The following is a 72,089-nucleotide window of genomic DNA, read 5'->3' as shown; positions in this document are numbered from 1 at the left end:
ATGACATGTTATTATGAATGTTACTACATGACATATATACTTACATCATGTATATATTACATGTTATTATGAATGTTACTACATGACATATATACTTACATCATGTATATATGACATGTTATTATGAATGTTACTACATGACATATATACTTACATCATGTATATACTACATGTTATTATGAATGTTACTACATGACATATATACTTACATCCTGTGTATATTACATGTTATTATGAATGTTACTACATGACATATATACTTACATCATGTATATTTTACATGTTATTATGAATGTTACTACATGACATATATACTTACATCATGTATATTTTACATGTTATTATGAATGTTACTACATGACATATATACTTACATCATGTATATACTACATGTTATTATGAATGTTACTACATGACATATATACTTACATCATGTATATTTTACATGTTATTATGAATGTTACTACATGACATATATACTTACATCATGTATATTTTACATGTTATTATGAATGTTACTACATGACATATATACTTACATCATGTATATTTTACATGTTATTATGAATGTTACTACATGACATATATACTTACATCATGTATATACTACATGTTATTATGAATGTTACTACATGACATATATACTTACATCATGTATATTTTACATGTTATTATGAATGCTACTACATGACATATATACTTACATCATGTATATTTTACATGTTATTATGAATGTTACTACATGACATATATACTTAGATGTTTAGAATGCATTTAAAGAATCCATCTGTCATGTTTCACAATGATTGTGAACAATAGGCAAAATTCCCCAAAAAGTGCAGTTCCCCTTAAACCACAAGGAGATGCAGTAATTATACAGTCATAATAATAATGATGTATTTATTAGGGCTGTCAAAGTTAACACAATAATAATTTGCTAACTATAGGTTCCTTTAACTGCGATTTTTTTTGTTACGCACAAATAACGTATTTGACCCTCGGCCTGTTCCGTAGTTTGGGTAAATGTGTAATGGCGTCCAGTTACTGCTGAACTCCAAGCACCAACATAGCTAGTAGAACTGATAAAGAAAGGGGGACCTGATGGAAATCTCAGATCCAAAGCCGTGGCTGGTGGCTCCAATCAGCATCAATATCAGATGACGTAAAGGGAAGCTAATCATGTAGACGTGAATATGCTCATTTACAATCCTGTTCTGGCCACTTTCTATTGAATTTGTTGGAACTTTTTGTAAAAAAAAGTCAAATCAGGAGTCTTGTGTAAGGGGCCAGGAATGTGTTGCAACACCCCTACACACATGAGTACTAACACCACATTAGAAGTGTCCGGACCAATCATAATCAGAGTCATTATGACAAACTACTGTGCAATCAAAATGATTGAAGGTCAATTCTGGATTGATTCTAATCTAAGATAAGTGGTAGATATTGACACTGGGAGAGCGGCTGCTTCAGGAGGTTTAGATGGTCATCTAGTGTAGTAACCAGAGGGTAGATGGTCATCTAGTGTAGTAACCAGATGGTAGATGGTCATCTAGTGTAGTAACCAGAGGGTAGATGGTCATCTAGTGTAGTAACCAGAGGGTAGATGGTCATCTAGTGTAGTAACCAGAGGGTAGATGGTCATCTAGTGTAGTAACCAGAGGGTAGATGGTCATATAGTGTAGTAACCAGAGGGTAGATGGTCATATAGTGTAGTAACCAGAGGGTAGATGGTCATCTAGTGTAGTAACCAGAGGGTAGATGGTCATCTAGTGTAGTAACCAGAGGGTAGATGGTCATCTGGTGTAGTAACCAGAGGGTAGATGGTCATCTAGTGTAGTAACCAGATGGTAGATGGTCATCTAGTGTAGTAACCAGAGGGTAGATGGTCATCTGGTGTAGTAACCAGAGGGTAGATGGTCATCTAGTGTAGTAACCAGATGGTAGATGGTCATCTAGTGTAGTAACCAGAGGGTAGATGGTCATCTAGTGTAGTAACCAGAGGGTAGATGGTCATCTAGTGTAGTAACCAGAGGGTAGATGGTCATCTAGTGTAGTAACCAGATGGTAGATGGTCATCTAGTGTAGTAACCAGAGGGTAGATGGTCATCTAGTGTAGTAACCAGAGGGTAGATGGTCATATAGTGTAGTAACCAGAGGGTAGATGGTCATCTAGTGTAGTAACCAGAGGGTAGATGGTCATCTAGTGTAGTAACCAGAGGGTAGATGGTCATCTAGTGTAGTAACCAGAGGGTAGATGGTCATCTAGTGTAGTAACCAGAGGGTAGATGGTCATATAGTGTAGTAACCAGAGGGTAGATGGTCATATAGTGTAGTAACCAGAGGGTAGATGGTCATCTAGTGTAGTAACCAGAGGGTAGATGGTCATCTAGTGTAGTAACCAGATGGTAGATGGTCATCTAGTGTAGTAACCAGAGGGTAGATGGTCATCTAGTGTAGTAACCAGATGGTAGATGGCCATCTAGTGTAGTAACCAGAGGGTAGATGGTCATCTAGTGTAGTAACCAGAGGGTAGATGGTCATCTAGTGTAGTAACCAGAGGGTAGATGGTCATATAGTGTAGTAACCAGAGGGTAGATGGTCATATAGTGTAGTAACCAGAGGGTAGATGGTCATCTAGTGTAGTAACCAGAGGGTAGATGGTCATCTAGTGTAGTAACCAGATGGTAGATGGTCATCTAGTGTAGTAACCAGAGGGTAGATGGTCATCTAGTGTAGTAACCAGAGGGTAGATGGTCATCTAGTGTAGTAACCAGATGGTAGATGGTCATCTAGTGTAGTAACCAGAGGGTAGATGGTCATCTAGTGTAGTAACCAGAGGGTAGATGGTCATCTAGTGTAGTGACCAGAGGGTAGATGGTCATATAGTGTAGTAACCAGAGGGTAGATGGTCATCTAGTGTAGTAACCAGAGGGTAGATGGTCATCTAGTGTAGTAACCAGAGGGTAGATGGTCATATAGTGTAGTAACCAGAGGGTAGATGGTCATCTAGTGTAGTAACCAGAGGGTAGATGGTCATCTAGTGTAGTAACCAGAGGGTAGATGGTCATCTGGTGTAGTAATCAGAGGGTAGATGGTCATCTAGTGTAGTAACCAGAGGGTAGATGGTCATCTGGTGTAGTAACCAGAGGGTAGATGGTCATCTAGTGTAGTAACCAGAGGGTAGATGGTCATCTGGTGTAGTAACCAGAGGGTAGATGGTCATCTAGTGTAGTAACCAGAGGGTAGATGGTCATCTGGTGTAGTAACCAGAGGGTAGATGGTCATCTGGTGTAGTAACCAGAGGGTAGATGGTCATCTAGTGTAGTAACCAGAGGGTAGATGGTCATCTAGTGTAGTAACCAGAGGGTAGATGGTCATATAGTGTAGTAACCAGAGGGTAGATGGTCATCTAGTGTAGTAACCAGAGGGTAGATGGTCATCTAGTGTAGTAACCAGAGGGTAGATGGTCATATAGTGTAGTAACCAGAGGGTAGATGGTCATCTGGTGTAGTAACCAGAGGGTAGATGGTCATCTAGTGTAGTAACCAGAGGGTAGATGGTCATCTAGTGTAGTAACCAGAGGGTAGATGGTCATCTAGTGTAGTAACCAGAGGGTAGATGGTCATCTAGTGTAGTAACCAGAGGGTAGATGGTCATCTAGTGTAGTAACCAGAGGGTAGATGGTCATCTAGTGTAGTAACCAGAGGGTAGATGGTCATCTAGTGTAGTAACCAGAGGGTAGATGGTCATCTGGTGTAGTAACCAGAGGGTAGATGGTCATCTAGTGTAGTAACCAGAGGGTAGATGGTCATCTAGTGTAGTAACCAGAGGGTAGATGGTCATCTAGTGTAGTAACCAGAGGGTAGATGGTCATCTGGTGTAGTAACCAGAGGGTAGATGGTCATCTAGTGTAGTAACCAGAGGGTTCCTCCAGCCGGGCTTGGGTCAGACATGTCACTACAGGTGGTTGATGCTTCGTTGGCCTACGACCACAATCTGGTCTTGGGGGTGGAATATATGAGCCATGCTTTGGGCCCCTGGGGACCAAATATTAAGAGGATGTTTGAATGCAGAGAGGAATGTTGGTGAGGTAAATAAAGATGAAGTTAAAGTACGTGAGGTAAATAAAGATGAAGTTAAAGTACGTGAGGTAAATAAAGATGAAGTTAAAGTACGTGAGGTAAATAAAGATGAAGTTAAAGCACTTCAGTCTTGTCATACAAGATTGATGTCACGTTTCCATCAAGTCCTTCTTATCACGCAGCTGTTATCTTTTTATGTGGCCTGATCCTGTCTTTGTACAGTCATATATTTACAGTTTTGTATTTTACAGTCTAGTTTCACTTAGGTTTGCTTTTTGAGAGCAAACATTTGCTGCAATGTCCCTCCATTTTGGTGTGGAACATGCTTCCAGAACACAGGAGTTAGTTAGCGTGTTATTAAGAAATAGCAAACGCAAATTCGACTGCAGAAACTTTACAGCAGAATGTGCGTGTGGATGCTGAAAAGCCAAACTGAAACGCTCAGCTTGCGTTAGAGGAGGAGGCTTATCATTTTGCAATGCAGTCTGCTGAAAATGATGGAAAGCGCCACTCTAAGTAGCTAAAGTGGACAGAGCACCCCTCACGATTGGTCACTTTTCATGTGTCAGGTAAGCTGCAACGAATGTGGCCATATGAATTCCCGTCCAACTGCACCTTGAAAAATAGCTAACATTTTTCTTTAAAAAGCTAAGGTGCTAATAGCAACAGCACGCATGCATCAAGTATCAACATGTATGACTGAGGCATAGACCTGCAAAAGTAGCTAAAAAGAACCTTGCATGCTAGTGTTAGCATGCTAACATGTTAACGACAGCAGCAACATCTCGGAATGAGAGGTGTGTATGTGCAAATATAGCTCAAATGAAATCAAATAGGATTGACTAACATTAGCAAGGAGCATTTGGACTTTGGAATGGTCCAGAATCGGTTGAGAAATGTGGGGAATTGTGGAAGTTAGAATCTTTTCATCTTGAAAGGGAAAAACATGTGTGGGAAATGAGCATGCAGATGAGCAATGAATGAGTTGATGAGCAATAAGACTCTCTAAGCTGGCAATGTTGCATGCAGACAACACCATAAATGATGGCACTCACTATTATTGTTGCAAGTTTCTAATACACTTGAATTGACTTTCCCTCCAACATGTCTACTGATTGGTAAAGCAAAGCATGAAGCTGAGCAGCTTTCGGGTGACGCAGATTGTCCTTTTGTAACACAACTCCCCCCCCCCCCCTTGCAGTTTTGTAACACAACCCCCCCCCCCCCCCACTCCCCCCTGCAGTTTTGTAACACAACTCCCCCCCACCTCAAACCTCCAGGGATGCGACGCCACGACATAAATGTCCTCTTCTTTTCAGTGGACGAGAGGTTTGAATGTAAAGAAAAGAAGGTTTTGTGCTCTGGGATGCAAGATTCCATCTTTTATTGATTTTGTTCTCATTAAGTTCATTGGAATTCCAGCAGTTTGCCAGGAAATATTCTCTTTTCTAGCATAGAATTGCTTTCATCAAAACAGTCAAATATGCAAAACAACGCAACAACCTTTCTCTCTTTGTCTTTGTCATTGAATTCAGGCAATGACACAGAAAAGGTAAACAACAAATAAAACACATCTAGTTTGTAAACATGACAACTGAAAGGGAAGAAGAACCTCCTTTAATCCCAGCCCACTTCCCCAATTAGTGATCAATACTTTACTGTTACTCTGTTCAAGGATTAGTGTACAGGTGTTATGTCACGCTGGCGGTAACACAGGTAACAAATCATTCATACCAAGGATTAATGTACAGGTGTTATGTCACGCTGGCGGTAACACAGGTAACAAATCATTCATACCAAGGATTAGTGTACAGGTGTTATGTCACGCTGGCGGTAACACAGGTAACAAATCATTCATACCAAGGATTAGTGTACAGGTGTTATGTCACTCTGGCGGTAACACAGGTAACAAATCATTCATACCAAGGATTAGTGTACAGGTGTTATGTCACTCTGGCGGTAACACAGGTAACAAATCATTCATACCAAGGATTAGTGTACAGGTGTTATGTCACTCTGGCGGTAACACAGGTAACAAATCATTCATACCAAGGATTAATGTACAGGTGTTATGTCACGCTGGCGGTAACACAGGAAACAAATCATTCATACCAAGGATTAGTGTACAGGTGTTATGTCACTCTGGCGGTAACACAGGTAACAAATCATTCATACCAAGGATTAGTGTACAGGTGTTATGTCACTCTGGCGGTAACACAGGTAACAAATCATTCATACCAAGGATTAGTGTACAGGTGTTATGTCACTCTGGCATTAACACAGGTAACAAATCATTCCTACCAAGGATTAGTGTACAGGTGTTATGTCACTCTGGCATTAACACAGGTAACAAATCATTCCTACCAACAAAGTAAGAAGAATAAACAAACTAACAAAAGTAATGTTCAGTTCAGTTCATTTCTTTCTTTCATTCATCAAATATGAAAGAAAAGAATACAATACAAATAAAACAACATTACAGTCAATTAAGAATGCAAATAGGCAGGAAGAAGTTAAAAAAGTATCTTACCTAATATCTGCTCAATATTGTCACTAATACAACAATTGACCTTCAATGTTGGCGACGACAAAGACATATTTTCATTTTACGATTAAACCAATTGTGAAGAAATCATTTTACTCAATACTTCTTTTCATCTTCATGATTGTATGTTGTTTTTCAATACAGAAATATGTTGACATTGTTCTTGAAGACAGAAATATGTTGACATTGTTTTGATCAAGTTTGTTCTATAAACTAACACCTCTGTTTTGTACTATAAACTAACACCTCTGATTGTCTTTGTAGTAGAATTTCTGACCTTTGACCTATAGTTCATGTCTGTCAAAAATGTATGCTCATTTAGATTTCTCTTCCTCTTCTGTGGGACAAAAGTGAATATTAAGTCGTGCCAACGTGTCTACAGAATGTGTTGACTGTCTAAAAGATTGCAGTTGTTATGGAACAGATAGGGAAAACAAAAGAAGACATTGACGCACTAACAAGAGAGATAAGAAAGAGATAAAGCCAAACGAAGAGAGTGTTTTGGTTACCATTTTTTCATGGTGACGGGCGCACCCGGGGGGGAAACTTTCTGTGTGCTAGACAACTCAACCCAACCATTGTAACATTTGATTATGAGTCAAATAAAACTCTTGTGTTAAATCTACTTTGGTTGTCATTGACAAGCTGGACTATCCACTACATCTTTCCATTGTCACTCTTGTACAACATGATTTATTAAAGATCTCACTTATAATGACTTTCTCTTTTTAATCATCTCTTTTCAATGTTGTTTGCTACAATTACTGCATGTGCTTTGTACACCATTGTTAGGGTATTATACTCTATGATATGTAGGGTATTATACTCTATGATATGTAGGGTATTATACTCTATGATATGTAGGGTATTATACTCTATGATATGTAGGGTATTATACTCTATGATATGTAGGGTATTATACTCTATGATATGTAGGGTATTATACTCTATGATATGTAGGGTATTATACTCTATGATATGTAGGGTATTATACTCTATGATATGTAGGGTATTATACTCTATGATATGTAGGGTATTATACTCTATGATATGTAGGGTATTATACTCTATGATATGTAGGATATTATACTCTATGATATGTAGGGTATTATACTCTATGATATGTAGGGTATTATACTCTATGATATGTAGGGTATTATACTCTATGATATGTAGGGTATTATACTCTATGATATGTAGGGTATTATACTCTATGATATGTAGGGTATTATACTCTATGATATGTAGGGTATTATACTCTATGATATGTAGGATATTATACTCTATGATATGTAGGGTATTATACTCTATGATATGTAGGGTATTATACTCTATGATATGTAGGGTATTATACTCTATGATATGTAGGGTATTATACTCTATGATATGTAGGGTATTATACTCTATGATATGTAGGATATTATACTCTATGATATGTAGGATATTATACTCTATGATATGTAGGATATTATACTCTATGATATGTAGGATATTATACTCTATGATATGTAGGATATTATACTCTATGATATGTAGGGTATTATACTCTATGATATGTAGGATATTATACTCTATGATATGTAGGGTATTATACTCTATGATATGTAGGATATTATACTCTATGATATGTAGGGTATTATACTCTATGATATGTAGGGTATTATACTCTATGATATGTAGGGTATTATACTCTATGATATGTAGGGTATTATACTCTATGATATGTAGGGTATTATACTCTATGATATGTAGGATATTATACTCTATGATATGTAGGATATTATACTCTATGATATGTAGGGTATTATACTCTATGATATGTAGGATATTATACTCTATGATATGTAGGGTATTATACTCTATGATATGTAGGATATTATACTCTATGATATGTAGGGTATTATACTCTATGATATGTAGGATATTATACTCTATGATATGTAGGGTATTATACTCTATGATATGACAGTTTGTCCAATAATAACTTATGATTGAGCGCATCAAATGCCTTTTGAAGATCTATGAAAAATGTACTAAATATTGTTTTCTATCTATTGGAGTTACATTTCTTCTAGCAAATCAATTGTTGTTGTTGTTGTTGTTGTTGTTGTTGTTGAGTTGTTGTTGTTGTTGTTGTTGTTGTTGTCGTTGTTGTTGTTGTTGTTGTTGTTGTTGTTGTTGTTGTTGTTGTTGTTGTTGAGTTGTTGGGACAAAAGCCACATTAGTCCAAATGTCATATCTATTAATAAATGTATGTTTATCTGACAGCAACATTTCTCTAGTATCTTTGAGAACTGTTCTGTACTCCTGTTTGTTTCCACCTTTGTAAAGTCTTATCTGTTCTGTACTCCTGTTTGTTTCCACCGTTGTAAAGTCTTATCTGTTCTGTACTCCTGTTTGTTTCCACCTTTGTAAAGTCTTATCTGTTCTGTACTCCTGTTTGTTTCCACCTTTGTAAAGTCTTATCTGTTCTGTACTCCTGTTTGTTTCCACCTTTGTAAAGTCTTATCTGTTCTGTACTCCTGTTTGTTTCCACCTTTGTAAAGTCTTATCTGTTCTGTACTCCTGTTTGTTTCCACCTTTGTAAAGTCTTATCTGTTCTGTACTCCTGTTTGTTTCCACCTTTGTAAAGTCTTATCTGTTCTGTACTCCTGTTTGTTTCCACCTTTGTAAAGTCTTATCTGTTCTGTACTCCTGTTTGTTTCCACCTTTGTAAATTCTTATCTGTTCTGTACTCCTGTTTGTTTCCACCTTTGTAAATTCTTATCTGTTCTGTACTCCTGTTTGTTTCCACCTTTTTAAAGTCTTATCTGTTCTGTACTCCTGTTTGTTTCCACCTTTGTAAAGTCTTATCTGTTCTGTACTCCTGTTTGTTTCCACCTTTGTAAAGTCCTATCACTTTAGCAAGTTTCATAAGACCTGCAAATATTCAATGAAGAATAATCAATGACTAATGTAGTTTGATCACTAAATCTATGATGCTCTTTATAAATGTCATCTTCATGATGTTTGACGTCTTATCAATCGATCAATCAATCAATGTTTATTTATATAGCCCTAAATCACAAGTGTCTCAAAGGGCTGCACAAGCCACTCACTTTGTAATATTTCAATCTTTATCAAGAAACGTATCATTTATTATTGCTTCTCAAAATCAACTTTAAATGTTGCTATTGGTTTAGCCTATATAGGCCTGATGGGACAAACATTTAAATACAAACAATGGTAATGGACAAAATACAAACAATGGTAATGGACAAAATACAAACAATGGTAATGGACAAAATACAAACAATGGTAATGAAGAAAATACAAACAATGGTAATGGACAAAATACAAACAATGGTAATGAAGAAAATACAAACAATGGTAATGGACAAAATACAAACAATGGTAATGGACAAAATACAAACAATGGTAATGAACAAAATACAAACAATGGTAATGGACAAAATACAAACAATGGTAATGAAAAAAATACAAACAATGGTAATGAACAAAATACAAACAATGGTAATGGACAAAATACAAACAATGGTAATGGACAAAATACAAACAATGGTAATGAACAAAATACAAACAATGGTAATGAACAAAATACAAACAATGTTAATGAACAAAATACAAACAATGGTAATGAGCAAAATACAAACAATGGTAATGAACAAAATACAAACAATGACAATGAACAAAATACAAACAATGGTAATGGACAAAATACAAACAATGGTAATTGACAAAATACCAACAATGGTAATGGACAAAATACAAACAATGGTAATGGACAAAATACAAACAATGGTAATTGACAAAATACCAACAATGGTAATGGAAAAAATACAAAAAATAGTAATGGACAAAAAAACAACAATGGTAATGAACAAAATACCAACAATGGTAATGGACAAAATAAGAACAATGGTAATGAACAAAATGCAAACAATGGTAATTGACAAAATACCAACAATGGTAATGGACAAAATACAAACAATGGTAATGGACAAAATACAAACAATGGTAATTGACAAAATACCAACAATGGTAATGGACAAAATACAACAAATAGCATTGGACAAAAAAACAACAATGGTAATGAACAAAATACCAAATATGGTAATGGACAAAATAAAAACAATGTTAATGAACAAAATACAAACAATGGTAATGAACAAAATACAAACAATGGTAATGGACAAAATACAAACAATGGTAATGGACAAAATACAAACAATGGTAATGGACAAAATACAAACAATGGTAATGGACAAAATACAAACAATGGTAATGGACAAAATACAAACAATGGTAATGAACAAAATACAAACAATGGTAATGAACAAAATACAAACAATGGTAATGAACAAAATACAAACAATGGTAAAGAACAAAATACAAACAATGGTAATGGACAAAATACAAACAATGGTAATGGACAAAATACAAACAATGGTAATGGACAAAATACAAACAATGGTAATGGACAAAATACAAACAATGGTAATGAACAAAATACAAACAATGGTAATGAACAAAATACAAACAATGGTAATGAACAAAATACAAACAATGGTAATGAACAAAATACAAACAATGGTAATGAACAATATACAAACAATGGTAATGAACAAAATACAAACAATGGTAATGGACAAAATACAAACAATGGTAATGTACAAAATACAAACAATGGTAATGGACAAAATACAAACAATGGTAATGGACAAAATACAAACAATGGTAATTGACAAAATACCAACAATGGTAATGAACAAAATACCAACAATGGTAATGGACAAAATACCAACAATGGTAATTGACAAAATACCAACAATGGTAATGGACAAAATACAAAAAATAGTATTGGACAAAAAAACAACAATGGTAATGAACAAAATACCAACAATGGTAATGGACAAAATACAAACAATGACAATGAACAAAATACAAACAATGGCAATGAACAAAATACAAACAATGGTAATGAACAAAATACAAACAATAGTAATGAACAATATACAAACAATGGTAATGAACAAAATACAAACAATGGTAATAGACAAAATACAAACAATGGTAATGGACAAAATACAAACAATGGTAATGGACAAAATACAAACAATGGTAATGGACAAAATACAAACAATGGTAATGAAGAAAATACAAACAATGGTAATGGACAAAATACAAACAATGGTAATGAAGAAAATACAAACATTGGTAATGGACAAAATACAAACAATGGTAATGGACAAAATACAAACAATGGTAATGAACAAAATACAAACAATGGTAATGGACAAAATACAAACAATGGTAATGAAAAAAATACAAACAATGGTAATGGACAAAATACAAACAATGGTAATGGACAAAATACAAACAATGGTAATGGACAAAATACAAACAATGGTAATGAACAAAATACAAACAATGGTAATGAACAAAATACAAACAATGTTAATGAACAAAATACAAACAATGGTAATGAGCAAAATACAAACAATGGTAATGAACAAAATACAAACAATGACAATGAACAAAATACAAACAATGGTAATGGACAAAATACAAACAATGGTAATTGACAAAATACCAACAATGGTAATGGACAAAATACAAACAATGGTAATGGACAAAATACAAACAATGGTAATTGACAAAATACCAACAATGGTAATGGAAAAAATACAAAAAATAGTAATGGACAAAAAAACAACAATGGTAATGAACAAAATACCAACAATGGTAATGGACAAAATAAGAACAATGGTAATGAACAAAATACAAACAATGGTAATTGACAAAATACCAACAATGGTAATGGACAAAATACAAACAATGGTAATGGACAAAATACAAACAATGGTAATTGACAAAATACCAACAATGGTAATGGACAAAATACAACAAATAGTATTGGACAAAAAAACAACAATGGTAATGAACAAAATACCAAATATGGTAATGGACAAAATAAAAACAATGTTAATGAACAAAATACAAACAATGGTAATGAACAAAATACAAACAATGGTAATGGACAAAATACAAACAATGGTAATGGACAAAATACAAACAATGGTAATGGACAAAATACAAACAATGGTAATGGACAAAATACAAACAATGGTAATGGACAAAATACAAACAATGGTAATGAACAAAATACAAACAATGGTAATGAACAAAATACAAACAATGGTAATGAACAAAATACAAACAATGGTAAAGAACAAAATACAAACAATGGTAATGGACAAAATACAAACAATGGTAATGGACAAAATACAAACAATGGTAATGGACAAAATACAAACAATGGTAATGGACAAAATACAAACAATGGTAATGAACAAAATACAAACAATGGTAATGAACAAAATACAAACAATGGTAATGAACAAAATACAAACAATGGTAATGAACAATATACAAACAATGGTAATGAACAAAATACAAACAATGGTAATGGACAAAATACAAACAATGGTAATGTACAAAATACAAACAATGGTAATGGACAAAATACAAACAATGGTAATGGACAAAATACAAACAATGGTAATTGACAAAATACCAACAATGGTAATGAACAAAATACCAACAATGGTAATGGACAAAATACCAACAATGGTAATTGACAAAATACCAACAATGGTAATGGACAAAATACAAAAAATAGTATTGGACAAAAAAACAACAATGGTAATGAACAAAATACCAACAATGGTAATGGACAAAATACAAACAATGACAATGAACAAAATACAAACAATGGCAATGAACAAAATACAAACAATGGTAATGAACAAAATACAAACAATAGTAATGAACAATATACAAACAATGGTAATGAACAAAATACAAACAATGGTAATAGACAAAATACAAACAATGGTAATGAACAAAATACAAACAATGGTAATGAACAAAATACAAACAATGGTAATGAACAAAATACAAACAATGGTAATGGACAAAATACAAACAATGGTAATGGACAAAATACAAACAATGGTAATGGACAAAATACAAACAATGGTAATGGACAAAATACAAACAATGGTAATGGACAAAATACAAACAATGGTAATTGACAAAATACCAACAATGGTAATGGACAAAATACAAACAATGGTAATGGACAAAATACAAACAATGGTAATGTACAAAATACAAACAATGGTAATGGACAAAATACAAACAATGGTAATGGACAAAATACAAACAATGGTAATGAACAAAATACAAACAATGGTAATGAACAAAATACAAACAATGGTAATGAACAAAATACAAACAATGGTAAAGAACAAAATACAAACAATGGTAATGGACAAAATACAAACAATGGTAATGGACAAAATACAAACAATGGTAATGGACAAAATACAAACAATGGTAATGGACAAAATACAAACAATGGTAATGAACAAAATACAAACAATGGTAATGAACAAAATACAAACAATGGTAATGAACAAAATACAAACAATGGTAATGAACAATATACAAACAATGGTAATGAACAAAATACAAACAATGGTAATGAACAAAATACAAACAATGGTAATGAACAAAATACAAACAATGGTAATGAACAATATACAAACAATGGTAATGAACAAAATACAAACAATGGTAATGGACAAAATACAAACAATGGTAATGTACAAAATACAAACAATGGTAATGGACAAAATACAAACAATGGTAATGGACAAAATACAAACAATGGTAATTGACAAAATACCAACAATGGTAATGAACAAAATACCAACAATGGTAATGGACAAAATACCAACAATGGTAATTGACAAAATACCAACAATGGTAATGGACAAAATACAAAAAATAGTATTGGACAAAAAAACAACAATGGTAATGAACAAAATACCAACAATGGTAATGGACAAAATACAAACAATGACAATGAACAAAATACAAACAATGGCAATGAACAAAATACAAACAATGGTAATGAACAAAATACAAACAATAGTAATGAACAATATACAAACAATGGTAATGAACAAAATACAAACAATGGTAATAGACAAAATACAAACAATGGTAATGAACAAAATACAAACAATGGTAATGAACAAAATACAAACAATGGTAATGAACAAAATACAAACAATGGTAATGGACAAAATACAAACAATGGTAATGGACAAAATACAAACAATGGTAATGGACAAAATACAAACAATGGTAATGGACAAAATACAAACAATGGTAATGGACAAAATACAAACAATGGTAATTGACAAAATACCAACAATGGTAATGGACAAAATACAAACAATGGTAATGGACAAAATACAAACAATGGTAATGTACAAAATACAAACAATGGTAATGGACAAAATACAAACAATGGTAATGGACAAAATACAAACAATGGTAATGAACAAAATACAAACAATGGTAATGAACAAAATACAAACAATGGTAATGAACAAAATACAAACAATGGTAAAGAACAAAATACAAACAATGGTAATGGACAAAATACAAACAATGGTAATGGACAAAATACAAACAATGGTAATGGACAAAATACAAACAATGGTAATGGACAAAATACAAACAATGGTAATGAACAAAATACAAACAATGGTAATGAACAAAATACAAACAATGGTAATGAACAAAATACAAACAATGGTAATGAACAATATACAAACAATGGTAATGAACAAAATACAAACAATGGTAATGTACAAAATACAAACAATGGTAATGTACAAAATACAAACAATGGTAATGGACAAAATACAAACAATGGTAATGGACAAAATACAAACAATGGTAATTGACAAAATACCAACAATGGTAATGAACAAAATACCAACAATGGTAATGGACAAAATACCAACAATGGTAATTGACAAAATACCAACAATGGTAATGGACAAAATACAAAAAATAGTATTGGACAAAAAAACAACAATGGTAATGAACAAAATACCAACAATGGTAATGGACAAAATACAAACAATGACAATGAACAAAATACAAACAATGGTAATGAACAAAATACAAACAATGGTAATGAACAAAATACAAACAATAGTAATGAACAATATACAAACAATGGTAATGAACAAAATACAAACAATGGTAATAGACAAAATACAAACAATGGTAATGAACAAAATACAAACAATGGTAATGAACAAAATACAAACAATGGTAATGAACAAAATACAAACAATGGTAATGGACAAAATACAAACAATGGTAATGGACAAAATACAAACAATGTTAATGGACAAAATACAAACAATGGTAATGGACAAAATACAAACAATGGTAATGGACAAAATACAAACAATGGTAATTGACAAAATACCAACAATGGTAATGGACAAAATACAAACAATGGTAATGGACAAAATACAAACAATGGTAATGTACAAAATACAAACAATGGTAATGAACAAAATACAAACAATGGTAATGGACAAAATACAAACAATGGTAATGAACAAAATACAAACGATGGTAATGAACAAAATACAAACAATGGTAATGGACAAAATACAAACAATGGTAATGAACAAAATACAAACAATGGTAATGAACACAATACAAACAATTGTAATGGACAAAATACAAACAATGGTAATGAACAAAATACAAACAATGGTAATGAACAAAATACAAACAACGGTAATGAACAAAATACAAACAATGGTAATGAACAAAATACAAACAACGGTAATGAACAAAATACAAACAATGGTAATGGAAAAAATACAAACAATGGTAATGAACAAAATACAAACAATGGTAATGAACAAAATACAAACAATGGTAATGAACAAAATACAAACAATGGTAATGAACAAAATACAAACAATGGTAATGAACAAAATACAAACAATGGTAATGAACAAAATACAAACAATGGTAATAAACAAAATACAAACAATGGTAATGAACAAAATACAAACAATGGTAATGGACAAAATACAAACAATGGTAATGGACAAAATACAAACAATGGTAATGAACAAAATACAAACAATGGTAATGGACAAAATACAAACAATGGTAATGAACAAAATACAAACGATGGTAATGAACAAAATACAAACAATGGTAATGGACAAAATACAAACAATGGTAATGAACAAAATACAAACAATGGTAATGAACACAATACAAACAATTGTAATGGACAAAATACAAACAATGGTAATGAACAAAATACAAACAATGGTAATGAACAAAATACAAACAACGGTAATGAACAAAATACAAACAATGGTAATGAACAAAATACAAACAACGGTAATGAACAAAATACAAACAATGGTAATGGAAAAAATACAAACAATGGTAATGAACAAAATACAAACAATGGTAATGAACAAAATACAAACAATGGTAATGAACAAAATACAAACAATGGTAATGAACAAAATACAAACAATGGTAATGAACAAAATACAAACAATGGTAATGAACAAAATACAAACAATGGTAATAAACAAAATACAAACAATGGTAATGAACAAAATACAAACAATGGTAATGGACAAAATACAAACAATGGTAATGGACAAAATACAAACAATGGTAATGGACAAAATACAAACAATGGTAATGGACAAAATACAAACAATGGTAATGGACAAAATACAAACAATGGTAATTGACAAAATACCAACAATGGTAATGGACAAAATACAAACAATGGTAATGGACAAAATACAAACAATGGTAATTGACAAAATACCAACAATGGTAATGGACAAAATACACACAATGGTAATGGACAAAATACAAACAATGGTATTTGACAAAATACCAACAATGGTAATGGACAAAATACAAAAAGTGGTAATGGACAAAAAAACAACAATGGTAATGAACAAAATACCAACAATGGTAATGGACAAAATACAAAAAGTGGTAATGGACAAAAAAACAACAATGGTAATGAACAAAATACCAACAATGGTAATGGACAAAATACCAACAATGGTAATGGACAAATTATACTTAATGAATACATAGTACTAATACACTACTGTATTTAATGTTGTCATCATGGTGGTACTTAATGAATACTTAGGTCTAGTACACTACTGTATTTAATGTTGTCATTATGGTGGTACTTAATGAATACTTAGGTCTACTACACTACTGTATTTAATGTTGTCATTATGGTGGTACTTAATGAATACTTAGGTCTACTACACTACTGTATTTAATGATGTCATTATGGTGGTACTTAATGAATACTTAGGTCTACTACACTACTGTATTTAATGATGTCATTATGGTGGTACTTAATGAATACTTAAGTCTACTACACTACTGTATTTAATGTTGTCATTATGGTGGTACTTAATGAATACTTAGGTCTACTACACTACTGTATTTAATGATGTCATTATGGTGGTACTTAATGAATACTTAGGTCTACTACACTACTGTATTTAATGTTGTCATTATGGTGGTACTTAATGAATACTTAGGTCTACTACACTACTGTATTTAATGTTGTCATTATGGTGGTACTTAATGAATACTTAGGTCTACTACACTACTGTATTTAATGTTGTCATTATGGTGGTACTTAATGAATACTTAGGTCTACTACACTACTGTATTTAATGTTGTCATTATGGTGGTACTTAATGAATACTTAGGTCTACTACACTACTGTATTTAATGTTGTCATTGTGGTGGTACTTAATGAATACTTAGGTCTACTACACTACTGTATTTAATGTTGTCATTATGGTGGTACTTAATGAATACTTAGGTCTACTACACTACTGTATTTAATGTTGTCATTATGGTGGTACTTAATGAATACTTAGGTCTACTACACTACTGTATTTAATGTTGTCCTTATGGTGGTACTTAATGAATACTTAGGTCTACTACACTACTGTATTTAATGTTGTCATTGTGGTGGTACTTAATGAATACTTAGGTCTACTACACTACTGTATTTAATGTTGTCATTATGGTGGTACTTAATGAATACTTAGGTCTACTACACTACTGTATTTAATGTTGTCATTATGGTGGTACTTAATGAATACTTAGGTCTACTACACTACTGTATTTAATGATGTCATTATGGTGGTACTTAATGAATACTTAGGTCTACTACACTACTGTATTTAATGTTGTCATTATGGTGGTACTTAATGAATACTTAGGTCTACTACACTACTGTATTTAATGTTGTCATTATGGTGGTACTTAATGAATACTTAGGTCTACTACACTACTGTATTTAATGTTGTCATTGTGGTGGTACTTAATGAATACTTAGGTCTACTACACTACTGTATTTAATGTTGTCATTATGGTGGTACTTAATGAATACTTAGGTCTACTACACTACTGTATTTAATGTTGTCATTATGGTGGTACTTAATGAATACTTAGGTCTACTACACTACTGTATTTAATGTTGTCATTATGGTGGTACTTAATGAATACTTAGGTCTACTACACTACTGTATTTAATGTTGTCATTATGGTGGTACTTAATGAATACTTAGGTCTACTACACTACTGTATTTAATGTTGTCATTATGGTGGTACTTAATGAATACTTAGGTCTACTACACTACTGTATTTAATGTTGTCATTATGGTGGTACTTAATGAATACTTAGGTCTACTACACTACTGTATTTAATGTTGTCATTGTGGTGGTACTTAATGAATACTTAGGTCTACTACACTACTGTATTTAATGTTGTCATTATGGTGGTACTTAATGAATACTTAGGTCTACTACACTACTGTATTTAATGTTGTCATTATGGTGGTACTTAATGAATACTTAGGTCTACTACACTACTGTATTTAATGTTGTCCTTATGGTGGTACTTAATGAATACTTAGGTCTACTACACTACTGTATTTAATGTTGTCATTGTGGTGGTACTTAATGAATACTTAGGTCTACTACACTACTGTATTTAATGTTGTCCTTATGGTGGTACTTAATGAATACTTAGGTCTACTACACTACTGTATTTAATGTTGTCATTATGGTGGTACTTAATGAATACTTAGGTCTACTACACTACTGTATTTAATGTTGTGTCATTCATTCATTTAATTTAAAATTACATGTAATTTATTCATTTCATGATTGACTTATTTCACAAGTTGATTAATTGCTTTCATTATTTCAAGATTTAAATGATCAATGACACATTTAATAAAACATTTCAAGATGCATTTAATTCATTTCCACCTGGGCCACCGTATTTATGTAGGAAGTCACGTTGTCTTGTAATTACACACACCGGAAGTGGTGACGTTGTATGCTTTACTAAGGAAGTACCAACCGGATGTAGTTGCGTGGCTCCACTCCAGCTTGACAGCAGCAGTTAAAGTCTTCGAGGCTGCTGCTGCTCTGCTGGTTTATTATTATTATTACACAGCAGCTGCCGGCTGCTGCTCTGATGGTTAATTATTATTATTATTATTACACAACAGCTGCCAGCTTCTGCTCTGCTGGTTTATTATTATTATTATTATTACACAACAGCTGCCAGCTTCTGCTCTGCTGGTTTATTATTATTATTATTACACAGCAGCTGCCAGCTGCACTCAGCATCACGGGACTATTGGACTTCATCGATCATCTTTTCACTCAACTTTTCTTTGTGTTCATGTTTATTTGCCAAGTTAGTTTATTTGCCAAGAGGATCTAAGTTAGTTGATCTGCCAAGAAGATCTGCGTGTGTGCAGCAGTGACCAGGTGAGCCTCCACATCTTTAAAAGTGTGTTTAAGATCAACTAATTAGTCTTACAAAAGTCACTTCAAAACTTAGAAACTTACCTGACGCATGTTTATCAATCAATCAATCAATCAATCAATCAATCAATCAATCAATCAATCAATGTTTACAAACTAAAGTCGCTGAGGAAGTACAAGGTAGGCTCCAGCACCCGAAAGGGACAAGCGGTAGAAAATGGATGGATGGAAGATTGTATTAAAACATACATGAGTATTTATTTCTGAGACAAACAGTTAATACTGCAGTATTGCAAGTATTTATTTTTGAGACAAACAGTTAATAATGCAGTATTGAAAGTATTTATTTCTGAGACAAACAGTTTATACTGCAGTATTGAAAGTATTTATTTCTGAGACAAACAGTTTATACTGCAGTATTGAAAGTATTTATTTTTGAGACAAACAGTTAATACTGCAGTATTGCAAGTATTTATTTCTGAGACAAACAGTTAATACTGCAGTATTGCAAGTATTTATTTCTGACACAAACAGTTTATACTGCAGTATTGAAAGTATTTATTTTTGAGACAAACAGTTAATACTGCAGTATTGAAAGTATTTATTTCTGAGACAAACAGTTAATACTGCAGTATTGCAAGTATTTATTTCTGACACAAACAGTTTATACTGCAGTATTGAAAGTATTTATTTTTGAGACAAACAGTTAATACTGCAGTATTGAAAGTATTTATTTCTGAGACAAACAGTTAATACTGCAGTATTGCAAGTATTTATTTCTGACACAAACAGTTTATACTGCAGTATTGAAAGTATTTATTTTTGAGACAAACAGTTAATACTGCAGTATTGAAAGTATTTATTTCTGAGACAAACAGTTAATACTGCAGTATTGCAAGTATTTATTTCTGACACAAACAGTTTATACTGCAGTATTGAAAGTATTTATTTTTGAGACAAACAGTTAATACTGCAGTATTGAAAGTATTTATTTCTGAGACAAACAGTTAATACTGCAGTATTGCAAGTATTTATTTCTGACACAAACAGTTTATACTGCAGTATTGAAAGTATTTATTTCTGAGACAAAGAGTTTATACTGCAGTATTGCAAGTATTTATTTTTGAGACAAACAGTTAATACTGCAGTATTGAAAGTATTTATTTTTGAGACAAACAGTTTATACTGCAGTATTGCAAGTATTTATTTCTGAGACAAACAGTTAATACTGCAGTATTGCAAGTATTTATTTCTGAGACAAACAGTTAATACTGCAGTATTGAAAGTATTTATTTCTGAGACAAACAGTTAATACTGCAGTATTGCAAGTATTTATTTCTGACACAAACAGTTTATACTGCAGTATTGAAAGTATTTCTTTCTGAGACAAAGAGTTTATACTGCAGTATTGCAAGTATTTATTTTTGAGACAAACAGTTAATACTGCAGTATTGAAAGTATTTATTTTTGAGACAAACAGTTTATACTGCAGTATTGCAAGCATTTATTTCTGAGACAAACAGTTAATACTGCAGTATTGCAAGTATTTATTTCTGAGACAAACAGTTAATACTGCAGTATTGCAAGTATTTATTTCTGAGACAAACAGTTAATACTGCAGTATTGCAAGTATTTATTTCTGAGACAAAGAGTTTATACTGCAGTATTGCAAGTATTTATTTTTGGGACAAACAGTTAATACTGCAGTATTGAAAGTATTTATTTTTGAGACAAACAGTTAATACTGCAGTATTGAAAGTATTTATTTCTGAGACAAACAGTTAATACTGCAGCATTGAAAATATTTATTTTGAGACGAACAGTTAATACTGCAGTATTGAAAGTATTTATTGCTGAGACAAACAGTTAATACTGCAGTATTGCAAATATTTATTTTGAGACAAACAGTTAATACTGCAGTATTGCAAGTATTTATTTCTGAGACATACAGTTAATACTGCAGTATTGCAAGTATTTATTTTGAGACAAACAGTTAATACTGCAGTATTGCAAGTATTTATTTTGAGACAAACAGTTTATACTGCAGTATTGCAAGTATTTATTTCTGAGACAAACAGTTAATACTGCAGTATTGCAAGTATTTATTTCTGAGACAAACAGTTAATACTGCAGTATTGCAAGTATTTATTCCTGAGACAAACAGTTTATACTGCAGTATTGCAAGTATTTATTTTGAGACAAACAGTTTATACTGCAGTATTGCAAGTATTTATTTTGAGACAAACAGTTTATACTGCAGTATTGCAAGTATTTTTTTGGAGACAAACAGTTTTTACTGCAGTATTGCAAGTATTTATTTTGAGACAAAAAGTTTATACTGAAGTATTGCAAGTATTTATTTCTGAGACAAACAGTTAATACTGCAGTATTGAAAGTATTTATTTTCTGAGACAAACAGTTAATACTGCAGTATTGCAAGTATTTATTTCTGAGACATACAGTTAATACTGCAGTATTGCAAGTATTTATTTTGAGACAAACAGTTAATACTGCAGTATTGCAAGTATTTATTTTGAGACAAACAGTTAATACTGCAGTATTGCAAGTATTTATTTTGAGACAAACAGTTTATACTGCAGTATTGCAAGTATTTATTTCTGAGACAAACAGTTTATACTGCAGTATTGCAAGTATTTATTTCTGAGACAAACAGTTAATACTGCAGTATTGAAAGTATTTATTTCTGAGACAAACAGTTTATACTGCAGTATTGCAAGTATTCATTTTTGAGACAAACAGTTAATACTGTCGTATTGAAAGTATTTTTGTCATAAAAAAATACAATCATGTGTGCTTATGGACTGTATCCATGCAGACTGTATTGATCTATATTGATATATAATGTAAGAACCAGAAATATTAATAACAGAATAATTTAATAACAAAAAAATATATATATATATTTTAATTTTTTTTTTTTTAAATTTCTTTCTTGTGCGGCCCAGTACCAATCAATCCATGGCCCGGTACCAATCAATCCACGGACCGGTACCAATCAATCCATGGCCCGGTACCAATCAATCCACGGCCCGGTACCAATCAATCCACGGACCGGTACTGGGTCGCGGCCCGGTGGTTGGGGACCACTGACATAAATAACCACAAGTAGTATTTTGGTGATAATTAGAGTATTCTCACGTTGCCTAAGTACATATTTGACCACTGGCTTTTAATTGTATTTATTGTTGTATTTATTGTACCCATTCAAATCTGATCGTCATATGTTCTCATCAATATTTGATTGATGAATGTAATCAATCAATATGACTACACGTGGTACAAATTACATCAACTATAATATTTGATGGAAGACCATAATGGCCTCAGGACGTCATGTATAGTATATACAGTATGTGTATAGAACTACATCTAATACTGTGTATATACAATATACTGTATGTGTATTTACAATATACTGTATGTGTATATACTATATACAGTATGTCAATATACAATGTACAGTATGTGTATAGAACTACATCTAATACTGTGTATATACAATATACTGTATGTGTATATACAATATACAGTATGTGAATATACAATATACAGTATGTGTATAGAACTACATCAACTTACGATTCTGGATGTGGAGAGATCGGGCTATTTTGGGCTGAAAGATGCGTGTACGGTGGACCTACTCGCTAGCTTGGGAATTCTCCGCGAGCTACATCCAGCAGTGGCCTTTGAAGCAGCGGCGTCCACTACCAGCGGAGACCGTCAACGAAAGAGACGTAAGCGGTGCGCTCGGAAGCAGAAGCGGGGGTGTCAGGCGGTGCTAACAACAAAGCTAAAGGCGTTGTTGTTAGCGGGGCTAACGAAAAAGCTAAATGCTAATCCACAAAGAAGCGCTAATAAGGAGTCTGTTAAGCTAGAACTAGCCAGCACCAGGCTGGATAATCCCTGCACACATAGCAATTCTCTTAGAATAATATACAACTCACATAATGTTTTTTCTGCGTCAGAGGTGGACATGCATTTTACTGAGGTGGCAAACTATCTAAAAATTCCTGTCATATCAATTCCTAGATATGGTCGAAATTATTTAAAGTGCACTACGCATAATAAACGTAACATTATTAATATTGCTACTACGGATACTTTCAACAAAAACTCCTCAAAACAGCCCACTCCTATAATATGGGCTTTTTAAACATAAGGTCATTGTCTTCCAAAACGTTATTAGTTAATGAAGTCATAAGAGACAACAATCTTGATGTCGTTGGTCTAGCCGAGACCTGGCTCAAACCAGACAAATTTTTTGCGCTGGGTGAGGCGTCTCCTCCTGGCTATACGGGACGCATATTGCCCGTCCCATTAAAAGGGGTGGGGGTGTTGCACTAATATACAACAAAAACTTTAGCCTTACCTCGGACCTAAATAATAAATATAACTCGTTTGAGGTGCTTACTGTGAGGTTTGTCACACCGTTGCCTCTGCACCTGGCTGTCATCTACCGCCCCCCAGGGCCCTATTCGGACTTTATCAACGAATTTTCAGAGTTCGTTGCTGATCTAGTGACGCACGCCGACAATATAATCATAATGGGAGACTTTAACATCCATATGAATACCCCATCGGACCCTCCATGCGTGGCGCTCCAGACTATAATTGATAGCTGTGGTCTTACACAAAAAATAAATAAACCCACGCATCGCAACGGTAATACGATAGCTCTAGTGCTCGTCAGGGGTGTCACCACCTCCAAAGTTACGATACTCCCGTACACTAAAGTAATGTCCGATCATTACCTTATAAAATTTGAAGTTCTGACTCATTGTCAACAAACTAATAATAATAATAATAATAACTACTATAGCAGCCGCAACATTAATGCTGCCACAACGACGACTCTTACTGACCTACTGCCTTCGGTAATGGCACCATTCCCAAATTATGTGGGCTCTATTGATAACCTTACTAACAACTTTAACGACGCCCTGTGCGACACCATTGATAGTGTAGCACCGCTAAAGCTAAAAAGGGCCCCTAAAAGGCGTACCCCATGGTTTGCAGAAGAAACTAAAGCCCATAAATAATCATGTAGAAAGCTGGAACGCAAATGGCGTGCGACTAAACTTGAGGTTTTCCATCAAGCAAGGAGTGATAGTTTAATAACTTATAAACGCATGCTTACCTTAGCTAAAGCTAAATACTACTCAAATCTCATCCACCTCAACAAAAATGATCCTAAATTTTTGTTTAGTACAGTAGCATCGCTAACCCAACAAGGGACTCCTCCCAGTAGCTCCACCCACTCAGCAGATGACTTTATGAATTTCTTTAATAAGAAAATTGAAGTCATTAGAAAAGAGATTAAAGACAATGCATCTCAGCTACAGCTGGGTTCTATTAACACAAATACGACGGTATATACGACGGACACTGCCCTCCAAAATAGTCTCTCCCTCTTTGATGAAATAACATTGGAGGAATTGTCAAAATGTGTAATTGGGATACAACAAACAACATGTTTACTTGACCCAATTCCTGGGAAACTTATCAAGGAGCTTTTTGTATTATTAGGTCCATCAGTGTTAAATATTATAAACTTATCACTTTCCTCTGGCACTGTTCCCCTAGCATTCAAAAAAGCGGTTATTCATCCTCTACTCAAAAGACCTAACCTCGATCCTGATCTCCTGGTGAACTACCGGCCAGTGTCCCACCTTCCGTTTATCTCGAAAATCCTCTAAAAAATTGTCGCACAGCAGCTAAATGAACACTTAGTGACTAACAATCTCTGTGAACCTTTTCAATCCGGTTTCAGGGCAAATCACTCTACGGAGACAGCCCTCGCAAAAATGACTAATGATCTATTGCTAACGATGGATGTCATCTATGTTGCTGCTTCTTGATCTTAGCGCCGCTTTCCATACTGTTGATCATAATATTTTATTAGAGCGTATCAAAACACGTATTGGTATGTCAGACTTAGCCTTGTCTTGGTTTAACTCTTATCTTACTGACAGGATGCAGTGTGTCTCCCATAACAATGTGACCTCGGACTATGTCAAGGTAACGTGCGGAGTTCCCCAGGGTTCGGTTCTTGGCCCTGCACTCTTTAGTATTTACATGCTGCCGCTGGGTGACATCATACGCAAATACGGTGTTAGCTTTCACTGTTATGCTGATGACACTCAACTCTACATGCCCCTAAAGCTGACCAACACGCCGGACTGTAGTCAGCTGGAGGCGTGTCTTAATGAAATTAAACAATGGATGTCCGCTAACTTTTTGCAACTCAACGCTAAGAAAACGGAAATGCTGATTATCGGTCCTGCTCAACACCAACATCTATTTAATAATACCACCTTAACATTTGACAACCAAACAATTAAACAAGGTGACTCGCTAAAGAATCTGGGTATTATCTTCCACCCAACTCTCTCGTTTGAGTCACACATTAAGAGTGTTACTAAAACAACTCTCTCGTTTGAGTCACACATTAAGAGTGTTACTAAAACAACTCTCTCGTTTGAGTCACACATTAAGAGTGTTACTAAAACGGCCTTCTTTCATCTCCGTAATATCGCTAAAATTCGTTCCATTTTGTCCACAAGCGATGCTGAGATCATTATTCATGCGTTCGTTACATCTCGTCTCGATTACTGTAACGTTTTATTTTGGGGTCTCCCTATGTCTAGCATTAAAAGATTACAGTTGGTACAAAATGCGGCTGCTAGACTTTTGACAAAAACAAGAAAGTTTGATCATATTACGCCTATACTGTATATACCTTTATATACATATATACATACATATATATACCTATACTGGCTCACTTGCACTGGCTTCCTGTGCACCTAAGATGCGACTTTAAGGTTTTACTACTTACGTATAAAATACTACACGGTCAAGCTCCTGCCTATCTTGCCGATTGTATTGTACCATATGTCCCGACAAGAAATCTGCGTTCAAAGAACTCCGGCTTATTAGTGATTCCCAGAGCCCAAAAAAAGTCTGCGGGCTATAGAGCGTTTTCTATTGGGGCTCCAGTACTCTGGAATGCCCTCCCGGTAAAAGTTAGAGATGCTACCTCAGTAGAAGCATTTAAGTCTCATCTTAAAACTCATTTGTATACTCTAGCCTTTAAATAGACCCCCCTTTTTAGAACAGTTGATCTGCCGTCTCTTTTCTTTTCTTTTCTACTCTGCTCCGGGGTGGACCGCTAGCCTGTCCATCGGATGGGGACATCTCTACGCTGCTGACCCGTCTCCGCTCGGGATGGTTCCTGCTGGCCCCACCATGGACTGGACTTTCGCTGATGTGTTGGACTTTCACAATATTATGTCAGACCCACTCCACATCCATTGCTTTCGGTCTCCCCTAGAGGGGGGGGGGGGTTACCCACATATGCGGTCCTCTCCAAGGTTTCTCATAGTCATTCACATTGACGTCCCACTGGGGTGAGTTTTCCTTGCCCGTATGTGGGCTCTGTACCGAGGATGTCGTTGTGGCTTGTACAGCCCTTTGAGACACTTGTGATTTAGGGCTATATAAATAAACATTGATTGATTGATTGATTGATACTGTGTACATACAATATACCGTATGGGTATATACAATATACAGTATGTGTATATACAATATACAGTATGTGTTTAGAACTACATCTAATACTGTGTATGTACAATATACAGCATGTGTACATACAATATACAGTATGTGTATATACAATATACTGTATGTGTATATACTATATACAGTATGTGTATATACAATATACTGTATGTGTATATACTATATACAGTATGTGAATATACAATGTACAGTATGTGCATAGAACTACATCTAATACTGTGTATATGCAATATACAGTATGTGAATATACAATGTACAGTATGTGTATAGAACTACATCTAATACTGTGTATATGCAATATACAGTATGTGTATATGCAATATACAGTATGTGTATATACAATGTACAGTATGTGTATATACAATATACAGTATGTGTATATACAATATAGAGTATGTGTATATACAATATGCAGTATGTGTATATACAGTATGTGTTTAGAACTACATCTAATACTGTGTATGTACAATATACAATATGTGTATATACAATATACAGTATGTGTATATACAATTTACAGCATGTGTATATACAATATACAGTAGGTGAATATACAATGTACAGTATGTGTATAGAACTACATCTAATACTGTGTATATAGAGTATACAGTATGTGAATATACAATATACAGTATGTGTATATACAATATACAGTATGTGAATATACAATATACAGTATGTGTATATACAATATACAGTATGTGAATATACAGTATGTGTATATACAATATACAGTATGTGAATATACAGTATGTGTATATATATATACAATATACAGTATGTGTTTAGAACTACATCTAATACTGTGTGTGTACAATATATCAATGGAAGAATCAATGGTGAACTTTTACAAGTGTGCCATCAGCAGTGTCCTCACTTTCAGCTTCTTAGTGTGGTTTGCTAGCTGCACTAAAGCCAACCAACAGGCCCTCCAGCGAGTGGTTAAAGCGGCGGGGAAAATGACAATACTCCCAGAGATGAGTGCCATGTACACAACTGGCTGCCTAAAGCGAGTACACAACATCCTGAAGGACAGATACCACCCAGCACATGGCCTCTTCAACCTGCTAGCCATGTACACAACTGGCTGCCTAAAGCCAGCACACAACATCCTGAAGGACAGATACCACCCAGCACATGGCCTCTTCAACCTGCTAGCCATGTACACAACTGGCTGCCTAAAGCCAGTACACAACATCCTGAAGGACAGATACCACCCAGCACATGGCCTCTTCAACCTGCTAGCCATACACAACTGGCTGCCTAAAGCCAGCACACAACATCCTGAAGGACAGATACCACCCAGCACATGGCCTCTTCAACCTACTAGCCATGTACACAACTGGCTGCCTAAAGCCAGCACACAACATCCTGAAGGACAGATACCACCCAGCAAATGGCCTCTTCAACCTGCTAGCCATGTACACAACTGGCTGCCTAAAGCCAGCACACAACATCCTGAAGGACAGATACCACCCAGCACATGGCCTCTTCAACCTGCTAGCCATGTACACAACTGGCTGCCTAAAGCCAGCACACAACATCCTGAAGGACAGATACCACCCAGCAAATGGCCTCTTCAACCTGCTAGCCATGTACACAACTGGCTGCCTAAAGCCAGCACACAACATCCTGAAGGACAGATACCACCCAGCACATGGCCTCTTCAACCTGCTAGCCATGTATACAACTGGCTGCCTAAAGCCAGCACACAACATCCTGAAGGACAGATACCACCCAGCACATGGCCTCTTCAACCTGCTAGCCATGTATACAACTGGCTGCCTAAAGCCAGCACACAACATCCTGAAGGACAGATACCACCCAGCACATGGCCTCTTCAACCTGCTAGCCATGTACACAACTGGCTGCCTAAAGCGAGTACACAACATCCTGAAGGACAGATACCACCCAGCAAATGGCCTCTTCAACCTGCTAGCCATGTACACAACTGGCTGCCTAAAGCCAGCACACAACATCCTGAAGGACAGATACCACCCAGCACATGGCCTCTTCAACCTGCTACCCTCTGGAAGAAGGTGTAGATGGATTCGTGCCAGGACCAGCAGAATGTCTCACAGTCTGTATCCCCAGGCTGTGAGACTACTAAATGAACAGCCTGCCCCTTTGCTGCTCCCCCCGGACCATCTCATTACCTCACTCTTCACCACCTCAATAATGGTGCTGTGGACACTGCATTGCTGCCCCCCCCCGGACCATCTCATTACCTCACTCTTCACCACCTCAATAATGGTGCTGTGGACACTGCATTGCTGCCCCCCCCCCCGGACCATCTCATTACCTCACTCTTCACCACCTCAATAATGGTGCTGTGGACACTGCATTGCTGCCCCCCCCCCCCCTTCCCCCCAGGCCCATCTCATTACCTCACTCTTCACCACCTCAATAATGGTGCTGTGGACACTGCATTGCTGCAACATCAACGCAACACCCATCAGACATTTGACTGTTCCCACCCCCACACCCCCTCTATAACGTAACACCCATCAGACATCAGACTGTTCCCACCCCCACACCCCCTCTATAACGTAACACCCATCAGACATCAGACTGTTCCCACCCCCACACCCCCTCTATAACGTAACACCCATCAGACATCAGACTGTTCCCACCCCCACACCCCCTCTATAACGTAACACCCATCAGACATCAGACTGTTCCCACCCCCACACCCCCACTATTCACCATCTTCCTGACAATACTAAACTGTGAACTATGGTCAACCTGCACTTCAATGCACTTTCTATGCCGCTGGACAAAGCTCAAACTAAATCTCGTTGACATTTATGACTTAAGTGTTCTTATGACAATGACAATAAAGGAATTGATTGATTGATACAATATGTGTATTTACAATACACAGTATGTGTATATACAATATACAGTATGTGAATATGCAATATACAGTATGTGTATAGAACTACATCTAATACTGTGTATATACAATATACAGTGTGTGTATATACAATGCACAGTATGTGTATATACAATGTACAGTATATGTATATATAATATACAGCATGTGTATATACAATATACAGTATGTGTATATACAATATACAGTATGTGTATATACAATATACAGTATGTGTATATACAATGTACAGTATGTGTATATACAATGTACAGTATGTGTATATAAATATTAGACTTAACTCAGTAACTAAGTTAATTTATTTATGCCTGTAAGGTCACATATAGGGCACAATATTCCCAAACTACAACATGTCAGACGTGACGATGTTACATGGCTCTCACAAGAGCTAAACTACAAGAATCTATGGACGTGACGACGTTACATGGCTCTAACAAGAGCTAAGCTACAGGAATCTATGGACGTGACGACGTTACATGGCTCTCACAAGAGCTAAGCTACAAGAATCTATGGACGTGACAACGTTACTTGGCTCTAACAGGAGCTAAGCTACAGGAATCTATGGAAGTGACAACGTTTCATGGCTCTAACAAGAGCTAAGCTACAGGAATCTATGGAAGTGACGACGTTACATGGCTCTCACAAGAGCTAAGCTACAGGAATCTATGGAAGTGACAACGTTTCATGGCTCTAACAAGAGCTAAGCTACAGGAATCTATGGAAGTGACGACGTTACATGGCTCTCACAAGAGCTAAGCTACAGGAATCTATGGAAGTGACAACGTTTCATGGCTCTAACAAGAGCTAAGCTACAGGAATCTATGGAAGTGACAACGTTTCATGGCTCTAACAAGAGCTAAGCTACAGGAATCTATGGAAGTGACGACGTTACATGGCTCTCACAAGAGCTAAGCTACAGGAATCTATGGAAGTGACGACGTTACATGGCTCTCACAAGAGCTAAGCTACAAGAATCTATGGACGTGACAACGTTACTTGGCTCTAACAGGAGCTAAGCTACAGGAATCTATGGAAGTGACAACGTTTCATGGCTCTAACAAGAGCTAAGCTACAGGAATCTATGGAAGTGACGACGTTACATGGCTCTCACAAGAGCTAAGCTACAGGAATCTATGGAAGTGACAACGTTTCATGGCTCTAACAAGAGCTAAGCTACAGGAATCTATGGAAGTGACAACGTTTCATGGCTCTAACAAGAGCTAAGCTACAGGAATCTATGGAAGTGACGACGTTACATGGCTCTCACAAGAGCTAAGCTACAGGAATCTATGGAAGTGACGACGTTACATGGCTCTCACAAGAGCTAAGCTACAAGAATCTATGGACGTGACAACGTTACTTGGCTCTAACAGGAGCTAAGCTACAGGAATCTATGGAAGTGACAACGTTTCATGGCTCTAACAAGAGCTAAGCTACAGGAATCTATGGAAGTGACGACGTTACATGGCTCTCACAAGAGCTAAGCTACAGGAATCGCTACTGCTTCAAAAAGTAGCGACGATACCGCTACGCTACCTGGAGTTGTAGTTAGGATACGTCGCTTTGCTACATGTAGCGGATTACTGCCCATCCCTGTCGTCTACTTTTGGTGTTTCAAGTGTGACCAATATTGACATTTCTTGAGTACAGACAGGTGTGACCAATGTTGACATTTCTGGAGTATAGACAAGTGTGACCACGAATCGTAACTCCTGAATCATAACCGAGTCGTGGTTCCCACCTCTAGTCTGATTTGTACGCTTGATCTAACATATCCTGATTGTGTGAGTACGATTATGTGTTCTGTCCACCCAAGTCACGACTTGTTGACAGCGTTCTACTTTTCATTCAATCAATGATCACTTTTGGACCACTGGTAGTTCTTCTGATTTCTTTTGTTTATGAAAGAAGTTGAACTGAAGTTAATGAAACGAGAAGAGACAAAATGCCTTTAAACAATCCACCTCAATCAACCATGTGGAGACAATTCATGGTCATTGAAGTCAACATCTTCATTAGAACTAACTTACCCAGCAGCATCTTCATTAGAACTAACTTACCCAGCAGCATCTTCATTAGAATTAACTTACCCAGCAGCATCTTCATTAGAACTAACTTACCCAGCAGCATCTTCCTTAGAATTAACTTACCCAGCAGCATCTTCATTAGAACTAACTTACCCAGCAGCATCTTCATTAGAACTAACTTACCCAGCAGCATCTTCCTTAGAATTAACTTACCCAGCAGCATCTTCATTAGAACTAACTTACCCAGCAGCATCTTCCTTAGAATTAATTTACCCAGCAACATCTTCATTAGAATTAACTTACCCAACAGCATCTTCTTTAGAACTAACTTACCCAGCAGCATCTTCATTAGAACTAACTTACCCAGCAGGAGATGTTGTTGTTCTTGCCCTATTTGGCAAATTACTAACTCTAACTTATTTTCATATCTTATTTGGCTCTGGTCTGGTTGGTTCTGGTCTGGTTATTTATGGTATTAGTTAATTGAACCTGTACATATTTGTTCTTATTTGGTTCTGGTCTGGTTGGTGATGGTATTAGTTTACTTGAACTTGTACATCCATCCATCTTCAACGGCTTATCCGGAACGAGGTTTGCGGGGACAACAGCTCCAGCAGAGACCCCCAGACTTCCCTCTCCAGAGCAACATTAGCAATTTCCTCCTGGGGGATCCCCAAGCGTTCCCAGGCCAGAGAGGAGATGTAATCCCTCCATCTGGTCCTTGGCTTGCCCCCGGGGTCTCCTCCCAGTGGGACGTGCAACAAGGACCTTGTACATATTTGTTCTTATTTGGTTCTGGTCTGGTTGGTTATGGTATTAGTTTACTTGAACTTGTACATATTTGTTGTTATTTGGTTGTAGTCTGGTTGGTTTTATATATATATATATATATATATATATATATATATATATATATATATATATATATATATATATATATATATATATATATATATATATATATATATATATATATATATATATATATATATATATATATATATATATATATATATATAAAAATATAAAAATATATCTTAAATAGATTATCCAAAAAATAGTGCTCGATACCGTGGTAGAGCGCAATATGTGTATGTGTGGGAAAAAAATAACAAGACTACTTCAATTTGTCCCGCGGACCGGGGGGGGGGGGGGTATTTTTATTTATATATTTTTTTACATTTTTCATAAAGAAATACAATCATGTGTGCTTACGGGCTGTATCCCTGCAGACTGTATTGATCTATATTGATATATAATGTATATATTGTGTTTTTTACGGGTATGGCGTGGCAAAGTTGGTAGAGTGGCCGTGCAAGCAATCGGAGGGTTGCTGGTTACTGGGGTTCAATCCCCACCTTCTACCATCCTAGTCACGTCCGTTGTGTCCTTGGGCAAGACACTTCACCCTTGCTCCTGATGGCTGCTGGTTAGCGCCTTGCATGGCAGCTCCCGCCATCAGTGTGTGAATGTGTGTGTGAATGGGTGAATGTGGAAATACTGTCAAAGCGATTTGAGTACCTTGAAGGTAGAAAAGCGCTATACAAGTATAACCCATTTATCATTTAATTTATTTAGTAAATTTAAAAAAAAAAAAAAAATAAATAAATATTTATTTTTTTTTTAAATTTCTTGTGCGGCCCGGTACCAATTGGTCCGCGGACCCGGTGGTTGGGGACCACTGTTCTAGATCACTAAGATCTTCTGAGACCAATCTGTTAGCGGTTCCCAGAGTAAAGTCCAATGAAGGGAGAGCATCATTCAGTCACTATGCAACAAATAGCTGGAATAAACTTCCTGAAGATGTCAGACTTTCCCCAACTCTGACTACTTTGAAAACTAGACTGAAGACTTTTATGTTCACCTTAGCTTTCAGTTATATCTTTTAATCTTTAACTTTTAACGTCCGCACTGTTTTTATTTTTATTGTCTGCATTTTAATTTTGCTTTTATTTTCTTTCATTTCACTTTGTTGTCTGTGAAGCACTTTGAGTCTGCCTTGTGTATGAAAAGCGCTATACAAATAAAGTTGCCTTGCCTTGCCTTGCCTTGCACCAAGACACAGGTGAAAAACAATTACAGTGCACCAACACACAGGTGAACTTAAGTAGAAGTATTTAATGAGAATCATGTGTGCTGGCAGGACATGGAATAAAAAGTAAAGGTGCTTCAAAACGCAGAGACCGAACAGGAAATACTGACAAAGCAAGAGCACCAGGACAGGAAGTGATTATAAACACATTTGACAACAAAACCAAAACAGGGTCATGGCAGAAACAGGTCTGTAGTTTGTACACAGGTGTTGGTCTCCAGTCTTTAATCTCTTGATATGTTCCCTGTTAGAAACCACAGGCTTAATGCTTCACAAATATCTGTAATAACATTTTTATTATAATAAACGACCAAGTATGTGATTGAAACATTGCCAATAAAGGACTAAGTATGTGATTGAAACATTGCCAATAAAGGACTAAGTATGTGATTGAAACATTGCCAATAAAGGACTAAGTATGTGATTGAAACATTGCCAATAAAGGACTAAGTATGTGATTGAAACATTGCCAATAAAGGACTAAGTATGTGATTGAAACATTGCCAATAAAGGACTAAGTATGTGATTGAAACATTGCCAATAAAGGACTAAGTATGTGATTGAAACATTGCCAATAAAGGACTAAGTATGTGATTGAAACATTGCCAATAAAGGACTAAGTATGTGATTGAAACATTGCCAAGGACAGCACAGATATTTCTATGCAGATCTTCAGGTCCCCTGCTGTGAATGAAATCTTCTATTTCACACAAAAGGCACGCGCAGGAGACGATGCAATAATTCATTACACATCCTATCTGAAACCACAATAACTCATTTTTGATGCCTCACATTATGTCATTTTTTTCTTCACCAGTGGAATCCTAAGAACCTTCTGTAAAATCAATGTTTCCTCCCAGAGAGACACACATTTGAACATGCTGTGAGTACTGATAAGTAGAGTACTGATAAGTACCATTTACTGGCACTTAAATGTACATTCTCCCTTTTTGTAGGAATAAGTCTTGTGGGAAAATAAGTGACCGGCCTTAAAGTCCATCATGTGTCAAAAATAACTTCCTGTGAATGTGATCTCTTTTAATGACTGTAGGGAATAATCACTAACAGCAAAGTCCTTGTTCTCCTAGTGTGAAATATTCTCACTGACCACTTGTTCCAGTACATCTATATCTCCGACCAATAGAATCCAGTTCAAGGACACGGTGTAAATTCCATACTGGAACTAACCAGTACGTCTGAGGCATTGCCAAAAGAAAAAAAACATGAAGAGTTTACTAATAATGCTCCACTCTGCATATTATTTCTTTGTTCGTCCGTCGGGTCGACGAGGACCACTCTAGTTATCCGAAGGTTTCTTGGACTGGCTCTGTCTGTGCGTGCGCAGATGGCTGATGAGGCCGATCCTGGCATCGAAGGTTGGGGTACAAAAGGGACATGGGACAAAAAAGGGACATGGGACGAGTGGGACGTCTCCAGGAGGGTTGATGGCACGGGCTTGCCTTTTCTTTTCTGTGGTGGTGGTCCTGTTTAGACATTAGACATTAGACAAACTTTAATGATCCACAAGGGAAATTGTTCAACACAGTAGCTCAGTTACAATGATGGAAAGGACAATGCAGGTATAAACAGACTAATATAGCTATAAAAAATCTAACATATATACGAATATATACATAATATGTGTACAGAGTAATTTATATACAGATATATTATATTATGTCTATAACATATATACAATATAAACCAATGACCATGTACAATATTAAAGTATATACAGTCTATATGACAGCAGCAGCATAAAATGGAGAGTAGGTCCAGCAGGAAATAGAAAATAGACATTATAAACAAAGAGAAGTAGCTAACATGTCAGGTGTCAGGTAATAGGCAGATGTCATCTATTGCTGTATGGCGAGTGATTATACAGCTGGATGGAGTGTGGAATGAAGGAGTTCTTGAATCGCACAGTGCGGGAAGGAAGTTGAAGGAGCCTGTTGGAGTATGAACTCCGCTGTCCCTTAATTGTCAGGTGGAGTGGGTGGGAAGGATTGTCCATGATGGCCAGCAGTTTGTCCGGTGACCTCCTGTCCCTCACTGACACAAACGCCTCCAATTGCGTGCCAATAGTTTGGCCGGCTTTCCGGATCAGATTATCAATCCGGTTTGAGTCCCTTTTGCTGGTGTTTGCTTCGCATATCTTGGCGCCTTTGTGGATGGAGGAGCGCCAAGTGGCTCGATCCACTGCGGATTGTTCCCACGTGTCTGGGTTGATGGCAAACGCTTTCAGTGAGGCTTTGAGGGCATCTTTGAAGCGTTTCTTCTGTCCACCCCGGGACCGCTGGCCATGCTGCAGCTCGCCGTAGAAAAGTATTTTGGGCAGCCTCTTGTATTGCATACGGGCTACGTGACCTTCCCAGCAAAGCTGGGACTGCATCAGGATGGTGAAGATGCTGGGGAGACCTACTTTAGCCAGTACTTCTGTATCTGGGACTTTGTCCTGCCACTTGATGCCGAGGATCTTCCTGAGACTTGTTGTGTGGAAGTGATTTAGCTTCCTGGCATGCCTTTGGTACACTGTCCATGTCTCACATGCATAGTTTCAGTTTGGTCTGGGTGGTAATGCCTTTTCTATTCCAGACATTCGGATACAGTCTGCCGAAAGTGAAGCTGGCTCTGGCTATACGGTTGTTCACTTCGTCATCGATGGTGACATTCTGAGACAGTGTGCTGCCAAAGTAGGTGAAGCGGTTCACTGTGTTGAGTCTCTGGCCGTTGACAGTGATGTTGGGCTCAACGTAAAGCTTTCCAGGCGCGGGCTGATCAAGGACTTTAGTCTTCTTTGTGCTGATCATAAGACCAAAGTTTGTGTAGGTGCTGGAGAACATGTCAACACTGCGTTGCATGTGGGCTTCTGAAACAGCGTTGAGGGCACAGTCATCAGCAGTTCTCTGATGATGTCGGTCATAACTTTGGTTTTGCTTGGAGCCTCTGAAGTTTGAACATTTTGCCATCTGTGCGGTACTTTAGGTTGACACCAACATCCTCGTCTCTGAAGGCGTCTGTAAAGCATGGCAAAAAACATGAGGCTGAACAGTGTTGGTGCCAAGACGCAGCCTTGCTTGACCCCTTTTGTGACTGGAAATGGGTCAGAGGATTCTCCGCTGTCCTGGACGCTGGCCTGTATGCCCTTGTGAAACTGCGTCACCAAAGTGATGAATTTCCTTGGGTAACCATACTTTGCCATAATCTTCCACAGACCCTCTCTGCTGACGGTGTCAGAGGCCTTGGTCAGGTCGACATAGGTGAGGAACAGGTCGGAGTTCTGCTCCTGACACTTCTCTTGAAGCTGCCTGGCAGCAAACACCATGTCGATGGTTCCTTGCTCCTTGCAGAATCCATACTGGCTTTTAGGCAGAAGTCCTTGGTCAAGGTGGGCTGTAAGGCTGTTCAGCAGGATCCTGGCAATGATCTTTCCTGTGATGGAGAACAGGGATATGCGTCTGTGGTTGTTGAAGGCCTGTCTGTTTCCTTTGCCCTTGTACAGATGTATGATGTAAGCGGTTTTGAATTCCTGGGGAATCGTCTCTTGATACCACATCAGAAGAAACAACTGGTGGAGCCTGTCAGTCGATGCTGTTCCCCCCTCCTTGTAGACCTCAGGAATGGCGTCAATGCCAGGTGCTTTGCCTCTGGAGAGTAGACGTATTGCTTTCTGGGTCTCAAGCAAGGGTGGAGGCTCATCCAGTGTTTCGTTGATGGGCACTTGGGGGAGACGATTAATGTGGCCTAGTGGTTAGAGTGTCCGCCCTGAGATCGGTAGGTTGTGAGTTAAAACCCCGGCCGAGTCATACCGAAGACTATAAAAATGGGACCCATTACCTCCCTGCTTGGCACTCAGCATCAAGGGTTGGAATTGGGGGTTAAATCACCAAAAATGATTCCCGGGCGCGGCACCGCTGCTGCCCACTGCTTCCCTCACCTCCCAGGGGGTGATCAAGGGGATGGGTCAAATGCAGAGGACAAATTTCACCACACCTAGTGTGTGTGTGACAATCATTGGTACTTAATGGTTTTGTCGTTGATGGTCGAGGGGCGGTTCAGGATGTTGTCAAAAGGTTTGGCCCACCTCTCTGGGATATTTTCTTTTTCTGTAATGAGAGTGTTCCCGTCTGCGCTGAGGAGGGGGTTTGATTCGGAAGACGTGGGACCGTACACTTCTTTCAAGGCGTCGTAGAAGTTCTTATAGTCGTGCCTGTCTGCATAACCTTAGATTTCATCAGCTTTGTTGCAGAGCCAAGCGTCTAGCATCTGACGGAGCTTCTGCTGCACAGTTCTGCGTGTGTTGACAAACGCATCTTTTAATTGCTATGGACTTGGGGTTACTGAGGTAGGTTTGGTGGAGGTGGTGTTTCTCATCCAATAGCTGCTTGATATCCCCGCAGTTCTCATCAAACCAGTCCTTGTGTTTCCTTGTTTGGGGCCCCAGAGTCTCTGTAGCTGTGGTGTAAATCAGCTCTCTGAGTGATGCCCAATCTACCTCCATATTCTGGTTGACCGGACATGCGGACTCCAGGCGCACTTCCAGAGCGTTCATGAAAGACTGCTTGCAGCTGGCGGTCTTCAGCTTGGCAATGTTTAACCGTTTTGGGGCCTTCTTGCGGGTGTCATTTCAGTTGAATGCGGGTGTTGAGCTTGGTGATAATGAGGCGGTGGTCCGTCCAGCATTCAGCACCGCACATGGACTTGGTCACGCGTACATCCTGCCTGTCTCTCTTCCTAACGATGACGTTGTCGATAAGATGTCAGTGCTTTGAGCGGGGGTGCATCCATGACGTTCGGTTACGAGTAGGGAGGCGGAAGATCATTTTGGTGATCAGCAGTTCATGCTCAGTGCAAGTCTGGAGCATAATAAAACCGTTGCTGTTGCAGTGGCCCACTCCATGATGTCCAAGTACTCCATCCCAGGCAAGGTTGTCAGTGCCAATTCTTGCGTTGAAGTCACCTAACAAGATGAGCTTATCCGCCTTTGGAACATCGGCAATGACGGTGTGAAGGTCTATGTAGAACTATGCCTTCACTTCATCTGGATTTGTCATGGTTGGGGCGTAGGCACTGATGATGGAAAGGTGCTTCCTTCCAGCCATCATTGGGAGTTTCATGGTCGTTCACTCCCTTGGGAAGTCCAGCCAGCTCGCCAACAAGAGTTGTCCTTACTGCAAATCCAACGCCTGCTTCACGCCGCTTCTTGCTAGCTGTGCCACTCCAGAAGAATGTGTAACTCTGCATATATAATGTCTGTTATTACACACTGACATTGTCTAAAGAAACAAACATGAAATGTTTTTACACATGACATTGTCAAAAAGAAACAAATAGTTTACTAATAATGTTCCACTATGTACAGTGGTGGTCAAAAGTGTACATACACTTGTAAAGAACATCATGTCATGGCTGTCTTGACTTTACAATCATTTTTACAACTCCTTTTTTTTGTGATAGAGTGATTGGAGCACATTTCGTTGGTGACAAAAAACATTCATGAGCACAGAACTTTCCTCCAGAAGGTATTATCTTTGTCCATGTTATGTCAAATGAAACAATAATGGAGCTGTTTGGCCACAATACCCAGCAATATGTTTGGAGGAGAAAAAGTGAGGCCTTTAATCCCAGGAAAACCATTCCTACCGCCAAGCATGGTGGTGGTAGTATTATGCTCTGGGCCTGTTTTGCTGCCAATTGAACTGCTGCTTTAAATGGGACAATGAAAAAAGAGGATTACCTCCAAATTCTTCAGGACAAGCTAAAATCATCAGCCCGGAGGTTGGGTCTTGGGCGCAGTTGGGTGTTCCAACAAGACAATGTTTTCCACACTGACATTGTCAAAATAAATAAACATGAATAGTTTACTAATAGTGCAAATACAATGTCTGTTATTACACTTACACAACATCTCTACTTATTGCGTTAACTCTATTATTACTTGTCCTACAGAAAGTCTCTACTTATTGTCTTAACTCTATTATTACTTGTCCTACAGAAAATCTGGCACTGATGGCAGTGATGGCGAACGAGAGCTGGCCTTCATACGTTCCACATTATCTCCTCCGTGGTGATCCTTTCGCTTCCAGACTGTCGAAGGAGGCGGACCTTGTTGCAGCGTTGTACATCTGCATCATAGGTCAGTGCTCTTGTAAGATACTTTCACCATACCGTTATTCATTATTTATGCATGTTTAATTCCATTGTATATTATCATTACAATGTTGTATTATTGTTTATAATATGTATACAGTAATGGGCAAGCTATTTGGAAAATGCAGTAAGTTAAACTACTAGTCACTCTGGATTAAACATGGCTAAACTACAGGAGAAGCTATTCCCAGAGAACTGTAGCAAGCTGCACTACAAGCTACACGGCAAAAGTGTAGCTTGTAGGGGGGGCACTATCTACTTTAACCACCAGACAGCAGTAGAGTGTTGAATATCATAAAATGTGTTTTGTGGTCATTCCAATTTTGACCATATATGGAGTCGTGCTTTCCATCATTTTCAGCAGACTGCATTGCAAAAGGATTAAGCCCCTCCTCTTCCTCTCACGCAAGATTCACCCAGGAATGTGGCCATATGAATCCCTTCCCTACTGTACATCAACACGACACATTAAATTAACACTCGTTAGGTACAGTTATGTTCATAATAATAGCACTGTGTTTAAAAAGGTGAGTAAACCTCAAAATATGTCAACTAAATGGTATTTTAATAATTATCTATCTTGCTTCTGATTGGCCAGTCCGTAATGTTTGGCCCTAACCTTAGCCAATCATGACTCATCATTGGTAAGGCAACCGATCATCATGGATTATGTGCCGCCTTGGATTTGCCATCAATTCTTCTCCGTAGCTTGTAGCTTTGATGTTAGCTATCTCGTTCATGGGTCTAAAAATAGCGTTCGTAGCATTGCTACCTGTAGCAAGCTGTCAAGACTTGGTCCTTGGGGTTTGTTTTTCCGGAAGGCATTGGAAAGTTGGCACGGGCAAGACGTGAATGTGAGTACATGATTTTATTTAACACTATCAAAAAAGAACAAACAAAAGGCGCGCACAATGGCGGAGGTACAAAACTTGGCTAATGAAAACAAAAGACTTGCACAAAGGCAAAAAACTATAAACATGAAACAAAAACTTACTTGGCATGGGACTGTGAACATGGCATGAAGCAGAGTGATGATAACGTGTGATGTCACCAGGCAGACTAACTGAAAACAATGGACTTAAATAATACAGACATGATTGACAACAGGTGTGTGAGAGCGAACATGAAAACAGGTGCAACTAATCGGTCGTCATGGTGACAAAACAAGAGTGCACAAATAACATAAGTGAAACAAAACACGATCACACAGACATGACAGACCCCTACCACCAACCCCCCCCCCCCCCCCCCCATTGCGAACAGATCCCAGATGTCCCAAAACAAAGAAAATGAACAAGAGTCATGGGAGGGCGGGAGGGGGACATGGCGGTGGGTCGCCAGACCAAGTAGCCCCGAATCCACCGAGGCATAGTCATGTGGCGGCGGCAAGTGGAACGCCGCTGCAGCATGCGAGGCGGGCGACCCGGGAACGGCCACATCCGTGGCCGACGAGGAGGTGGCCGCACTTGGCGTGGCGTACGACAAGGTAGTGGCCACATCCATGGCCGACGAGAAGGCAGGCGCGTTGTCATCGCGGCAGGCGTGGAAACAGCAGACGAAGCAATCACAGGTGCCGTAGACGAAGCAGGCGGCGGGTCTTGGCGTGGCGGGTCTTGGCGTGGCGGGTCTTGGCGTGGCGGGTCTTGGCGTGGCGGGTCAGGCGGCGAAGTTTGGCGTGGCGCGTCAGGCGGCGAAGCTTGGCGTGGCGCGTCAGGCGGCGAAGCTTGGTGTGGCGCGTCAGGCGGCGAAGCTTGGCGTGGCGGGTCTTGGTCTTGGCGTGGCGGGTCTTGGTCTTGGCATGGATCTTGGTCTTGGCATGGATCTTGGTCTTGGCTTGGGTCTTGGTCTTGGCTTGGGTCTTGGCGTCGTGGAGCTGTGACTGGCGGCACTTGGCGTCGTGGAGGTGCGACTGGCGGCACTTGGCGTCGTGGAGCTGCGACTGGCGGCACTTGGCGTCGTGGAGCTGCGACTGGCGGCATTTGGCGTCGTGGAGCTGCGACTGGAACTTGCCTGGGTGCAGGTACTGGACCCTGCCGTGGAGCTGGTACCCGTAACTCGTCACAATATTATACAGCATTATTCACATGTGAATAATATAAATACAGTCTATTATACAGCATTATTCACATGTGAATAATATAAATACAGTCTATTATACAGCATTATTCACATGTGAATAACATAAATACAGTCTATTATACAGCATTATTCACATGTGAACAACATAAATACAGTTTATTATACAGCATTATTCACATGTGAATAATATAAATACAGTCTATTATACAGCATTATTCACATGTGAATAATATAAATACAGTCTACTATACAGCATTATTCACATGTGAATAACATAAATACAGTCTATTATACAGCATTATTCACATGTGAACAACATAAATACAGTTTATTATACAGCATTATTCACATGTGAATAATATAAATACAGTCTATTATACAGCATTATTCACATGGGAATAACATAAATACAGTCTATTATACAGCATTATTCACATGTGAACAACATAAATACAGTCTATTATACAGCATTATTCACATGTGAATAATATAAATACAGTCTATGTTGAGACTGGTCCATCTATAGAGTGTTTGAGATGTTTTCTTGAAAAAAAAAGTGCTGTGAGCTTGGCCTTCAAGATATATATTTAAGCACTCTAAAGATAGAGTTTGATACTTTTGGCTATGACAGTTTGCTGATGTTCAGTCGTAGGAAGTACGGGCCACTAAAGAGACACACCAATAAATATGTTGGGATGTATTTAGGTATAACATGGCGCTCATACATAATGAAACAATGACATCTAAAGTTCAATAATGCATTGACTTGTAAATGTGTGCTTTAAGTGGTCCAACATGTATTTGTCTCTCTTCCAGGTATCATGTCTGCCACAGGGAACGGCTATGTTTTATATATGACCTTCAAGCGCAAAACCAAACTGAAGCCTCCGGAGCTCATGACTGTCAACTTGGCCATCTTCGACTTTGGCATATCAGGTACTTTTACAACTTCCATCATGACACACATCCTTTTTTAAAGCTCATTTCAAAACATTCCCAACTTCATTTAGAGAATTAAACCCATTCATGATAAAATGCTGTTAGATGATATTATGTCCCCAGTCAATGTTGCAATACCATGAATGATGGACACACTCTTAAAGGGGAACTGCACTTTTGTTGGAATTGTGCCTTTTGTTCACCATCATTATGAGGGACACGAACACATTTGTGGGGTTTGTTTTAAAGACGCGACTAATGGGAGACACAGTTGTAGCCTTCAAAGTCTCTAAAACAACTTCAAAACCCTCCAACATTTATATAAACACTGTAACTATATATGTATAATGTAGTAACAGACACCTTCATAACAATATGTAATATGTACAATATACACACTGCAAGTACATACATCATGTAGTAACAGACACCTTCATAACAATATGTAATATGTACAATATACACACTGCAAGTATATATATAATGTAGTAACAGACACCTTCATAACAATATGTAATATGTACAATATACACACTGCAAGTATATATATAATGTAGTAACAGACACCTTCATAACAATATGTAATATGTACAATATACACACTGCAAGTATATGTATAAAGTAGTAACAGACACCTTCATAACAATATGTAATATGTACAATATACACACTGCAAGTATATATATAATGTAGTAACAGACAGCTTCATAACAATATGTAATATGTACAATATACACACTGCAAGTATATATATAATGTAGTAACAGACAGCTTCATAACAATATGTAATATGTACAATATACACACTGCAAGTATATATATAATGTAGTAACAGACACCTTCATAACAATATGTAATATGTACAATATACACACTGCAAGTATATATATAATGTAGTAACAGACACCTTCATAACAATATGTAATATGTACAATATACACACTGCAAGTATATATATAATGTAGTAACAGACAGCTTCATAACAATATGTAATATGTACAATATACACACTGCAAGTATATATATAATGTAGTAACAGACACCTTCATAACAATATGTAATATGTACAATATACACACTGCAAGTATATATATCATGTAGTAACAGACACCTTCATAACAATATGTAATATGTACAATATACACACTGCAAGTATATATATAATGTAGTAACAGACACCTTCATAACAACATGTAATATGTACAATATACACACTGCAAGTATATATATAATGTAGTAACAGACACCTTCATAACAATATGTAATATGTACAATATACACACTGCAAGTATATATATCATGTAGTAACAGACACCTTCATAACAATATGTAATATGTACAATATACACACTGCAAGTATATATATCATGTAGTAACAGACACCTTCATAACAATATGTAATATGTACAATATACACACTGCAAGTATATATATATAATGTAGTAACAGACACCTTCATAACAATATGTAATATGTACAATATACACACTGCAAGTATATATATATATAATGTAGTAACAGACACCTTCATAATGACAATAACACACAAACAGAAGAAGTCTGGCGCTAGAGTCATAACGAAGTTTCTTAAGGGCAAAAATTATAACTCAAGTGGTGAATTTGTATTTTCATTTACACTTTAATTTTATTGAGGGTTTGGTTAAACATATTCCTGATCAGTTTTGTTTATTTTAGCACAACATAATGTACTTTTCAACCATCTTCTTCCGAAAAAAGAAAAGAAAAAGGAGGATTAGCTCCAAATTGTTCAGGACAAGCTAAAATCCTCAGCCCGGAGGTTGAGTCATGGGCGCAGTTGGGTGTTCCAACAGGACAATGACGTCAAAAGTGGTAAAGGAATGGCTAAATCAGGCTAGAATGAAGGTTTTAGAATGGCCTGACTTAAAGGTGTGGACAATGCTGAAGAAACAAGTCCATGTCAGAAAAGCAACACATTTAGCTGAACTGCAGTAATTTAGTGGTCAAGTGGTCAAGCAGAAGCTTGTGGATGGCTACCAAAAGTGGTCAAGTGGTCAAGCAGAAGCTTGTGGATGGCTACCAAAAGCGCCTTATTGCAGGTCAACTTGCCAAGGAAGCAAATATTAACATTGCTGTATGTATACTTTTGATTAGTCACATTTTCAGTAGAGCCATAAAAAATTCATAAAAGAAGCAAACTTTATGAATGTTTTTAGTGAGCAACAAGTATGTGCTCCAATCACTACATCACAACAAGTATGTGCTCCAATCACTACATCACAACAACAAGTATGTGCTCCAATCACTACACCACAACAACAAGTATGTGCTCCAATCACTACACCACAACAACAACAAGTATGTGCTCCAATCACTACACCACAACAACATAATAATGATTATAAAGTCAAGCCAGCCATGACATGATGTTGTCTACACGTGTACGTACACTTCTGATCGTGACTGTATGAGTTGCTCTCACATTTTGTGGCCCTTGTTTGTCCGTGTTGTCCAAAAGAACTTTTAACAATGTGGGTTGTCACATTACTGATGGAGTGTGAACACAATTAGTTGCAGGATATCATTTAATTGGATAAGTCTCATTCACATGTGAGTTTGTCTTTCAGAAAGTAAACACACCCTCTACAAGTCTACTGAGGTGTGTCAGTGTTGCTATTGATGATGTCAACACTTGACCAAGTCCCACTAGGTCAGACAGAGGTGCACGTGGGCTTCATCACACCAGTCATGGGTGTGTTGTGTCCAAATTAAAACAGCTTCCCCTCTACTGGGAAGACCTGCTACAGAAAAGCAAAGTGTCTGTGGGAATTTCTTACCATTTATTTGGGGAAAAAAAAAGTTTGCATTGTCTACGGACGTGAGCTGTTAGACTGTTGGGACTAGTCTCCAAACCAGGGGTTGCCAACTCGTTGATCGATAACAATCAGCCCATCTTTGGTACGTCCAGAAAAGATTGTGGGTGAAAAAAGGCATTTTCACATCAGTGCCCTCTCCACCCCCAACAATAACCCACAGACCAGACAATGACCCACAGACCAGACAATGACCCACAGACCAGACAATGACCCACAGACCAGGCAATGACCCACAGACCAGCCAATGAACCACAGACCAGGCAACGACCCACAGACCAGCCAATGACCCACAGACCAACCAATGACCCACAGACCAGGCAATGACCCACAGACTAGCCAATGACCCACAGACCAGCCAATGAGCCACAGACCAGGGAAAGACCTACAGACCAGACAATGACCCATAGACCAGCCAATGACCCACAGACCAGCCAATGACCCACAGACCAGCCAATGAACCACAGACCAGCCAATGACCCACAGACCATCCAATGACCCATAGACCAGCCAATGACCCACAGACCAGCCAATGACCCACAGACCAGCCAATGAACCACAGACCAGACAATGACCCACAGACTAGGCAATGACCCATAGACCAGACACTGACCCACAGACCAGCCAATGACCCACAGACTAGGCAATGACCCATAGACCAGACACTGACCCACAGACCAGACAATGACCCACAGACCAGACAATGACCCACAGACCAGCCAATGACCCACAGACCAGCCAATGACCCACAAACCAGCCAATGACCCACAGACCAGACAATGACCCACAGACCAGCCAATGACCCACAGACCAGCCAATGACCCACAGACCAGACAATGACCCACAGACCAGCCAATGACCCACAGACCAGACAATGACCCACAGACCAGCCAATGACCCACAGACCAGCCAATGACCCACAGACCAGAGAATGACCCACAGACCAGCCAATGACCCACAGACCAGACAATGACCCACAGACCAGCCAATGAACCACAGACCAGCCAATGACCCACAGACCATCCAATGACCCATAGACCAGCCAATGACCCACAGACCAGCCAATGACCCACAGACCAGCCAATGACCCACAGACCAGCCAATGAACCACAGACCAGACAATGACCCACAGACTAGGCAATGACCCATAGACCAGACACTGACCCACAGACCAGCCAATGACCCACAGACTAGGCAATGACCCATAGACCAGACACTGACCCACAGACCAGCCAATGACCCACAGACCAGCCAATGACCCACAGACCAGACAATGACCCACAGACCAGCCAATGAACCACAGACCAGCCAATGACCCACAGACCAGCCAATGACCCACAGACCAGACAATGACCCACAGACCAGCCAATGACCCACAGACCAGACAATGACCCACAGACCAGCCAATGACCCACAGACCAGCCAATGACCCACAGACCAGAGAATGACCCACAGACCAGCCAATGACCCACAGACCAGCCAATGACCCACAGACCAGAGAATGACCCACAGACCAGGCAATGACCCACAGACCAGCCAATGACCCACAGACCAGAGAATGACCCACAGACCAGACAATGACCCACAGACCAGAGAATGACCCACAGACCAGCCAATGACCCACAGACCAGCCAATGACCCACAGACCAGGCAATGACCCACAGACCAGAGAATGACCCACAGACCAGCCAGCATGCAGGCCTTTGGACCCTTGAATACGCGTATATGCGAGATAATACCCATGTATTATCGGTGTGTCGTGCAAACTTGCATTGCATTGCTCCCAAAAACATGGTTAAGGTTGACTTTAGTAACATACATAGACATGGGTTAGTTGACTTTAGTAACATAGTCATGGGTTAGTTGACAGTATTAACATAGACATGGTTTAGTTGACTTTATTAACATATACATGGGTTAGTTGAATTTAGTAACATGTACATGGGTTAGTTGATTTTAGTAACATAGTCATGGGTTAGTTGACAATATTAACATAGATAGGGTTAGTTGACTTTATTAACATAGACATGGGTTAGTTGACTTTAGTAACATGTACATGGGTTAGTTGCTTTTAGTAACATAGTCATGGGTTAGTTGAATTTAGTAACATATACAGGGATTAGTTGACTTTAGTAACATTGTCATGGGTTAGTTGACTTTAGTAACATCGTCATGGGTTAGTTGACTTTAGTAACATATACACAACTTATTTGAATTGAGTAACATAGCCATGGGTTAGTTGACTTGCGTAACATAGTCATGGGTTAGTTGACTTGAGTAACATATACATGTTTTAGTTGACTTTAGTAACACAGACATGGGTTAGTTGACTTTAGTAACACATACATGGGTTAGTTGACTTTAGTAAGATAGACATGGGTTAGTTGACTTGAGTAACACAGACATGGGTTAGTTGACTTTAGTAAGATAGGCATTGGTTAGTTGACTTGAGTAACACAGACATGGGTTAGTTGACTTTAGTAACACAGACATGGGTTAGTTGACTTTAGTAAGATATACATGGGTTAGTTGACCTGAGTAACACAGACATGGGTTAGTTGACTTTAGTAAGATAGACATTGGTTAGTTGACTTGAGTAACACAGACATGGGTTAGTTGACTTTAGTAAGATATACATGGGTTAGTTGACTTGAGTAACACAGACATGGGTTAGTTGACTTTAGTAAGATAGACATGGGTTAGTTGACTTGAGTAACACAGACATGGGTTAGTTGACTTTAGTAAGATATACATGGGTTAGTTGACTTGAGTAACACAGACATGGGTTAGTTGACTTTAGTAAGATAGACATGGGTTAGTTGACTTGAGTAACACAGACATGGGTTAGTTGACTTTAGTAAGATATACATGGGTTAGTTGACTTGAGTAACACAGACATGGGTTAGTTGACTTTAGTAAGATAGACATGGGTTAGTTGACTTGAGTAACACAGACATGGGTTAGTTGACTTTAGTAAGATAGGCATTGGTTAGTTGACTTGAGTAACACAGACATGGGTTAGTTGACTTTAGTAACACAGACATGGGTTAGTTGACTTTAGTAAGATATACATGGGTTAGTTGACTTGAGTAACACAGACATGGGTTAGTTGACTTTAGTAAGATAGACATTGGTTAGTTGACTTGAGTAACACAGACATGGGTTAGTTGACTTTAGTAAGATATACATGGGTTAGTTGACTTGAGTAACACAGACATGGGTTAGTTGACTTTAGTAAGATATACATGGGTTAGTTGACTTGAGTAACACAGACATGGGTTAGTTGACTTTAGTAAGATAGACATGGGTTAGTTCCATCTGTAATTAATATAGTTTGATCACAATGGGAAGCTCTGACAAAAATGAATGAGTGATTGCTCACAGTGTAGGTGGCTTGTTGTTTATTGGCACATCGTACAAATGAAATGTAACAAAAGAAATGGACAAACTATAATAATTATAAAAATGATTAAAAGGCATAAAAAATAAGTGAAATAGAAATATTGATAAAAAATAACGAATAATAACATTAAGCTTCATTGTTAAATAAGTATACATTTTGTAAACCTTTCTGGCAAATTCAAAAATAAATGTTAAAACAAAAAAATCCCAGAGAGGTTTAACTGGTCTAGGTTCATGGCCTCGACCAGGGACTTTGGGCACACCAAGGTTGTGACCATAGACCATAGTACAAACACTTGGTGGATGGATGCTTAAGGACGGTTCTACCAAGACATAGAGTGCCTATAGATGCATCAACATTTTGATCAATTGTCTGGGTGTTTCTTTTCTTTCTTTACATATTCATTACTTTTAGTTTTATTCCTCTGCTTTAATGCTAACATGCTAACATTTGCAATGCTTGCAAAATTGCGCTAAGCAACAAGATCCAGGACTTGTAGTTGTATTTCTACAAAAGTGGCTAACATGCCAGTAATTAGCATGCTAAAATGGTAAATGATGGCAATGGAAATTGTCATTTGTTATGTTTCCATGCTAGCATATTAGTAATGTATATGTTTAAATGGCTAAATGTTGCTTTGTACTGCAGCACTTTTTCATATTAGCATTTAAGCTAGCGAGCTGGCGCTAGTCAGGCTGTGAGTTTATCAAAGTGCATATAAACAATCTTGGTTTCTCTTTTATTTCAATTCAAACAGTAATACTAACCATGGAGTGTTTTACCATAGATATAATTATCATGGTTTATTTATATATACATATATATATACTCTCTATATATATATATATATATATATATATATATATATATATATATATATATATATATATATATATATATATATATATATATATATATATATATATATATATATATATATATATATATATATATATATATATATATATATATATATATATATATATATATATATATATATATATATATATATATATATATATATATATATATATATATATATATATAAAAATATATATATGTATATATATATATATATATATATATATATATATATATATATATATATATATATATATATATATATATATATATATATATATATATATATATATATATATATATATATATATATATATACACTACCGTTCAAAAGTTTGGGGTCACCCAAACAATTTAGTGGAATAGCCTTCATTTCTAAGAACAAGAATAGACTGTCGAGTTTCAGATGAAAGTTCTCTTTTTCTGGCCATTTTGAGCGTTTAATTGACCCCACAAATGTGATGCTCCAGAAAGTCAATCTGCTCAAAGGAAGGTCAGTTTTGTAGCTTCTGTAACGAGCTAAAGTGTTTTCAGATGATTGCACAAGGGTTTTCTAATCATCAATTAGCCTTCTGAGCCAATGAGCAAACACATTGTACCATTAGAACACTGGAGTGATAGTTGCTGGAAATGGGCCTCTATACACCTATGTAGATATTGCACCAAAAAGCAGACCTTTGCAGCTAGAATAGTCATTTACCACACTAGCAATGTATAGAGTGTATTTCTTTATAAAGTTAAGACTAGTTTAAAGTTATCTTCATTGAAAATAAGGACATTTCAATGTGACCCCAAACTTTTGAACGGTAGTGTATATATATATATATATATATATATATATATATATATATATATATATATATATATATATATATATATATATATATATAGACGTATATATATAGACGTATATATATATATTCCTGTGAATACACCGTATCTTTAAAGTCGAGTATAAGGATTTTTCCCCCCTATTTTGTGTTTTTGTTGTTTTTCTTTAGCACATGAGAAGCAAATACTGTGATGATTGTGTCCTAGCTAGCTTGTCAACAAAAGCATGTTTACCATTGTTTGCTTTGGAGCCGCGCTCGACGAGAAAGGGGAAAACAAATCTAATGACTCTTCATACACATATCTTTTTTTGTCAAGACCTCATCTGTCATCATTGTCAATGAGAGAATAAGTGATACTAACCTTATTTCCCGCATTTTTATTCTGCTCCATTTTCTCCTCCGCATTATCCCTGTCAAAACACTGTTTCTATTCTTTCCTCCCATTACCTTTTCTGTTTGTTTGTGGTCCTCCGTTATTCTGTTGCATCCCTTACTCCGCTACCCCCTGTCCTCAGTGACAGGAAAGCCCTTTTTTATTGTTTCTAGTTTTTCCCATCGCTGGTTGTTTGGTTGGGAGGGCTGTCAGTTCTACGGCTGGGCAGGCTTCTTCTTTGGATGTGGGAGCCTCACCACCATGACCATGGTCAGCTTGGACAGGTACCTCAAGATCTGCCATCTCAGATACGGTAAGTACTCTCAACCTTGGCCTGAAAAAAGTCTCCAAAAGAAGAATAACTCTTGTACATCTACAAGTTCCACATAGAGGATCTTGGTTTTAAAGGTACATTGATGCTTACTGTACAGCAGATATGAAAATGGTTATTTAGTGACTTTTAGAAATAGAGTAATGATACTAAGTGTTTCAAACAATACTGAATGTGTGTACGGTTGAAAACTGGATCACAATATACGTTTTTTCATATTGGCCGATATCAATAATTGTTCATATTTTTTATTACCCATGGAAAATATATCAAATGTTAACATTCCCCAGTCAAATCTCTGATTACAATCCCTGAGTTATCAAGGCAGAAAGGAAATGTCAACACACGAGGCGGCTGCGGGCCATTAAAAAGCATTCAATGGATTTTGTGATCATTAAGGTCTTAAATTGCATTAACAAGCATTAAATGTGATGTCCAGAGACATTTCAGATGGAATACCATTGAAGGACTTAATACGTCAAGACATCAAACTATGAACCAAAAGGAATTTAAAAATGTGATAAATGTCCACGTCTGTTTGGGTGTTTCTTTTCTTTAGCTCTGGCTTTCAAAGTGGATTCAAAGTGGATTCAAACTGAATTCAAAGTGGATTCAAAGTGGATACAAGAGGATGCGAGAGAAGCGCTGCCTAAGTGTGTAATCCTTAACTGTGACATCATGTCATGTTCATGTTTGGTCTTTGAAGCCACTTTGAATCCACTTTGAATCCACTTTGAAAGCCAGAGCCAAAGAAAAGAAACACCCAGACAGACGAGGACATTTATCAAAGTTTTAAATTCCTTTTCGTTCATCATTTGCTGGCTTGAAGTATTAAGTCCTACAATGGTATTCCATTTGAAAAGCCTCTGGACATCACATTTAATGCTTTTAATGCAATTTAAAGGCCTACTGAAATGAAATGTTCTTATTTAAACGGGGATAGCAGATCCATTCTATGTGTCATACTTGATCATTTCGCGATATTGCCATATTTTTGCTGAAAGGATTTAGTAGAGAACCTCGACGATAAAGTTCGCAACTTTTGGTCGCTGATAAAAAAGCCTTGCCTGTAGCGGAAGTAGCGTGACGTCACAGGTTGAAAGTAGCGTGACGTCACAGGTTGAAAGTAGCGTGACGTCACAGGTTGAAAGTAGCGTGACGTCACAGGTTGAAAGTAGCGTGACGTCACAGGTTGAAAGTAGCGTGACGTCACAGGTTGAAAGTAGCGTGACGTCACAGGTTGAAAGTAGCGTGACGTCGCAGGTTGAAAGTAGCGTGACGTCACAGGTTGAAAGTAGCGTGACGTCGCAGGTTGAAAGTAGCGTGAGGTCACAGGTTGAAAGTAGCGTGACGTCACAGGTTGAAAGTAGCGTGACGTCACAGGTTGAAAGTAGCGTGACGTCGCAGGTTGAAAGTAGCGTGACGTCACAGGTTGAAAGTAGCGTGACGTCGCAGGTTGAAAGTAGCGTGAGGTCACAGGTTGAAAGTAGCGTGACGTCACAGGTTGAAAGTAGCGTGACGTCGCAGGTTGAAAGTAGCGTGACGTCACAGGTTGAAAGTAGCGTGACGTCGCAGGTTGAAAGTAGCGTGAGGTCACAGGTTGAAAGTAGCGTGACGTCGCAGGTTGAAAGTAGCGTGACGTCACAGGTTGAAAGTAGCGTGACGTCACAGGTTGAAAGTAGCGTGACGTCGCAGGTTGAAAGTAGCGTGACGTCGCAGGTTGAAAGTAGCGTGACGTCACAGGTTGAAAGTAGCGTGACGTCACAGGTTGAAAGTAGCGTGACGTCGCAGGTTGAAAGTAGCGTGACGTCACAGGTTGAAAGTAGCGTGACGTCACAGGTTGAAAGTAGCGTGACGTCACAGGTTGAAAGTAGCGTGACGTCACAGGTTGAAAGTAGCGTGACGTCGCAGGTTGAAAGTAGCGTGACGTCACAGGTTGAAAGTAGCGTGACGTCGCAGGTTGAAAGTAGCGTGACGTCGCAGGTTGAAAGTAGCGTGACGTCACAGGTTGAAAGTAGCGTGACGTCACAGGTTGAAAGTAGCGTGACGTCGCAGGTTGAAAGTAGCGTGACGTCGCAGGTTGAAAGTAGCGTGACGTCACAGGTTGAAAGTAGCGTGACGTCACAGGTTGAAAGTAGCGTGACGTCACAGGTTGAAAGTAGCGTGACGTCACAGGTTGAAAGTAGCGTGACGTCACAGGTTGAAAGGCTCCTCACATCTCCCCATTGTTTACACCAGCAGCGAGAGCGATTCGGACCGAGAAAGCGACGATTACCCCATTAATTTGAGCCAGGATGAAAGATTTGTGGATGAGGAACGTTAGAGTGAAGGACTAGAGTGCAGTGCAGGACGTATCTTTTTTCGCTCTGACCGTAACTTAGGTACAAGCTGGCTCATTGGATTCCACACTCTCTCCTTTTTCTATTGTGGATCACGGATTTGTATTTTAAACCACCTGGGATACTATATCCTCTTGAAAATGACAGTCCAGAACGCCAAATGGACATTCACAGTGACTTTTATCTCCACGACAATACATCGACGAAGCACTTTAGCTACGGAGCTAACGTGATAGCATCGTGCTTAAATGAAGATAGAAACAAAAGAAATAAACCCCTGACTGGAAGGATAGACAGCAGATCAACAATACTATTAAACCATGGACCTGTAACTACACGGTTAATGCTGTACCACCGGACGAAGCTACGGGACCTCGACAGAGCTATGCTAAAAACATTAGCTATCCACCTACGCCAGCCCTCATCTGCTCATCAACACCCGTGCTCACCTGCGTTCCAGCGATCGACGGAGAAACGAAGGACTTCACCCGATCATCGATGCGGTCGGCGGCTAGCGTCGGATAGCACGTCTGCTATCCAACTCAAAGTCCTCCTGGTTGTGTTGCTGCAGCCAGCCGCTAATACACCGATCCCACCTACAACTTTCTTCTTTGCAGTCTTCATTGTTCATTAAACAAATTGCAAAAGATTCACCAACACAGATGTCCACAATACTGTGGAATTTTGAGATGAAAACAGAGCTTTTTGTATTGGATTCAATGGTGTCCCAATACTTCCACTTCAACCATTGACGTCACGCGCATACGTCATCATACACACGTCATCATACATACGTCATCACACATACGTCATCATACATACGTCATCATACATACGTCATCATACATACGTCATCTTACATACGTCATCATACATACGTCATCATACATAGACGTCATCATACATACGTCATCATACATACGTCATCATACATACGTCATCATACATACACCATCGTACATACGTCATCATACATACGTCATCATACATACGTCATCATACATACGTCATCATACATACGTCATCTTACATACGTCATCATACATACGTCATCATACATACGTCATCATACATACGTCATCATACATAGACGTCATCATACATACGTCATCATACATAGACGTCATCATACATACGTCATCATACATACGTCATCATACATACGTCATCTTACATACGTCATCATACATACGTCATCATACATACGTCATCATACATACGTCATCATACATACACCATCGTACATACGTCATCATACATACGTCATCATACATACGTCATCATACATACGTCATCATACATACGTCATCTTACATACGTCATCATACATACGTCATCATACGTACGTCATCATACATACGTCATCATACATAGACGTCATCATACATACGTCATCATACATAGACGTCATCATACATACGTCATCATACATACGTCATCATACATACGTCATCTTACATACGTCATCATACATACGTCATCATACATACGTCATCATACATACGTCATCATACATAGACGTCATCGTACATACGTCATCATACATACGTCATCATACATACGTCATCATACATACGTCATCATACGTACGTCATCTTACATACGTCATCATACATACGTCATCATACGTACGTCATCATACATACGTCATCATACATAGACGTCATCATACATACGTCATCATACATAGACGTCATCATACATACGTCATCATACATACGTCATCATACATACGTCATCTTACATACGTCATCATACATACGTCATCATACATACGTCATCATACATACGTCATCATACATAGACGTCATCATACATACGTCATCATACATACGTCATCATACATACGTCATCTTACATACGTCATCATACGTACGTCATCATACGTACGTCATCATACATACGTCATCACACATACGTCATCACACATGCGTCATCATACATACGTCATCATACGTACGTCATCATACATAGACGTCATCATACATACGTCATCATACATAGACGTCATCATACATACGTCATCATACATACGTCATCATACATACGTCATCTTACATACGTCATCATACGTACGTCATCATACATAGACGTCATCATACATACGTCATCACACATATGTCATCATACATACGTCATCATACATACGTCATCATACGTACGTCATCATACGTACGTCATCATACATACGTCATCATACATACGTCATTATACATAGACGTCATCATACATACGTCATCATACATACGTCATCATACATACGTCATCACACATACGTCATCATACATACGTCATCATACATACGTCATCATACGTACGTCATCATACATACGTCATCATACATACGTCATCATACGTACGTCATCATACATACGTCATCATACATACGTCATCATACATACGTCATCATACGTACGTCATCATACGTACGTCATCATACATACGTCATCATACGTACGTCATCATACATACGTCATCATACATACGTCATCATACATACGTCATCATACATACGTCATCATACATACGTCATCATACATACGTCATCATACGTACGTCATCATACATACGTCATCATACATACGTCATCATACATACGTCATCATACGTACGTCATCATACGTACGTCATCATACATACGTCATCATACGTACGTCATCATACATACGTCATCATACATACGTCATCATACATACGTCATCATACATACGTCATCATACATACGTCATCATACGTACGTCATCATACATACGTCATCATACGTACGTCATCATACGTACGTCATCATACATACGTCATCATACATAGACGTTTTCAGCCGGAAGTTTAGCGGGAAATGTAAAATGTGACTTTCTAAGTGAAGGCGGCCGTATTGGCATGTGTTGCAATGTTGCGATGTCATCATTGATATATAAACTATCAGACTGCGTGGTCGCTAGTAGTGGCTTTCAGTAGGCCTTTAAGGCCTTAATGATCACAAAATCCATTAAATGGCTTTTAATGCTTCTTAATAGCCCGCAAACACACAAATGCAACCGCTTTGCCTCCCGGACTGGAGTTGGGCTGTGAACTAAAACTGGGACTAGCAGTTGTACCAAGTACTTTCTTCTCTCTTCACAGGGACGTGGTTGAAGCGGCATCATGCCTTCTTGTGCTTGACCTTTGTGTGGATGTATGCAGCCTTCTGGGCCACCATGCCCCTGGTCGGTTGGGGAAACTACGCCCCGGAACCTTTCGGGACCTCCTGCACTCTGGACTGGTGGCTGGCACAAGCGTCTGTGTCCGGCCAGACCTTTGTCATGGCCATCCTCTTCTTCTGCCTGGTACTACCTACTGGCATCATAGTCTTTTCCTACGTGATGATCATATTTAAAGTCAAGTCTTCTGCGAAAGAGATCTCAAACTTTGACGCCCGAATCAATAACAGCCAAAACCTGGAGATGAAACTCACCAAGGTGTGCAGGAGAACTAGGGAATACATTTTCATTTCTCACTTGAAGGCTAAGTCGTATCTCATCCCATCCAGGTGGCAATGCTGATCTGTGCAGGCTTCTTGATAGCCTGGATCCCGTATGCGGTCGTGTCCGTGGTGTCGGCGTTTGGGGAGCCAGACTCTGTGCCCATCCCTGTTTCTGTTATTCCTACCCTGCTCGCCAAATCCTCCGCAATGTACAACCCAATCATCTACCAGGTGGTTGACCTGAAGAACTCTTGCTCGTCCTCCTGTTTGAAGGTCCTGGGTAAGCGCAGGCACTTTCGAAAGTCCAGGTAAGGCTATGTTTTGGTCCTAGTCATGGTTTGTTGCTGACATCCTTAACATTCTACGTTAAGGAACATCATAACTACGCAATTTCGCTCTGCTTCGTCATGTTGATTTAATCTTACCTCTTCTCCATGTCTCAGCAATTTGGTTATCTGTTCACGTCCTGTGTTTAAATGTTCACAATTACAATTACATCCATTTTCTACCGCTTGTCCCTCTTGGGATCGCAGGGGTGCTGGAGCCTATCCCAGCTGCACTCGGGCGGAAGGCGGGGTACACCCTGGACAAGTCGCCACCTCATAGACAACATTCACAGTCACATTCACACACTAGGGACCATTTAGTGTTGCTAATCAAACTATCCCCAGGTGCATGTCTTTGGAGGTGGGCGGGGCCTATCCCCAGGTGCATGTCTTTGGAGGTGGGCGGGGCCTATCCCCAGGTGCATGTCTTTGGAGGTGGGCGGGGCCTATCCCCAGGTGCATGTCTTTGGAGGTGGGCGGGGCCTATCCCCAGGTGCATGTCTTTGGAGGTGGGCGGGGCCTATCCCCAGGTGCATGTCTTTGGAGGTGGGCGGGGCCTATCCCCAGGTGCATGTCTTTGGAGGTGGGCGGGGCCTATCCCCAGGTGCATGTCTTTGGAGGTGGGCGGGGCCTATCCCCAGGTGCATGTCTTTGGAGGTGGGCGGGGCCTATCCCCAGGTGCATGTCTTTGGAGGTGGGCGGGGCCTATCCCCAGGTGCATGTATGCTTTAAAAAAACCAACTTAAATAGAAAACCATTGAGTACCGCTGCCTCCCATACGGAACACTGCTGAGAAACACATTTTGGCAGCTTTCTCGGGGACCCTATGGTTAAAAAAACCCTGATTTAGACGAGATCTCAATGATTTAGTTACGTCACGCTGTTTTCCTGATAATGACATACATGATCTCAAACAACTGAAGTAGCTAAAGTATTGATATTTCCATTGGAGAACCGATATTTGAGTATAAAGAACCGGTATCGATATTTCAGTACCCGCACATCACTACTGTATGGAAACATGAATCAGCTGATGAGAAAGGAACCTGACACAAATTCTCCTGGGCTTTCAATTTGCCCATGCCGTACCATGTGTCCAGTTACTGTGGTTTCTAGAACAGAAGCTGCTTGTTGAAAAACTAAATTCCATTTAGTTGATCTTCCCAGATTCCCTATTTGTGATGCCACTTGAGAATTAGGAAGTTGTCATTTCAGACAAGGATTAGTTTTGTTCCAAAAAGGAGTAACGTTATCACAAATCACACCACTGGCATGTGTTGCCTAAAGTCTTCTTTACCCATGCACTCCTGATCCTGTCACGCGCTGACATGGTGCATGACCCCAGGATGCAGAGAAGGAGGCGACGTGCAGGTAAACAAGTTAGTCAAGTCCAGGCGCCGACGCTTTAGCACAGAAATGCAGAAAAGATTATTAAAGCATTGCGAGTTGAAAAGAAACATGAAAAGAAAACCGGACTAGCCAATAGACAAATAAACTATCGTCACCCAACTGGAGACCAAGTGGCATAAGATTAGCAGATAATAAAACTAATAATAACATAATAATAATGGGTAATCAAGGCACTGTATAGAGTAGGCTAACCCATGTGGTTCCTGTGGATGTGAACACAATTACTGTAGTGACTAAATAACATAGTGACTGAAACAGACAAAGTAATGTGTAAATAATGTCAATAAGTAGATGAACCATCTGTGGCTGTGAAGTGAACACTAGTAAGGTTGTAAATACTGTATAGAGTAGACTAACCCATGTGGTTCCTGTGGATGTCAACACATTACTGTAGTGACCAAATAACATAGTGACTGAAACAGACAAAGTAATGTGTAAATAATGTCAATAACTAGATGAACCATCTGTGGCTGTGAAGTGAACACTAGTAAGGTTGTAAATACTGTATAGAGTAGACTAACCCATGTGGTTCCTGTGGATGTCAACACATTACTATAGTGACTAAATAACATAGTGACTGAAACAGACATAGTAATGTGGAAATAATGTCAATAAGTAGATGAACCATCTGTGGCTGTGAAGTGAACACTAGTAAGGTTGTAAATACTGTATAGAGTAGACTAACCCATGTGGTTCCTGTGGATGTCAACACATTACTGTAGTGACCAAATAACATAGTGACTGAAAAGTAAAGTGTAAATAATGTCAATAAGTAGATGAACCATCTGTGGCTGTGAAGTGAACACTAGTAAGGTTGTAAATACTGTATAGAGTAGACTAACCCATGTGGTTCCTGTGGATGTGAACACTAGTAAGGTTGTAAATACTGTATAGAGTAGACTAACCCATGTGGTTCCTGTGGATGTCAACACATTACTATAGTGACTAAATAACATAGTGACTGAAACAGACATAGTAATGTGTAAATAATGTCAATAAGTAGATGAACCATCTGTGGCTGTGAAGTGAACACTAGTAAGGTTGTAAATACTGTATAGAGTAGGCTAACCCATGTGGTTCCTGTGGATGTGAACACATTAGTGTAGTGACTAAATAACATAGTGACTGAAACAGACATAGTAATGTGGAAATAATGTCAATAAGTAGATGAACCATCTGTGGCTGTGAAGTGAACACTAGTAAGGTTGTAAATACTGTATAGAGTAGACTAACCCATGTGGTTCCTGTGGATGTCAACACATTACTGTAGTGACCAAATAACATAGTGACTGAAACAGACATAGTAATGTGGAAATAATGTCAATAAGTAGATGAACCATCTGTGGCTGTGAAGTGAACACTAGTAAGGTTGTAAATACTGTATAGAGTAGACTAACCCATGTGGTTCCTGTGGATGTCAACACATTACTGTAGTGACTAAATAACATAGTGACTGAAACAGACAAAGTGATTCATTTGGATGAATAAGTTATGTATTTATGTCAACTCTGTCCATCATTTTTCAATTCTTTAAACACTAAAACATCTTCAAATAATGCTTTTTTTTGCTCATTTTTGCAAGTTCTATTGCTGAAAAACCGGGCTCTTGTCCCCCAAGCAACATTACTGTTTTGTGTCACAGCATTCAATGTTCTACTGTTAAGTGCACAGTAAGCTTCAGAATAAAAGCATGGCAGTAATAACCAGGAATTCATCAAAACAGTTGATTGTTCGCCACCAAAAGAAATATTGCCACTGTACAAAAGCGCCATTGTCATAGGAGTCCACACAAACAAGGCTCTATTAGATAAGAGCATACCACGTCAAGCACAGTTATCTCAATAAAGATGGAGGATAATCGTGTCAATAAACTGCCGTAGGTTGAAAAATGATTTATTATCACCAATCTTTTATTTATGTCTCTGGCAAAAAGAATGCATAATGTGTCCAGTTTGATTCTGGTTCCGTTATGTCCACAACCACTGATGACTCTCAGCTGTATTTCACAAATAAGTACAACAAATGAGTAAGAAAAAATGGACTACGGATTAGATTTATACAGCACTTTTCTAGAAACTCAAAGTGAGAACAGAGAAGCCATCACTCATTCACTCCACATGCACACATGATGGTGGTGGTAAGCTACATTTGTAGCCCTGGGGTAGACTGACGGAAGCATGGCTGCCAATTTGTGCCTACGGCCTCTCCGACCACCGTCAGACTTTCACATTCCTACTCCGGCATGAGCGACACTGTGTCTTGCTCAAGGACACAATGGCAGTCATTGTGTCTCTGTGTACTAAATTAGTCTGATTCCTCAAATAGTTAGTTTTATCGTCCTTTCACACCTACATGTAAAGTTAAGTGTCCATGCACACTCTGTAATGTGACTATTGGTCTTACGCCATGTGACTCCCGTACACTGGGGGGCGCTTATTTCTGTTTAGCTTGGATAAATGTATTGCTTTCCGCTTGACCTATGACGTCACACCAGGCATCTGCGACTCCTTCTATGTAAACAATAGATAGATAGATAGATAGATAGATAGATAGATAGATAGATAGATAGATAGATAGATAGATAGATAGATAGATAGATAGATAGATAGATAGTACTTTTGATATCAGCTTTAATATTGACACAGATTACAAATAATACGCCTGTAATGGACATGCTTTTGGATTGTGCTACGGACTTGATGCTACCACCAAGAATGTGTCGAAGCGGATGCAGGTCCGAAGCGAAGAAAGACTTGCGGCAGAGAGTTTTCTCGAATGAACGTTCGGACAGAGAGTAACGGGAACAATACTTTCCAATGTCTGGAAGTTCATTCCTAAGGCTCTGACCATTAATGGACAGAGTTTTAAATCCGAAGGAAAAGACTGTTCCAGATGAGGGTTGCTATTGTTCTGGACTATCTTGTCAGTTGTGTGGAAGACAAGTTATTGCTGCTACGTTTGAAATTCACAAAAGCAGCGTGAAGAGTTTGATTATCTGCCTTGAATAAACACACTTCGTGATCTTTCATCTCATTCCTATTTCATTCCGTAGTCCAAAAGCCGGCATTCTCCATTTCCTTAGCTACCTTCTAAATCGCTTTCTTTTCCCCCCAGTGGATGCACTTCAAAGTGTTCTGTTCGATTCTCCTCTTCATGACATTTGTTGCTAGGATTTGATTGCATGGTATCTGCTGCATTGAGACTTGCACATGTGCGATACAAAGGGTTCCTACCGGTGGTCCAGAGATCTGATTTCCAATCCCATCATCCAGGTGTGTTCGTCTGACTTTTCAAAAACCAAACACGGTCAGATGAAGGTGTTTCCCTGGGTTGCTTATTTAGAGCCCAACTATTTGAGAAATGCGAATAATTTAGTGCATGGACACGTACTAAGTGACGAGGATGGCACGAGCTGGATTCATACCAGGAACCCTCAAGTTTCTGGATGGGCGGTCTGCCATCTGACCCACATGGCTTTCTTATTTCAGTAAGACTGTAAGATTGATTCCATAAGTAGTCCTTTGGTCGATAAGTAACCCTTTGTTTTTGTGTTTCTTGAACGTCTGCCATGCAGTCAAAGATCATTTAATTAATGAGATGAGCAAATTAACTCGTTAACTGTTGCTCCGCCCCATGTTCTTAGTTTGGAAGAGCGCTTTAAGAGGCCATTTCGCTCCGGGGGATTTCTTGTGTTGTCGTCAGTCGTTATTGTAATAAAGCCATGATCGGATTAGAGACATGTTCACATGCTACTGTACTGTTTAATGCATCCATCCATGCATCCATCCGTTTTCTACCGCTTGTCCCTTTCAGGGTCGCAGGGGTTGCTGGAGCTCATATGTATATATATATATATATATATATATAATATCCGAAAGACAAACTTGGAATGAACTTCATACCACAGATATACAAGTTACACAATTTATTTACGGTATACCAATATAATTATCCGCAGAAAAACAATACTGAGGTCATCTGATATCACATTTTAAACCAATATCAGTCAATTGATCTTTCATTTAGTTGAATTTTTAGAAAGCAAAACCGACATAGTGAAAAACAGTTTCTGTAACCTATCATAGCTAGTTGTATTGTAAAGTCTATATTTATCTTTACTTATCTTTTTTATGGTACCTTTTATTATTTGGTGTTGTTATCTCTAGTTTGAATCTATTCTTCGTTTTTATTGCTGATGCCAAGCGTGCTAAACTATGTTTTATTGTTTTCAATGATGTATTTATTTGTGAGATTGCTGCTAATAAAAATGAGCAAATGTAATATGTTGTTCATTTTGTTACATTGTCACGACATTGGACATTTGAACTGATACCGATAACCGATCATTAACAGACCTGGATAATGAGAAGCAATATTTATTTAAATACATTTAAACATTCTTTTGTGAGAAGAAATGAATCTAACAGGTCACACTTTTATGTAAAACATATACTAATCCATTGTAGGAGTACAATAATATCAACTATGTTTCTTTACTTAATGAGCTATCATTTGAGTACAAATACACTTCCTACTATCATTCTGACCCATGAAAACAATTACAATCATTAGTTTTTTAGTTTTTCAAGTTGTAATTTATTGACATTTCAACGTTTCAAGTATTTCATTGCCAGACAACAAACAACACAAACATTCTGAGTATAATTTCATCAAAATGAAAAAAAAAACCCACATCTTAAGATCTTTTAACACTGTACTGTACTGCCATCTAGCAGCCGTAGTAGATAGTGCACCCCCCTAATTTGGTCACGTTCCATGTGTCAGGTAAAACCCCGAGGAGTGGTACCACATGTGTGATGGTGTGTTTGTTGTGTGTGCAGGTTGTACACCATCTCTGGCTCCTTGAAGGAGCGTGCAGCAGCCAAAGAAAATCACACTGAGATGTGAGACAAGACTTCACTCGCCAATCACTCGCTGCCTCATCATCTTCACTCCTGCTTCCTGCCTTCTTCTCCCTCTCTCAAACAACAACAACACCCGCACAAGTCATGTCATGTTTAATACACACGCTGTCACACAACACAACGTTGCAGGTGTGATGATAAGTTGTTGTTCCTTAAAGGGGAACTGCACTGTTGCCTGTCACTCACAATCACTATGGGACTTTTTTGCTTTCCCCATTCTAGCATGTAAACATTAGCTCCTAGCAATGCAGCTAATGTTAGCAATCAATTCTACCTGTAAATCACTTTATAAATGCATCCAAAAACAGTAAACAATACTTAATTTACATTGTGTTTATTTGGGTAAGCACTCCATTTATGTCGGAATAGCTTGGCTTCAAATTCCACTTTCACCTCACTCTTTCGGTTTCCGTCCGCTTCAACGTCTCACTCTTCTTTCGTGCTCGCTTCGAGAAGCAATAGTTCATCCTCCGTATATTCAGCTTCAAAAAGATACAGGTGTCAATTCTCATTTGTCTGTTACCAAGTCTGCCATGATTACATCACACTCGCGTTTCTTTCCGGAAGTAAGAACGCACATTTGTTGTTGCCAGAAGTCGGAAACGGAGATGAATGCGCCAAGGAATGATTCAAATGACCAAAATACGGTAAATATACATATTGTTATGAAGGTGTCTGTTAGTACATTATATATATATACTTGCAGTGTGTATATTGTACATATTACATATTGTTATGAAGGTGTCTGTTACTACATTATATATATATACTTGCAGTGTGTATATTGTACATATTACATATTGTTATGAAGGTGTCTGTTACTACATTATATATATACTTGCAGTGTGTAAATTGTACATATTACATATTGTTATGAAGGTGTCTGTTACTACATTATATATATACTTGCAGTGTGTATATTGTACATATTACACATTGTTATGAAGGTGTCTGTTACTACATTATATATATATATATACTTGCAGTGTGTATATTGTACATATTACATATTGTTATGAAGGTGTCTGTTACTACATTATATATATACTTGCAGTGTGTATATTGTACATATTACATATTGTTATGAAGGTGTCTGTTACTACATTATATATATACTTGCAGTGTGTATATTGTACATATTACACATTGTTATGAAGATGTCTGTTACTACATTATATATATACTTGCAGTGTGTATATTGTACATATTACATATTGTTATGAAGGTGTCTGTTACTACATTATATATATACTTGCAGTGTGTATATTGTACATATTACACATTGTTATGAAGGTGTCTGTTACTACATTATATATATACTTGCAGTGTGTATATTGTACATATTACATATTGTTATGAAGGTGTCTGTTACTACATTATATATATACTTGCAGTGTGTATATTGTACATATTACATATTGTTATGAAGGTGTCTGTTACTACATTATATATATACTTGCAGTGTGTATGTTGTACATATTACATATTGTTATGAAGGTGTCTGTTACTACATTATATATATATATATATACTTGCAGTGTGTATATTGTACATATTACATATTGTTATGAAGGTGTCTGTTACTACATTATATATATACTGTACTTGCAGTGTGTATATAAAATGTTGATAGAGTATTTTGAAGGTGTTTCAGAGGGTATTGAAGGCTACAACGCAGCATCTTGCAATTGTTTATCATCTTGAAACTCCTCCCATAACAATAATGAACAATAGGCAACATTTATAAACAAGTGCACTTCCCCTTTAAGAAGTCGTGACTCAGGTGGGGAAACAAAAATATTTGCAAAGTTTCACCTGAAGTGTGGAATTGTCACTTTTTTGAAAGGACGTTGTTGAACTCCAAATGCGAAGTATGTGTTTATAGATAAAGATGTGTAGTCTTGACACCATCAACGTTTGTGTAAATGTATATTGTTGTTTGCACTCGCACACTCATGTGTTTCTAAGTGCACACAAGCAGTCACTGGTGTGCACTTATTGTATTATTGTATTATTGTATTATTGTCCCACTGACCGCATGTACAACTTCACTGGAAAACATACACAAATGTGATAGCACTTTATTGACAACACAACACAAAACCCTTCGTGTACTTTAGCAACTGTCTGGTATACTTTAGCAACTGTCTGGTATACTTTAGCAACTGTCTGGTGTACTTTAGCAACTGTCTGGTATACTTTAGCAACTGTCTGGTATACTTTAGCAACTGTCTGGTATACTTTAGCAACTGTCTGGTATACTTTAGCAACTGTCTGGTATACTTTAGCAACTGTCTGGTGTACTTTAGCAACTGTCTGGTGTACTTTAGCAACTGTCTGGTATACTTTAGCAACTGTCTGGTATACTTTAGCAACTGTCTGGTATACTTTAGCAACTGTCTGGTGTACTTTAGCAACTGTCTGGTATACTTTAGCAACTGTCTGGTGTACTTTACCAACTGTCTGGTATACTTTACCAACTGTCTGGTGTACTTTAGCAACTGTCTGGTATACTTTAGCAACTGTCTGGTATACTTTACCAACTGTCTGGTATACTTTAGCAACTGTCTGGTATACTTTAGCAACTGTCTGGTGTACTTTAGCAACTGTCTGGTATACTTTAGCAACTGTCTGGTGTACTTTAGCAACTGTCTGGTATACTTTAGCAACTGTCTGGTGTACTTTAGCAACTGTCTGGTGTACTTTAGCAACTGTCTGGTATACTTTAGCAACTGTCTGGTATACTTTAGCAACTGTCTGGTATACTTTAGCAACTGTCTGGTATACTTTAGCAACTGTCTGGTGTACTTTAGCAACTGTCTGGTATACTTTAGCAACTGTCTGGTGTCCATCAAAGTTGTGCTTTGTCACTCGTGAAGCTGACATCTGCTCACATTCAATGTCGCTAATCAAGGCCAGTTAACTTATTTCTTTCCTCAAATCTCTGATACACCATTTAACAAATCTCTGATACACCATTTAACACATCTGTGATACACCATTTAACAAATCTCTGATACACCATTTAACAAATCTCTGACACACTATTTGGTTGCACTATCTACTCGTAGAGTGTTGAACATCTTAAAGTGTGTTTTGTGGCTGAAGCGTCTGTGAAGGATAAACTACACATATTTTTTTATGAGAGAATATACACCAATTGCAGAGTGTTTTGTCCATACCTAAGTGCACTGCAATTGCAGAGTGTTTTGTCCATACCTAAGTGCACTGCAATTGCAGAGTGTTTTGTCCATACCTAAGTGCACTGCAATTGCAGAGTGTTTTGTCCATACCTAAGTGCACTGACAATTGCAGAGTGTTTTGTCCATACCTAAGTGCACTGCAATTGCAGAGTGTTTTGTCCATACCTAAGTGCACTGCAATTGCAGAGTGTTTTGTCCATACCTAAGTGCACTGACAATTGCAGAGTGTTTTGTCCATACCTAAGTGCACTGACAATTGCAGAGTGTTTTGTCCATACCTAAGTGCACTGACAATTGCAGAGTGTTTTGTCCATACCTAAGTGCACTGCAATTGCAGAGTGTTTTGTCCATACCTAAGTGCACTGACAATTGCAGAGTGTTTTGTCCATACCTAAGTGCACTGCAATTGCAGAGTGTTTTGTCCATACCTAAGTGCACTGCAATTGCAGAGTGTTTTGTCCATACCTAAGTGCACTGACAATTGCAGAGTGTTTTGTCCATACCTAAGTGCACTGCAATTGCAGAGTGTTTTGTCCATACCTAAGTGCACTGACAATTGCAGAGTGTTTTGTCCATACCTAAGTGCACTGACAATTGCAGAGTGTTTTGTCCATACTTAAGTGCACTGCAATTGCAGAGTGTTTTGTCCATACCTAAGTGCACTGCAATTGCAGAGTGTTTTGTCCATACCTAAGTGCACTGACAATTGCAGAGTGTTTTGTCCATACCTAAGTGCACTGACAATCGCTGACATTACTTATTCTCACTTGGATAAGTTGCGCGGCTGAAAGAAGTAGAAAGTGGTCAAGTGTGGGCAGATGTTGATGGTGCAGTTGTACACAATCACCATTGGTATGTTCCCATGGAGAGCAGTATTGGAATAGTTATCCAACTAAGGTCATATTTAAGACACTGCCCTTAACCCAAACAATATCATGTTCTGGTTAAGCAATAACTGGATTGGTTTGTTGTTATTCTTCAACTGGTTTATTTAATACAGGTGTGACCGACTGGAGAACGGATGACCTTGTTTAAAAATTGGGTAGCTGGATTTTGGCGGACCAAGTGAAAAACCTCTTATTTAGCAGAAGTGTCAATGACTTCAGTCCTCCGGACTCGTGTACTGTCGGGCATTGAGGTGATCACAACGGGTCTGGTCTTACAAGACCTTTGGATCTGAGGCCAAGGTGCAGGGTGGGGTTACAGAAAGGACAAAAATGGTGTTGCTATTTTGTGGTGCAAAAAACGACAGTTAAGATAAACTGGACTGAGACCACAATAATCGTTGCCTTACCAGAATGAATGCTTTGGATCCTGCACCATCCTCTCAGACTTGGGCCCTTCTATCTAAATTGATGCTTAGACAATCTGAACAGTCCAGTTGGGATGGAGTCTATGTTTCCACAACTACTTGTTTGCTCACGCTAACATGAACACTTATGTTTTACTCCTTTTGTTTACTTACCCAAACTGTGTTTACAGCATCTTTTTGGACTGTAAAAAAACAAACATTGTTTTTTAGATTAATCGCAATTCTTATTTTTAATGATTCTTAATCCATTTTTTAAAAATCAAAAATCGATGTATTTTTTTTCCCCCCAATCTGTCCTGTCAGACAAATCCTTTAGTAGATGTAGATGATCTATATCTGCTCTACATGTACTTTACACACCATATAGTAGATGTAGATGATCTATATCTGCTCTACATGTACTTTACACACCATATAGTAGATGTAGATGATCTATATCTGCTCTACACACCATATAGTAGATGTAGATGATCTATATCTACTCTACATGTACTTTACACACCATATAGTAGATGTAGATGATCTATATCTGCTCTACACACCATATAGTAGATGTAGATGATCTATATCTGCTCTACATGTACTTTACACACCATATAGTAGATGTAGATGATCTATATCTACTCTACATGTACTTTACACACCATATAGTAGATGTAGATGATCTATATCTGCTCTACATGTACTTTACACACCATATAGTAGATGTAGATGATCTATATCTGCTCTACATGTACTTTACACACCATATAGTAGATGTAGATGATCTATATCTGCTCTACATGTACTTTACACACCATATAGTAGATGTAGATGATCTATATCTGCTCTACATGTACTTTACACACCATATAGTAGATGTAGATGATCTATATCTGCTCTACATGTACTTTACACACCATATAGTAGATGTAGATGATCTATATCTGCTCTACATGTACTTTACACACCATATAGTAGATGTAGATGATCTATATCTGCTCTACATGTACTTTACACACCATATAGTAGATGTAGATGATCTATATCTGCTCTACACACCATATAGTAGATGTAGATGATCTATATCTACTCTACATGTACTTTACACACCATATAGTAGATGTAGATGATCTATATCTGCTCTACATGTACTTTACACACCATATAGTAGATGTAGATGATCTATATCTGCTCTACACACCATATAGTAGATGTAGATGATCTATATCTGCTCTACATGTACTTTACACACCATATAGTAGATGTAGATGATCTATATCTGCTCTACATGTACTTTACACACCATATAGTAGATGTAGATGATCTATATCTGCTCTACATGTACTTTACACACCATATAGTAGATGTAGATGATCTATATCTGCTCTACATGTACTTTACACACCATATAGTAGATGTAGATGATCTATATCTGCTCCACATGTACTTTACACACCATATAGTAGATGTAGATGATCTATATCTGCTCTACATGTACTTTACACACCATATAGTAGATGTAGATGATCTATATCTGCTCTACATGTACTTTACACACCATATAGTAGATGTAGATGATCTATATCTGCTCTACACACCATATAGTAGATGTAGATGATCTATATCTGCTCTACATGTACTTTACACACCATATAGTAGATGTAGATGATCTATATCTGCTCTACACACCATATAGTAGATGTAGATGATCTATATCTGCTCTACACATTTACTTTAGACCAGAGAAGTGTTGGATACTTCTCTTCTTGCCTTATTTGTATTTGACTTTATTAAATATTTAGGAAGTATTTTATTAAACAACCAGTTTTCTCATAAGTAACAAAGACATTCATCACAGCTGTTTATCTATTTTATGGAGGAATGTATTTTAGCATAGAACTGGCCTCCATTGTTATTAAAAAGTATAGATTTTGAATTGTTTTGAGTCATGTGCTGCCCCAAGATTGACAGCCCTAATATATAATAAACACATTTGGGCTGGAACGGATCACAAATTGAACGGTTGTGATTTGATCAGGGTTTGTGGTAGCAGTTTTGGGTTTGGTTGGGTTTGTGGTAGCAGTTTTGGGTTTGGTTGGGTTTGTGGTAGCAGTTTTGGGTTTGGTTGGGTTTGTGGTAGCAGTTTTGGGTTTGGTTGGCTGTCCATTCTTGAATCTCCCAATAATACACAATTCCCATGTTATCAGTTATTTCACGTGTACTCACCCATCTGATAACATTTGGTGTTTGCGATCCTGTAGATCTCCTTCCATGCACTTTTGTTTACGATTGTTGCTCGGCAACGA

General features: G+C 37.9%; 1 protein-coding gene across 2 annotated transcripts; it reads left to right on the top strand.

The window, feature by feature from the left end:
- The first annotated feature begins 20,089 nt into the window (after positions 1-20,089).
- On the top strand, positions 20,090-66,369 carry opn5 (opsin 5). 2 transcript variants are annotated; one of them, XM_062040826.1, is made up of 7 exons: positions 20,090-20,388; positions 41,001-41,141; positions 44,051-44,170; positions 52,638-52,808; positions 58,346-58,620; positions 58,692-58,933; positions 65,203-66,369. In XM_062040826.1, the coding sequence occupies exons 2-7, from the start codon at positions 41,015-41,017 to the stop codon at positions 65,267-65,269; spliced, it is 1,002 nt and encodes a 333-aa protein (XP_061896810.1). In that variant the 5' UTR covers positions 20,090-20,388; positions 41,001-41,014; the 3' UTR covers positions 65,270-66,369. The 2 variants fall into 2 exon arrangements, with proteins under 2 accessions (XP_061896810.1, XP_061896809.1); XM_062040825.1 differs by having other exon boundaries at positions 58,286-58,620.
- The last annotated feature ends 5,720 nt before the right edge of the window (positions 66,370-72,089 follow it).

The sequence above is a fragment of the Entelurus aequoreus genome, linkage group LG03 (assembly GCF_033978785.1).
Source record: "Entelurus aequoreus isolate RoL-2023_Sb linkage group LG03, RoL_Eaeq_v1.1, whole genome shotgun sequence".
Lineage (NCBI taxonomy): Eukaryota > Metazoa > Chordata > Actinopteri > Syngnathiformes > Syngnathidae > Entelurus > Entelurus aequoreus.
Note: the sequence above shows the minus strand (reverse complement) of the source record. Positions and strands in the feature narration are given on the sequence as shown.

Bases quoted from the DNA above. Each gene is read 5' to 3' on its own strand.
- opn5 (XM_062040825.1), top strand. From the start codon at position 41,015: ATGGCAGTGATGGCGAACGAGAGCTGGCCTTCATACGTTCCACATTAT. The intron at 44,171-52,637 runs GTACTTTTACAA...CCCTGTCCTCAG, and splicing joins CTTCGACTTTGGCATATCAG to TGACAGGAAAGCCCTTTTTT. The intron at 52,809-58,285 runs GTAAGTACTCTC...CTCTCTTCACAG, and splicing joins GATCTGCCATCTCAGATACG to GGACGTGGTTGAAGCGGCAT.